Here is a 72,089-nt window from a genome sequence, read left to right as displayed (position 1 = left end):
CCCTAATTACACATCTGTCGTATCTGGAACATTCAGTCCATAAAGCTCGTTGTAAACGCCTCACCATACTGAACCCAGGGGACACGTAGAATATGCACATCTAGCCTCACAACTTCTCTGATGAAGTATTACCGACACGGTAACAAAGTCACAAACGTGAAATTGCTTACTGTCCCTTCTGCATACTGTATGTTTAATATGAGTCCAGAAAACATTATGTAGTAAATGTAAGTACACACATTAACACAAACAGATAAATGCTTACACACACACACACACACACACACACACACACAGACATGCAACTGTAGACTTTAGCTCTGTCCTGCTCCCCTAAGTCTACTCTACAGTGCTCTGTCACTACATGACGCAGACTTAGAGTTCAGTATTAAAGTATTTTGTACTTGGGCATTAATACTATTGTACCGGACAAATGTTGGTTATCATGTGTTTTCATTAGATATTAAAAGTGTTTAAATGAACGACGGGAGCCGGCTTGTGTCTCTCTCGTGATTTCATCGATTTTAACCATCAGCATGACAGAATATTTCAATGTCTTACAAATGAAGAGTCTGGCATTTCCGATTTATTTCTTGCAACAAATGAGAATCTAACTTAGATTCTGGTAGTGGTACCATATGAAAAGCCGGTTAGGAGCCGAAAGAGCTGAACGAATGGAGCCATAAGATCGGGCTTTAAAGAGCCATAATTCCCATCACTATTTTTTTCTCCAGGAAGGAAATAATGTTCAGGAAGTATTTAATCATTCCCTGATTGTTTCATCACTGTGACAAATAGAATCTAGTAATGTCAGATTCATTGTTTTCTCATGTTCATGCAAATTAGTTTCTTTCTAATTGCTATATTATAATTATTTGTACCATGACCAAATATGAAACATCTGGGAGTCTGCAAAAGACAACGTGACTGCTAGCAATTTTGTCATTTCCAACTGATTGAAATTGCAATAATGATTAGTAAAGCAAGAACATTTGCCAGTGCCTTGAGGCTAAAGGAAACAGAGTGAAACTGAGCATTGCAAAATAGCCCCATCCTTTCAAATGTAATTTTAAATTTATTGTCTACAAATAAATGAATTCTATTTCACAGCTCTAGGGCTGTGTAGAAGCAGCAACAATTCATTAAATTTATCTGTCACATACAGTGCTAATAAAAGAAAATGATTTGCACTATAATATATGCAACATATATTTTACAATTAACAGAAAATTTGAGGTAAAGATTTTACATTGTATTGTATGCAGCAGTTATTGTGCTGGTCATTACAGATGTATATTGTTGACTTTGGCCAAGAGATCTATTTAAATGACCAAGATGCATCTGGCATCAACAGGGAAATACCCTGAATAACATTGACGTCTGAAAAAACAGATACACATCAAGGTCAAGAATTGATTGTGTCTTGATTTCATACAAATACCAGATTGATTTATCTTTGCTCAGCAGACATGTCAACTTGAGCTGGAACCTGTGTGTAAGTGTGTGTGTACGCACACAGGCATTTGGGTTCCTCTGTTTATCTTCCTTTCTCCCAACTAAATCCTTTTTATAGGAGAATCCTCCCATGAGCCTCAGCAGGTTTAGCAGGTGTTAACCTCTCTCTGGGAGGATCCCTCCTGAGGCAACACACAGTCTAGCAGAGCAACCCTCCTCATTCCCAGAGCAGCTTGCAGTCTGCCAATCACGCAGGTGGAGACAATGGACAGTCAGATGAAGTAATTACTTTCTGCACCTCAGGAAAAAAAACACTTCTAGTACCGTGGTAACTCCACAAGAATTAGTTCATTAGACCACTTTTTTATGTGATTACATCCTGATTATGTTTGTTATCTCTTATGTTGAGAAGTAGAGACAGGATGCCTTAGGGTTATGGTGCATTCATGTTTTGCAATATTAGGACTTACAGTGAAGTACTGCTAAAAGATGTTATATATATCAAACCGTTTTGCTGTTAAAAACTATCATGTTGTGTGCAGATTGCACAGCCTTCCATAGCAATTGCCATTTCCTCAGTAGGTCCAGTAGGCCTCTTTGTAACTCTTGGAGGGACTCCTGGGGTCCTCTTGTTACACTATTTCAATTCAATTCAAATCAGCTTTATTGGCAATAAATGTATAACAACAGCATTGCCAAAACTACATATAAATTACATAAGAACAAATATTTTCATACGTTTCATTAAAGTTTCATTAACTACACTAGCTGTAGTTGCAAATACTAGTGATCTTGCGTTTAACTCCATGGCAAGTTTTGATACATTGGTTTGCGGTGCTGTTGGATTGTTATTCTGTAAGCCTCTTAGGATATAATATATTTACAAGGGCTGTTGTGTTATATTGCATTAAAAGCACTCCAGGTATTTTGTAAATAGGTTTTAATAGTCCAATTGATTGCCTAATTATATGACGAAATGTGACACCAAATTTGTTAATTTTTGCTACCTGCTTTTACCCAAATTGTCCCGCGTGAATGTTTAGCTATTGAAATTGTATTCTGGCCTGTGCCACTGTTTTAGCTCCATGTATCCCTGTCTGACAACTGCAGTAATGATGATTAATAATTGTAGGAGTATGTTCTTATCCCCAGCCTCTGTCTTGGGAGAGTTGGAAAGTTTGTCCTTATTCATAGAAAGTACCAGCTGCACAGATTGTAAGCCAACTCAGTGCTGCGGGAGAGAAAAGCCAAAATCTTTCCTCATAGTTTATGAGCTAATCTTGCATCATCATACAGGGAAATCTATTATCTGATATGTTCAGAAAACACACTGACCATAAACAGTGGCATGATATTTGCTTTGGGAGCTTGGGAGCACGAGATGTAGCCCCAAAGCATCCAAGTACATGTCTCATATCACTGCTGCGTTACCTACTGTAGCAAAAGCATTTAGACTAGAGCCTTCAGATATTTATAAGACCTTTTGGCTTCATGATCTTGCAGAAGAAAGACAGTCAGTGGCAGTTAATGGAATTCAAAAAGCATGATGGAGAGGGAATTATACCTATTATCTAATTCTATCTAATCTAATCATCTCCGGTTACAGAGTAGCATGTGGCTCTGTGGTTATTTTTAGCACCATTCACACATTTTTCTGCATTCAGGCATGCAGAGAGGTTTGTGGCCATTCTTCTACTCAGTTAACAATGAACCTTCAATGGCTGAAAGTGCCTATTTTTTAATTAGCAGACGTCTATCTTCAAACTTTCACTCAAACTTATCTTCAGATTAATGGATACTTAAAACATGTTTAATGGGCAATTTGTTACACAGTTTGGAATATGCAGGTCTAATTGTTGTACAAATAATGGCACAGACCTGTGAAAGTTGTTGGAAATTATTCAGTGGTTTGGTATATGCTGCCTTGTCAACTCTTGGCCTGTTTGACAACACTGCATTTTCCATGTACCATTAGTGCACTATTGGCTGTACTGCTACTATAGCAACAGGTGCCACAGTGCACTGGCTGCATCATTAGTGTAAATCCACAAGTCTAAGAAGTTGTAAATATGCCATAAACCATGAAAGTATCCAAGCAGTAAATGTCTCGTCATACATTATGACAATACAAAGTCAGTAGTTGGTATTTAAACATTAGCAATTGTTATTAGTAATATGATAATTATAATAATTTTCAGGGTCACAATAATTGCATGTTGTTAGTGCAGACTCTTAAAAGTGATTTGATAGAGCGCAGTGGTAAATCTGCATGACATCTATCCATTGAAACCATTAGAGCTACAACAGTATTCTGAAAACGTCACACAAGTCTTTCTGCCAATGACTATTTTTTTTTTTTCTTCTTCATTGTAGATTAGAATGTGATTGCCAAAAGCAAATACAGGTTAACACTCAAAATCCCAGATCACTACTGCAAAATGCGTAGTGATACAGTGGTTGCAGTTTGCACATCGGAGAGATGTACCATAAACTGTAAAATATTTAATTGCTGTTTTTGCTCCTGAAATTGCTTCATAAATTCTCTATGATAATAACCGGAGTCACTAACTTCTGATGCTCCAGTTGTCATAATGTGGCACAGCAGGGTGTGATATGCTTGAAGCAGCCCTTCATACTTGTCTTTGTGTTTTGGCCTGTACAAGTAAGTTAGATAATCAGCAAATAACAGTAGGCTACCAGCTGGAAGAAGCTGAGCTCAGCGTTATATTTCTGTATTTCTCTCTTTGCCTGGCAAGCCACAAAAGAGAGAGAAACAGAGACTTTTTTTCTTAGCTCAGCAACAAAGCCAAGGGAAGTAAGCTGATACCTGGGAGCTAACTGCACGAGTGATCAATTCATATAACAGTGATTGTGGAAGGCTCTTTGTCAAGCAACCAGCCATACAGCCATGATCTCAGAGATTATTAAATTCTCAAAACAAAATCTTGAAGCCAAATCGGACATTACATGTAACCTGCAAGATCATTAGGACACACAGTTGTTTAATTCTTACCCATTTTTCAGGTATTGTTTTTATCCTCCTCGGAGTCACAGGGGAATACAGGCTCGCCAAGTGTGTTTTATGTTGGGTCAAAAGCAATGAAACAACTTGAATTCTTGATTTGGAAATACAGCTCCTGATCAATACTGACTGTTGTTCTACATGAAAAGCAGTTTGTATCCTGTATTATATCCTAGCCTCTTTCTCACTCTAATACTTAACATTATGAATACTCTAATAAAAGGAAGAGAACTCGATGATTTCATCAGTGAAATGGATTGTTCACTAGCAGAGAAAAATGGCTTGAGGCATTTATACTGGCTCATGTCGAAGTGTGACTGAATTAATGTTTTAGCTTTTGCAGAACAACTTGTCTGAACTACATGATAAAAGCAGCAATAAATAGTGAATAACACATGACACAGACATAAGCAAAGGCAGGGTATGCAAAAAATCCCAAACCATAGGTCATACTGTGAGAGCAAGTAATGTGTTGTACAGTTCATAGTTATCACAAACCATTATTTGCTCTCACAGTATGACCAAGGTTGTTTTTTTTTGCATATGCTTCCTTTGCTGAGGTCTGTGTCATGTGTTATTATGTGTTATCTTGGTTGTACCTCACCTGCCCAATAGGTCCCTTTGGTGAGTTTCCTGCATGCCTGTGTCCCATCAACTGATTATTCCTGTGACCCACAAACTGTCTGACTGACTTGTCGTATCATCTGAGCAACCTTAGTGTTCGAGCAATTCTAATTACCCATTATATTATATTATCTGCTTATGTGACTGCATGTTGTGTACATTCTACTTTACTGCTGATTAGACTGAGCTGTGTTTGTCTGATACTGCCCATCTATCAACTAGGGGTGGGCGATATGGCAAAAATATCATATCACGATTTAATTCAGACAGGCTCACAATTCACGATCTTATCACGATTCATTTTCCTGTTGGTTTTTAAGACTATTTTGTAGGGCTGACCGCTCATAATAGTAACATTCGATGCTTCGATAAGCGGAACCTGATTCGACTGTCAATCTCACAGTCGAAGCATTGCAGCAAAACAAGGATCATGTCATTTTTGCAATATCTGAGTGCTCAACGTCTGATTTTACATAGAACTACCAGTTTTCTCCCAATAAGTTAATATACAGCCTATTACAATATACATTTCAACATTTAATACTGTAAATAAACATGTAAAACGAAAAAAAACTTTCAATAAATGTTTTTAAAGTGCGTGAATAAATCCAAAATTGTAACCCTAACCCTGGGGCGTCAGTGCACATGTGTAAGCGTAGCGTGTATGTGTGTAGTGGCAGTGGAGGAACACTTGCTGAAGAGACGGGGCCCCAGCTTCACTGGTGTTGTGCCGAGTTGTCCGCACCTCGCGGGACTTTCGGATAATTTATCAACGTTGATGAACCACACAAAGAATATTTTATCGTTTTTAAATAGCCGGCTACTTGAAATAGATCCGCGAGGAACCACGACGTGCATGCAGTTGTCGGCAGCACTGCATGCACACAAAACTCTGCATAAGCCTTTAATATAGATAGTATAGTAGTAATATAATTAATTTTGATTTAATTTTCCCATGGAAGAATGTGCTGTTTGCTTCTGTATGTTTAAATACACAAAGACAGGGAGGGACTTGTTGCAGATATTGATTGGCGTTTACAGTAGTCAATAGCGCTGAATGTGCGATACATCCCTCCACCCTGTCATGTAGACTGTACGGAGTGGTTCAGCTGTCAGTGAGTAAACACTGCGGCCAGACCGGGACCAAACACAGTCTCCGAGACTGACAGGGACAATTTTGAAGACAGGGAATACAGGACCGAGGTGGTTTTCTTGCTGGGTTTGACTCTTTGCTCCCAGGGCCTGACTCTAATAAAGGACAGCTAGCAGCACTGCTAACCAAGCTAATTAGCTACAGATATAGACAGATTCAATTAGCGGTTTAGCAAAAAGTAAATGTACAGGTAAATGTCCGCTTAACCCACCCTGGGTTGATCTAAGTATTTTTTGATATATTTACTTGTATTTTGTTGTTCGTATGCTGTTTGTATTGAATTTGGTTTTATTGAGTTTATGGTGCAAACTAGAGAGCTGCATTGGGATTGGGATCCCCCAACACAAATCGTGTGGGAGCGGGCAGTTAAAAAATATACTACGGGTCCCACACTAGTGCTGATAAAATGGAGTCACCAAACGAAATTGAAAAGAAGATTAAAAAGAACACATGCGACTGCTCACGTGAACTACTTCACAGGCCTGACTCGAACCGGCAACGTCGGGTACAGGTGGCGTACCTGATGACGAGGGAGCTAAATCCCATCGCCACTGACATCGGTCGCCAGTACATCTCCTAAGGTGTCGGAAGTGAGGTTCCCCTTCGAGGGAACTCGAACTGCGTCAGTTACGACACTATGGGAACGCCTCTAGGCGTAGCAGGTCTGAACGTGAATGACTCCAATCCTATTGGTTTGTTGCTAGAACAGTAAGGTGTGACGGAATAACCGGAGGAGTATGAAGCACACCTGTACACACTCATCATTAGCTTTTTTCTATTCAGCAGGCGCTCTGTATGTTGTTTGAAGAAAGCTCCAGTCCTACAAGCAGTGTGTCTTACCTGAAGAGTCTACCAGCATGTCCGGCAACCAGAAGTACAGAAGGTGTGTTTTTCCTTGCCCTCGGTACATCACGGATGGAGATTCTCATGAGATGTGTGTCTCATGTTTCGGGATGGAGCACGCCCGGGCAGCTCTCGAGGGGGCTGCCTACGGCCATTGCGAAGCCCTTTCCGTGCGGGTACTGAGGTCCCGCATGGCTCTCTTTTCCGAGGATGGCCGGATGTGTTCTCCCCGTGGTGTGGGCCCTGCGGCCGCTGAGGCAGCCCGGCGGCTTCACTCATGGGGTTCACAGCGTGATCTGTCGGAGGATTTCGGGACGGCTGAGGCTTTTTGCCGACCTTCATCCGCTGGCTCCGATGCTTCCTTTCCTCGTTCGGGAGCCCGTTTCTCGGCTTCTCCCGCTCGTGGTTGGGATCCGGAGACGCTGCAGCAATCCGAGTCCGAGGAGGTGGACGTGCTCAGCATAGTGGACGATGACTTCCGGGTGTCGGGGCAGTGTCATCAGGCGGCGCCCGACTATGACGAGCTGCTGGAGGTGGTGACTAGAGCCGTGGCTAAGCACAACATCAACTGGCCACAGGAGGAGCAGACACCACAGGCTAGTGGTAAGCTTGATGAAAGTTTTCTTAAGCACCACGCGCCACCTCCACGCCGGTCTCTGCCATTCTTTCCTGATTTACATGATGTACTGAGTAAATCATGGGGCAGACCCTTCTCTACACGGCTTTCCACACCCTGATCACTGAACTACAGTAATGTGATGGGGGTTAGGGACCGTGGTTATGGGAGGATGCCTCGGGTGGAGGATGCGCTTGCGAGCTATCACTCCCCTCGACTTGCGTCCTCCCTGGAGAAGCCGGCATTACCCTCGAAGCCATGTCGCACCACATCTACGCTCGTGGGGAAGGCGTACATGGCAGCGGGCCAGGCTGGTGTGAGCTTGCACACCATGGGGTGCTTCAAGCCTACCAAGCTGACCTGCTACAGGAGATGGTTCAGAGGGGGGGTCCCTCTGAGGAAGATCTGGCGGAACTTCGCAGAACCACGGACCTGTCTCTCCGGGCCACCAAAGAAACAGCCCGCTCCATTGGCCGGTCCATGTCGGTTCTGGTGGCCACAGAGCATCACCTATGGCTCAACCTCGCGGGCATATCTGAGAAGGATAAGAGCTTCCTCCTCGATGCACCGGTGAGCACAGCGGGACTCTTCGGTGATGTGGTGGACTCGGTGGTGGATCGGTTCCAGCACATTAAGACGCAGGGCGAAGCGTTCCGCCAGTACCTCCCTCACCGGTCTGGACCCAAGGCAGCTGAGGCTGCCAGGCGTAGGTCCCTTCCCTCTACGAGCTCCTACCGAGAGGAGAGGAAGCAGAGTGTAGCTTCTCAGGGTCCCCCCCGAGGAGCTGGGGCAGTGAGGCTCTCAACCTCAGCCTTCTGAGAGACACGATCTGAGGATCGTCATCCAGTCCCGACGGAGCTCAGGGAAGAGGTCCTGAAGACCGGGGTGGGGGAGTCTTTTCCCCTCACCAGTTTCAAGATGCTCACCATCCCCGCCATCGTGACGCACATCCAATCCGAGGATTGATTCGTCATGATAGATCTAAATCTCACAGGAAGTTCCTGAGGTTCGCCTTCGGGGGTGTGGCTTACCAGTATCGGGTTCTTCCATTCGGCCTGGCGCTTTCCCCTCGCACATTCACCAAGTGTATGGATGCAGCACTGGCCCCGCTGAGGCTCCAGGGCATCCGGATTTTCAACTACATCGACGACTGGCTCATCCTAGCCCAGTCTCGAGAGTTGGCGGTTCAGGGCCCAACAGAATCTATTACTTTCAGTAAAAACTTTGTAGGTATAACATCAAGTGGGCTGGGCATTTGTGATACTGTTTTTAAAAGCTCAGACAAGTCAATGGGATAAAACTGGTTAAAACTCTCTTGTTGCTGGTGAGGGACCTCTGAGTAAGAGGCCGTGGGGGTAATAGTGGCTCTGATTGACAGCACCTTATTGGTAAAATAAGACATAACAATTCACAGTCATAACAATTCACAGTCATGTAATACCATCTGGACTGCTGCACATGAGACCCCTGCAGTGGTGGCTGAGGACCAAGGGTTTTTCCCGAGGGGAAATCCTTTCCGTCTGATTTGGGTTACGCGCAAGTGTCTTCGTTCCCTATCAGTTTGGAAGGAAACTTGGTTCCTGTCCCAGGGGCCCGTGCTGGGAGGGTCTTGTCACCGGCTGGTCATTTCGACAGACGCCTCCCTCACGGGCTGGGGCGCGGTCATGGGCGGCCGCTTTGCAAGGGGATCCTGGCAGGTGCATCAGTCCGAGTGGCATATCAACTGTCTCGAGATGTTGGCGGTGTTCCAGGCTCTAAGGAGTTTCCTGCCCGATCTCCAAGGCCACCAAGTCCTGGTTCGTTCCGACAACACAGTGGTGGTGGCCTATCTGAATCACCAGGGCGGTCTGCGCTCGCGCCCTCTGTACAGACTGGCGCGTCAGATCCTCCTGTGGTCCCAGCAGAGGTTACTATCGCTCAGGGTGATGTATCTCCCGGGGACGCAGAATCAGGGAGCAGACCTGCTGTCGAGGCAGGGGCTGAGGCCCGGGGAATGGAGACTTCACCCTGAAGTGGTGGAGCTCTTGTGCAGAGAGTTCGGCCCCATAGACGTGGATCTGTTTGCGTCTCAAGAGACTACGCACTGCCTGCTATGGTTTTCTCTCGTTCCTCCAGCCCTGTTGGGTGTGGACGCCATGGTACATTCGTGGCCGAGGCTACGTCTGTACGCTTCTGCCGTTCTGGAGCGGGTCCGCCAGGACAATGTCGGCCTACTGCTCGTAGCCCCGTTCTGGCCAACCTGGGTGTGGTTCTCGGACATCATGTCGCTCCTGGACGGCCCGCCGTGGCAGGTCCCTCTGAGGAGAGACCTGCTGTCCCCAGGCGCAGGGCCGGGTTCTTCACCCTTGCCCTCATGTGACGGCGGAGGACGGGAGACTTCATCTGCTCTGCCCTGTCAGAGCACTGAGTATTTACACTCTGAGGTCCTCCCATTGGAGGAAGACTGACCAGCTGCTAGTGTGTTTTGGGTCCCCCAGGGCTGGGCTCCCTGCATCCAAACATTCTATTAGCAACTGGATTGTTCAGACTATTTCCCTGGCCTATCAGGTGTGCGGTTTGCCTTCACCTGTGGCTGTGGCTCATTCTACCAGAGGCATGGCGGCCTCTCGAGCCCTCCTTTCCGGGGCCTCTTTGCAGGATGTTTATGTAGCGGCTGGCTGGGCACAACCCTGCACACATTCATTCGGTTTTACAGTCTTGACCTTCCTTCGGCACCTGGCACTCGTGTGCTCTCCTCTTAGTCGTGCCACTTTATTGTACACAGGGGCAGGCAGGGTTTTCGGCATGGTTTAGTGGGTATCTCGTTCCCATAGTGTCATAACCGACGCAGTTCGAGTCTCGGGTTACGTATGTAACCCTGGTTCCCTGAGAAGGGGAACGAGACACTGCGTTGGCCCGCCGCACCTCTCTCCCCGCCTGAAGTGCCTGCTTCATAGTTTAAGCTAATGATGAGTGCGTACAGGTGTGCTTTATACTCCTCCGGTTATTCCGTCACACCTTACCGTTCTAGCAACAAACCAATAGGATTGGAGTGATTTCATTCACGTTCAGACCTGCTACGCCTAGAGGTGTTCCCATAGTGTTGTAACCGACGCAGTGTCTCGTTCCCCTTCTCGGGGAACCAGGGTTACATACGTAACCCGAGACGTTTACTCACTGCACAGCCTCGCTGGTTTCCGTCACATGGGCGTTTAGCATAGCCCAAACATTTGTGTCCTATTTTTTACTCCACAGTGTTTGTGGGTACGGGCGGGAGTGGATACACATGTTGCGGGAGCGGGCGGCAATGGTCACAAAATCAGCGGGAGCGGGATCAAGAAAACACTCTTGCGCAGGTCTCTAGTGCAAACATGGGCAGATCACTTCACGCAGGTAACAGTAGTGTCCACCAGTGGGCAGCGTAGTTTCTGCCACTAGGCTAAACTAACCCCTGTAAGACTGTAGATAAACCTCTTACTTACAGGTTTACGGTCTGTCGCAAATCACAAAAAATAGCAGGGCAAGCAGAGCTAGAGACATCTTGTTGAAGATTGTAACAAAGCCAGACGAAGGAAAGTGCCAGTCTTAAGTTTAACGCCCTTGGGAAGGGGAACGAGGTGTGTATAGTGTTTTTTGTGTGTGGGTCCCGCGGGAGTGAGGTTGTTCATGTTTATTGCTGAAAGTTGTTTAGCTGTGTAGTATTGACAAAGAGCCATTTAGCTTGATGTATTAACTGTGGGTTTTAAAGGTTATTGTTTATACGTGTAGTGGTATAGAGTAACTGTAGTTTAATTTGTGTAATTAATTAGGTTTATTATTATTGCATGTTTGATTTTAGCGTAAGTAATATGTGTATAAAAGTACTTATGTTTGTATATGTTGTATATCTTTATAGTTTTCACGGTGCTACGGTTTTTGGACACAGATGAAATTAAACAAATAAAGAAACCGTAAAGGCATCAGTCAAGACTCTCTGCATCTTGCTTTAATCACCGAGGGCAGTTACAGTATATGTCCATCAACAAACTCTGTAAATCACCTCGGTGCTTTATTCCATGTTGGTCTCTGTGTTCGGTCCCGTTCATGCATTGTTCACTGGGATGCTGCTGAGCGCAGTTTTGTTGACTGCTCACGTGGCTCCGATTCTATGGCGCCGCTCTCTGACATACCCTGGCCTGACAATCTCCAGTGCTTGAGTAGAAGTGTAACATTAAAACACAATACACTCCCCTGGTGATCCGAGCTTCCAGTCCAGGCTGATTCAGATGACCACTAGGCTAACTAAGCTAATTATATAACAGCAGCTATAGTTAGCTGCAGTTAGCGGTTACTTTAGCAACAAGTAACACTTTCTGTTCATCAGTAACCTCCGTAAATCCCAGAGAGTTGAGGCAGAGCAGCCGGGGGACACGGGAAACTTTAATGTTAACTTTATGATGCCCAACAGTTACAGTGTTGCTTTTGTAGACATCAGAGGACGCAGGCAGCAAGGCAGCTGACTTACGATGTTGACAGAGCAACTGTCAACTGCGTGTGTAGCCATAGAACTAAAACTGATTACAATCTCTCTGAAAAGGCTCTGGATCATAACAAGGGAGCAAGTCTGATAAGCTCATGCATACATTAGAGTGAAACACTGCATATCATGTAATGGTTTTGGTTAGATTTGTAAAATGTAAATATACCAAAAATGTGTATACGTGGTGTATCCAAATTTAACATTTTGAATTCTTAGATTTGGAGTCCTTGGAGCAGTGCTATCATTAATGGATAATAAATGTAGCCTATAGCACACAAATCCCACTCTGAGAAATATCTTTTAGCTTTATGGTGAATATGTCTCTGTGTATTGCCTGAGTATATTTTTTCCTCTTACTAGTTTTTCCTTCTTATCCCCTCCCCCCTCACACTGACACCATCCATGATTCTGTTCTTCATGTACACAGCATGAGCTTTCTCTCTCTCTCTCACACACACACACACCAACATATCTTGAATTGTCTTTGTCTTTGTGTCTTTTGTTCTTTGAGACCCGTTGCTCAAACCCTCAAGGCCTCTCTTTCAGCCATAGAGAAAAATAGAGGTAGAGAAAGAGCAATTGCGATGAGAGAGAATTCCATCCCATCCTCCTCCTCCTCTCCAAACAGCTCCTCTACAAACCACACTTTGTTTGATTCAAAGAATGCTGAGAGGCTTGGGCAGCAGATGTGAAATTCTGTGGAAAATAACTAGTAATGAATCTCACACTCATCATGTCTATGTTCTGCCCTGTCTGGGGATGATGGATCCATTTGTCAAAGCAGTGCTTCTTATTCTCCCTCTTATGTCTGCTCTTCCTCCAGAAAACAAGATCAATGCCTTGTACTATAGTTATTCAGTATTCTTCACATTTAGAAGGCGTTTGTATGCTAAAATGCATTCTATTAACACATTCTCTGATAAGAAATTACAATGGAACTAGATTTTAGGGGGGGGGGGGGGGGGGGGGGCATCATGATGATCAGGATTCACTCAGTGTAAAACACATGTTCAGGAGATCATTACCAACAAGGCACCAAAGCTCTGAAACCAATGAAGCACAAAGCCATAGTTTCATTGACATAATCTGCTCAGCACGGCAAAGCCAGGGGCAAAATCTCTCTATTTTTATGATCACAGGAAAAATTGAATAAAAGAGAGAGTATTTAATGTAAAACATTATTATTTATTATTTATTTAATTATTTAATAACCTGGAGTTTGAGGGTTCTGTGCAGTGTCTTAGCTGTTCCTAGGACTACACTCTTCTGGACAAACACTTCAGATGTTGTACCTGGAATCTGCTGGAGCCACTCTCCCAGCTTGGGGGTCATGGTCCCCTGTGCTCCGATTACTACTGGCACCACAGTTGATTTTACTCTCCACATCTTTTCTAGCCCATTTTTCAGCCCTTCGTACTTTTTGAGCTTCTCATGTTCCTCCTTCTTGGTGTTGCTCTTGCTGTTGCTGTGGATCTATCACTGCTGCCTTCTTCTGCTGTTTATATGTATATACATACATACACACATATATCTGTATATATGTGGGTAGTTTATCAGAATCTATAACATAACATAACAGAATTTATAGCATCAATTAAGTTAATTCACAAATTAAAAATGTAGGTGAAATAACAAACTGCATGTATTGTGCATCATATGTGTGAGTGTACATACTCGAGTCTTGAAACTTGACAATCCAAACACAGCCTCAAGGGTCCAAACCAATCATGGCTCAAGACAGCACAAAAACAGGCAACCACAGAAGTACTTCACTCTGCAAGAACAGCTGTCTCATTTCACTCCTGATGCTGACTGATTTCTCTTGACATACTGAAAATCAGTTTCTTATGATAAGTGATGTGGAAAGAAATACCCTGTGCAGCCTCACACACTGGTGTGCCTTAAGGTTCAGTGCTTGGACAAGGATCTCTTGTAGGGCTGACCCTGATAGTCGAAGATTCGATGCTTCGATGGGAGGAGCCTGATTCGCAGTGGCCATTTTGGCGATAAAGGCGCTCAACATCTGATTTTACATAGAACTACTGGTTTTCTCCCAATAAGTTAATATGCAGCCTATTATGATATAAATTTCAACATATAATGCTGTAAATAAAAATGTGAAAAGGAGATGTCCACACCTCGCGGGACATTCAGATGGTTGATCACCACTGATGAACCACGCAGAGAATATTATATCATTTTAAAATAGATCCGCAAGTAACTGAGATGTACACGCAGTTGTCAGCCACAAGGCATGCATGCAAAAGTCGGCACAAGACCGGTGAACTATGGAAAAGGGGTACCAATGTACCAATGGACTGGATGGATTGATTGATTAACTGATCAATCAAATTGACTGGTTGATTCAAATTAGGCATGAAGTAAACCATGTGTACCATCAGTCACTGATTTAGTGGCTGATACAGGAACATCTCGATTTTCCTTTTTCTCATCACCATCCTTATCCTTAACGCTTCCTTCTTTCTAATCATCATATGTTGTTTGGAGGAATGGTCATATATGTCGTTTAGGAATGAGGATGTGCTGACATTAGTCCATGAGCAAAACTAAATGAGTTAGAGATATACAGACAGAGAGAGTTATGATAGGAAATAAGAAGCTGTTTCCAATGAAAGAAAACACCAAGGACAAAAGAGGAAAATTATTATAAAACAAAAATGCTGAGGAGGTTGAGTAGAAACAATTCTAGAAAATTAACTTTGTTGAGGAGAGTGGCTGACATGAGAGTTGAAGAAAAGAAATCGGTGAAGAGTGCCTTCTGTCTGTTACGGTTTCCATGGACACCAAGAAAGCTGACTTACTGCTGTGTTAATGTGAATGTTTATTAGGGAAAACAAACACACACACAAACAAACACACACCAAATTACCACACATTACTGCCATTCTAACCACAATCATCTATTTGTCTCTCCAATCACAAAACTCCCACCTCCTTAACTGCACAGAACAGTTTCAGTATTTTCACATAAATTGCATGCTAACCACATTCACGTTTCTACCTGTGCTGGGATAAAGTCTTTTAGGATGCCTGCTAGGCTCTCATTATTACAAGGTGGGAAAGCACAACACACGATTTGCAAGACAGCAGACCAACAAGATAAAAGCAAACAGAGCACAGCTCATTAGAAGTTGTGTTTATCTTTGAAGGGAGATGACTGACGGGCTCTTTGTTCTTGCTGGAAAAAGCATGAAACTTTTCTACACAGCATACCCATTTATCTGTCATCCCCTCATACCTTTCCCTTAGTATCTCTTTATATGTCTTTCCCTTTTGAAATGACCAGTAAATGTGGGAGATCCTGAAGCTCTGATATATTAATAAAAATTATTTACATATTCGTTACAAACTTGCTTCTTTTGGCATTCTCCTTGACTTTTCTTTTTTCCAGTAACCTCATTAATGATTCCTGTACATCCCCATTCCTTCAAGGACCATTTTATATTATACAAGAAATGACATATAGTGTTTCTCAGTCATACAGATTAGCCTACAGAATTTGTCTTTGTATGGCGCATGTCACAAACTGCCTATAGTTTCACCTGTGGTGTGTAACAGACGCTCAGGCTATTACCTTTTCCACTCAAGTGTAATGGTATGCATCCTGAAACCACAGAGTCCATGCATTATTATTGTCAGTCACTGAAATGGAGGTGAAATTGACTGTGTGCCTTTAGACAGACTACTTACTGATCTGTAGAGTAAATGCATAACAGGAATGACAGCAACATGCACGCTTTCTCTCTCTCGCTCTCTGAAATATTGACATTGATTGTCTCATGAGAAGTATAGGCCTATATGGAGCTGCTGAATATAATTATGCCATGGACACTTCAGGGCCATTAGGAACAATAAAAAACCGATCTGGGAGATGAAAAAACTTCTTCTCTCTCTGCCTGCATGCACATTCCTAATTTCTAATTACTTCAGAATATAGCAAGACAAATCGTGGATGTCATTACAGATGGATCCATAGCGCCATCCATACCACGACGTGCAGAGCTCACTGAAAAGAAATATCTCTCTCGGGGAGTGACAGGAATTCCACTGCGTTAATTTACACTAAACGTACATATGTAACGTTACATGGGTGTCTTGTGAGTGACATCTCGGTATTGTATAAAAAAATGATTTCACAAAACGAAAAAAAAAAACCTTGTCATCTTCTGATTGGACACGTGCAGGCACGTAAAACCACACCAGGTTCGTGGTAGCGGAGAAGTAATCGTTTGCTACAGGTAGCACTGCTCTCAGATCCAGCTATTTCTCCCTACAGTACAATGCTGCTCAACTTTTCCCGAGCTTCTTACCGCTCGAAGGCGTAAAGACATTAGATAACAACAGACCGCCAGGTGCAAAGATTCACTGTAGCGGGAGTCCGGCTCTGAGGCGCGCACACATTTCAGCACCTCGGACAGCGCGCGGCGCCGCAGCGGCTATGCGTGGATTCAACCGGTGGCTTTCAACGACAGCAGCGGTGTGAGGGGACCATTTGATTGAATGTTCCATAAAAACTATTTGTGTTGCACATGTGGGAAGGGCTACTTGTTTTCTGTATCACTGGGACTGGTGTTCTATCGTTCTTTCTAAAACAGAGCGTCTCCGTCGAATCCATCGTGTAGGTAGGAGTGCCGCTGGATGTGTGCTTGACTCCAGAAGCCGTGCAGAGCAGCGTGGAATAGGTGACTGTCAGGCGGGCGGAGTGGTGGGGTGGTGGTGCCTTAGAGACCCTCCATTTATAAGGATGCTGGTGGGAAATGCCTGGAGACAAAGATGATGAGATTTGTCAAAAGGCACTTGAACTGCTGTCAGATCTTTGTTCGAAGGGGGAAGTGCAGAACGAACACTGCCTGGATTTTATCTACTATTTCCGAGACCTTGCCAGGCCACGCTATACGGATTCAGGTGAGGCATCATTTGCACGCTTGATTGGGTTAAATTGAACTGAAATGAGAAGTCAACGCATATGACTTCAGTTCATTGAACATTCTGCGCCTAAAACTCAATAGGCGGTCCAACCTCTTGATTAGAGTGCTTTCACAACCAATAGCCTTTGCTTGGAAATTCAATCTGTATCATTTCCCCTGACATTAATAAGCGAACTAATTATCCAGTTTAATTATGTAATTTTTCTTGCATCGAAAATGCACTTGCAAGAGCGACCGCCTCTTTTTCATTGAGGAGCCACATTCCAGGTCTAAAATATCCTTATTTCAAAACTACATTCACGTGATGTTGACATTCTGCAGGAATCAAAACAAATTTATTAGTCCAGTTCATTCTGTACACGTGTGCACATTTGCACAGATATAAAACTGGATGATTAGGCTATTGTCTTCCCTGGATGAGTTGCGCTGGTACCTGGGCTCGCAGTTACTATGGCGGTACACTTCCTGAATACTGGCCTACTTCTTTGAAAGTTTAGCTCAGATTTAATTCGTAGGCTTGCTCATAGCCTGTGGGCAACGTGAAACATTTAATAAGTGGACGTACTGAACTTTAGATATAACTGTATTGCACAAGAGGGCGTAGGCTATTTTTTGAAAACCAACGCCAACATTCAGTCACACTTGAAGAATTAATGTGATCATAGCATAGTCACGTTTCATCATGAGGCCAACCAGCACCTAGGCTAACCATATCATCGGAATGGCATGTGTGCATGTGTGCGAACCTGAGCTTGTATTACCCATGTTGTGGGGACATATCTGCTTACACGGACCGGCTTTCCTTTTGGGGATAAGGGTTAGGCAAATAGTGTTTATGGTTAAGGTTAGGTAAGTCTTGGGGATATGAATTTAAGTCAATGTAAGGCCCTCTGAAGTGATGACAACACTGAGTGAGTTTGTCTGTGTGTGTGTGAGTGTGTGTGCAGAAGACAGAGAAAAGGTAAGGGAGAACATGTGAAGGAGCGAGAGAGCACAGTAACTGCAATCCTCCACATACCTACTCCATTTATTCTGCTCCTATTAGTTTGTATAATTATTTATCATTTTTCACCACATGAAAGCCCTTTGTGAATTCCCACTCTGGTCCTCTTGCTGCCCCTCTCCATTTCCTCCAACCTTTTCCTCTTTATTTCCTCTATTCCCTAATCTCTCAGCTCACTCCTCTCTCTTATTCATCATATAGACGATCATGTCTTTTCCATTGCACTGACAGTTTGAAAAGTAGTATTGCTATAGTAGGTAGTGCAGTGGAGTTAGCAGAGTGGCTTGCCAATATGATTTAATGTCATTTCCCGCTGGCATGTGTCACAGAGCATGATGGCAGCACCCATTATAGAAGGACATAGGAAGTACACACAATATCAAAGGTGCAACACCGTTTGACCCAGAGTTTCTTCACACAGCCAACATGGGAGTCTTTCCCATCCATTCAATATGATGTGAACACTACATTAGTCCAGCACATAACCACCATAAAAAACACAACTTGTCGTGTTTACACAAGATTTAATGTTTTAATCAATGAGCTTTAAAGGTGTTGGTAGTCCAATTTTGTTACCTTTTAACAGAGCCAAGCTAGCTGTGTCCCCCTGTTTCCAGCCTTTTCGACTAAGCTAAGCTAACTGGCTGCTGGCTGTATCTTTCATATTTACCATAAAGACACAATGGTAATATTTATCATTTCATCTAACACTTTGCATGTGGCAAGATAGTAAATAAGTGTATTTTCCAAAGGTTAAACATAAGCACTGCTGTTTTTTAATAGTTTTCATCTAATTTGTTAGACATGTACTATCAGGCCAATGCAACTAGCATCCTGTGAGGACAGAACCAGCAGGGTCATTAGGACAACCAATCAGAACCACTCACATGTGTAATATACCATGTTGTGTTAATATTAATGATACTACAAGGAGGAAATTAAGCTATTTTAAATAACTGTATAACTGCCGTTTTTACTCACAGAGAGGCATGATAAAGGCGAACAACAACATCGCAAGGAGGTAGAAGTTCCAGATATTGCTTTTTCAGCACTTGCTTTCCTCCTACACTATTGCACCTTTGAAGGTCTTGTGCACTAAAATTGGTCCACCCTCTCTGCCATGATGCAGGCTCTAAATTCTTCAAGATGTCTATAGATTATTCTGTGACAGGCAGCACTCAGGCAGCCTGCCAAGCTGACTGTGGGCTCAGTGTCCTCAGATAGCAAGTCCCTCAATTTCTCCACATTTTTTTCCCAAATCACACATTTTCTGGTATTCACAGAATCTCAGAGCATGAGAAAGGACAGTTTGTCTGAGTTCCTGTGCAAGGTCTTATTACAGTGCCCCCCCCCCCCCCCCCCCCCCCCCCACACACACACACACAGACAGACACCCACACAGTCCTGTATTAGGCAGTGCCATGAGATTTGCAGGATAGACAATCTTTAAATGTGGTATGACATATTATCTCATTTACTTGTAACTTATATGCATGTTAATGGCCTAAACTAATGAACACACAACATTTTACAGCATTCCTTAGTACATGTTTTCATTGTGTTTTGTGTATTGGCTTTGCATCCGCTGCATAGCAGAGATGATTCAAGATTAGTCCTGGTTGTATAAGATGTTCTGTGATTTTAGTTACTCTTCTAAAAGCATGTTTGTTTTTCATCTAATTGTCTGTGATGAAGCATCATCAAAGACTCAAAACAGAATATACCACTAAAATTGCATCCAGTAAATGCTGCATGTGTAAATACTAAACTGCATAATAAAAAAAATCTAGTTCTTTTTATTAGACATTTAGTGGCATATCTTGAAACAAACATGACAGTATTAAATGTGATGAGTCTAGAAAATTGTTAACCTGTAACTAATTCATCATGCCTCCGTGATGGCACACAATAATGTTAATATTATCTTCATATTAAAAAACTATACTGACATCAGCTGTAACACAGGAGGAGATTAGTGCGCAGTTTTAAATTCTAAATAGAAGTTTTGCTGGGTACTGCCAAGTAAAAATCATACATTTGGTTTTACTGTGCAACAGTGAGGTTAGCTTTTTATTTTTATTCATTTTATTTGCTTTTTATTGTGCCAGTAATAATTACAGTCCAAATGCCAAATAATGGTCACTGCTACCTGTCAATGCAGGTACATGGCAGGCTTTTCAGCTCATACAAGAACTACATTATTATTATTATTATTATTATCTTTGTACATTCTCTATTCTGGTAATTATGGGGGTAACATTTACTTTAGATGCTCATTATGTTTATTATGATGATCTTTCTTTAAACCCTACCAGCATGCACTTTTAAATTCTTTTGGTTAATAAAGTGACACATCGTGCTGAACAATGTGAGGGTAGATACTCAGGAAAAGCAATGATTAGTGTCTCTAAACTGAAAAGGGATAATTTTACTCATTACTAGTAATTACACTGATTATACACAAATCACTTTTCTTTTGGAAATCCCAACAAATTTTCATTAACACTGTGCACACATGTATATACCTAAAATCCCTTTGGTTTGGTTACTGCAGGCAACAGCATGTTGCACAGTCAGCACATAAACTGGGCATTAGTCTGTATCACTGCCCTCACAAAGAAGGCGGCTTAGACAATAATAGACGTGGTTAGGATGATACAGCAGACTGGTGCTATTAAAACACACTATGCAGGAGCCTGGACTTTTCAAAAACAGATTTACCTCAAAGATTGAAGATATTTTAATACATTCAAATCAAAGTGAAAATTACAGCAGCTTTACAGTACAATTTAAGTAAATTTTTAACATTAGACACAGACTTGTAAGCAGAGACTTGCAGTGCACAAAAAAGTTTCTCAAAATAAATAGAATCAATAATTAATATCTACCATAATAAAAGAGCAGTAGATGAATGATGCATAAACCATCACTGGACGGGTTTTTCTACAATTTAAAAATAAGCTATACCTCCACCTACAATGTCCTCACAGCTTGAAACAATCTTCTCCCACAGCTCCACATGAATATTAACATTATAGTAAAACAATGTTGAGTTATCTAAAATAGGCTAATTTACCCACCCATCATACATTTTGATTTGTTGGCATCATTTAGCTAACAAATTTAAATTGAAAAAAAATTTGTACTATGTACTGAAAGGTCAAAAAAGTCATTACAGAATATTTAACGACTACAAGTAACACTACTACTGCTACTCAACAGTGATGTATTACTTTGCAATGTCCACCCCTAACATTGGTCATAAATGATTTTGTGAACAGCTGCGGAAATATTGGCATTGACTATTAATTTTAAAATTAACAAAACTGAATTACATAGCTCAGACAAAGCTAATATGATGCTTTAGCAGTCTAAGTTCAAATCAGTTGACCACTGTTCAGTCTTTTTTAGAGTGTGTTAGTATCCCTCTGCTACAGCTCCGCAAGGAAACACTTTCAAGGGAAGCATGAGATAATTTTGTAAAGGGCCATAACTTTGGAAGATACTCATTTAATTAGTCTGACTCAGACTGTTGAAGCCTCGTGTTAAAAATGCATGTTTGGATGGTAGATTCCCACATTTTCTACCGTTCTAAAGCAGGAGGGATCACATCACAGCCAATTCAGAGAGAAGGAATGATTACAGTTGTCTGTCAATGGACATGTGTGTATTGTGTTAAAGTAGACTTCAATAAAATCTGGACATATCCATTAAGACAAGCAGAGGGCAAAACTTGGTGAGAAACAATTAAAAAGGACACTTAATGACATGTCAAACGCGGAAATTGCAGTGCATGGCAATAAATGTACCCTTTGCTCTTCATAGCCAAAAGGACTAGGCTGACAAGGTTCAGAACACTATTCATAATGCTAGTTATTATTTTACCACACTATCATTATCTGCTAATAGCAAAAATGTTTTTTATATTTTCCCCTCCGGTGGATGTATGTGAAAGGTACTGCTTAAGATTAAGATGCAGTGCACACCATATCGTTCATATGCAGACTTTGTTAGAGACCAGCTCTGCTGTCATCTTGTTATTGAGTGATTATAGTAATCATCACTTCATCTTTTTTTCCCCTTGCTTCTTAAAAACTCAAGCATGCATAGGAGCACAAAGCGTGAGACAGCACAGCGTATATAATGTTTATGCCTTTGATAATTACGCACAGTGGGATAGTCTTAAAACAGGATAACGAACATAAAACGTTGACTAAAACAAACATTTAACAATATCTTAATAATTATTTCAAAGCCAAACACATTGCAAATGATTTGCATATTATTTTGTAGCACCAAGGCTGGCGATTCACATCATTAATCCTGTTCTGAGTCTATTTTTTTGTTTTGCTGTGCGCCACTGATACCAGATTAGTGTGCATACAGCAGGCTCATATGAATAAATAACAGTGAATCATGGTCTGACACTGACACAGAAAGAAAAGCTTTTGATTTACTTACTAGTATGTTTAATATATTGTATCTTATGTAAAATGGCCAGGTGCACCTTAACCCTTGTGTTTTGTTTTCCTAACCACTAACAAAATATACCTAACATTGTTTTATCTTTCATACTTCATGACTTTAACTACTCATGAACATGATTTTAAACTAATAACGTATTTCTGTTTGTCTGCTACAGAAAATCCAGAAAAGGCATTACTTCTGTTTAGGGTCTCAGACAAATTAAACGTACAGTGTATAATTCATGTAGTTTGAGGATGTCTTGAAGTAGCGTGGTATCATGGGGGCTGATGTCTTGTTGAACAACCACCATTGCCGATGAAAATCTATCTGATGTAACTCAGTCAGAAATCATGTTCACAGACCAGGTAATGTATTCAAGTTTTATTCACATTACGTTTAGTCATGCTCGCCGACTTCCTCCCTCACTCGCTGATCCTGTGTTAAAGTTATAGCAACTAGAGGGGGTAAAGGGGATACGACGCCATTAACAGGCAACCACTGTTACCTTGAATAAAATTACTGATTTCTATGGGCTTGAACATTCTTGGAAAGTACACAACTCCACTAAATATATAACATAGGTCTAGTCGAAATTTTAATGCGAGCATAAATAAAATAGAGTTTCATATGTTCCCCTTTGAGGGAAGTCGAACTGCGTCGGTGACGACACTATGGGAACGCCTCTGGGCGTGGCAGGGCCGAATTATGAATGAAACTACTCCAATCCTATTGGTGTTGCTAGAACGGTAGCGTGTGACGGCGTAACCGGAGGCGTATATAAGCACGCCGGCACACAGGACACATTAGCTTCTTTCTATTCAGCAGGCATTCTGAGTATGTTTGGAAGCTCCACTATCGAGAAAGTTGTTGTCTTACCTGGAAGTCCTGACGAAGCAGTAGAGACCATGTCTGGTAATCAGTTCCGACAATGTGTTTTTCCATGCCCACGCAACATCGTGGCTAGGAAGACTCATGAGATGTGTGTTTCCTGTCTGGGGATGTCGTACGCCCAGGCAGCTCTCGAGGGGGCTGCATGCGGCCATGGCGAGGCCCGGTCCCTGAGGGTGCTGAGGTCTCGTGCGGCTCTCTTTTCGGAAGACGGTCAGATTCAGGTGAGGCATCATTTGCACGCTTGATTGCGTTAAATTGAACTGAAATGAGAAGTCAACGCATATGACTTCATTCATTGAACATTCTGCGCCTAAAACTCAATAGGCGGTCCAACCTCTTGATTAGAGTGCTTTCACAACCAATAGCCTTTGCTTGGAAATTCAATCTGCACCATTTCCCCTGACATTAATAAGCGAACTAATTATCCAGTTTAATTATGTAATTTTTCTTGCATCGAAAATGCACTTGCACGGCGACAGCCTCTTTTTCATTGAGGAACCACATTCCAGGTCTAAAATATCCTTATTTCAAAACTATATTCAAGTGATGTTGACATTCTGCAGGAATCAAAACAAATTTATTAGTCCAGTTCATTGGTCACGGTCATGGGCGTGATATCTCCGAGGGCGTTGGGACGGCTGACGCCTTTTTCCGGTCCTCATCTGCTGACTCCGCCTCCTCTCTTCCCCGTTCGGGAGCCCGTTTCTCGGCTTCTCCTGCCCGAGGTATGAGTCTGGAGAGGCTCGCACAGTCTGATTCTGAGGAGCTAGACGTGCTTAGCATCATGGAGGATGACTTCCGGGAGCCGGGCCGACATCATCAGTCCACGGCCAGCTATGAGAGGTGGGGCAGGAGCCGCGGGCCGGCAGCAACCTCAATGAGCTTTTCTGCAGCCCAAGCGCCACCCCCGCGTCGATCCTTGCCATTCTTTCCTGATTTACACAATGAGTTGTGTAAATCATGGAACAAAAAAAATAAAAAATAAAATAAAATAAATGCTGCTCTGCACGACTTACTGCGTCCCCTCTACTGGACTACAGCAGCGTGACAGAAACTAAGCAGCATGGCTTTGGAACGATGCCTCGGTGGAGGAAGCGCTCGCGAGCTATCTTTCTCCCACCCTCGCTTCATTCCTTCAGACGCCGGCGCTCCCCATCAAGCCGTGTCGGACGACATCCGCTTGGTGGACGGCCACTTTGCGAGAGGCTCGTGGCAGGAGCATCATTTCTCCTGGTACATAAATTGCCTGGAAATGTTGGCGGTATTCAGAGCTCTGGGGAGTTTGGTGGGGGTCTGCGCTCGTGCCCGTTATGCAAACTGGCCTCAGTGGTTCTCGAAGCGCTGGCTGAGGCCCCCTTCAAACCCCTGGAGTCGGCTGAGGCCAAGCACCTGACCCTTAAGATGTCCTTTCTCCTCGCTATCACCTCTCTGAGGAGGGTGGGGGATCTCCAGGCACTTTCGGTTTCTCCCCGATGCCTGGAGTTTGCCCCGGGGAGTGTCAGGGCCACCTCATGTGACGGCAGAGGATGGGAGACTTAATCTGCTCTGCCCTGTCAGAGCGCTGAGTATTTACACTCTGAGGTCTTCCCGGATCAGTTGCTGGTGTGTTTCTGGTCCCCCAAGGCTGGGCTCCCCGCTTCCAAACACACGATCAGCAACTGGATCGTTCAGACTATTTCCCTGGCCTATCAGGTGCGCGGTTTGCCTTCACTTATGGCCGTAAGGTCGCACTCTACTCGAGGCATGGCGGCTTCTAGGGCCTTCCGTCGCTCCAGGAATTGTGTGACGTGGCTGGCTGGGCCACTCCTCACACTTTCATCTGGTTTTACATTGTGGACCTTCCTTCTGCACCCGGCACCCGTGCGCTCTCCTCCTAGTCGTGCCGTCAGGTTCTACACGCTGGGGGCAGACGGGGTTTCGGCGCGGCCTAGGTGGGTATCTCGTTCCCATAGTGTCGTCACCGACGCAGTTCGAGTTCCCTCAAAGGGGAACGTCTCAGGTTACGTATGTAACCCTTGTTCCCCGAGAAGGGGAACGAGACACTGGGTTGGTCCGCCACACCTCACCCCGCCTGGAGTGCCTTGCTTCATAGAAAAGGTCTAATGTGTCCTGTGTGCCGGCGTGCTTATATACGCCTCTGGTTACGCCGTCACACGCTACCGTTCTAGCAACACCAATAGGATTGGAGTAGTTTCATTCATAATTCAGCCCTGCCACGCCCAGAGGCGTTCCCATAGTGTCGTCACCGACGCAGTGTCTCGTTCCCCTTCACCATCATCAAATGTGTAAATCCCAGTTTGTGGCAAAGGCAAGGGTTATCGCTTCAGTACTTTCCTATATAATGGATTTTAATAAAGTCAGAAGAAAAGACAAAAAGATTTAAGTAAAAATAATTTTTTTTTAACAAAACACAAATGTTAATAATTAGGTACTCCCTCTATGTGCCATGATGATCTAAATTCCTCTGACTAGTAAAATTTCATGTTATTTATCCATAGTGCCATAGATTGTACCCCAGCACTGTTGTGTTGCAGTGGTTTCTATGATTTATCTTTCAAAGAAGAGTTATTTTGGGGAAAGTCATCCACCATGAAAACAGAAATGATTGAGCATGCCCTTGATGACTGTGTTGGTTGTCACCTCACCACCCTTTCCATGGTAACTCGCACACCCTGTGCTGGTATAAACAAATGTACTGCCGGAATATTCAGTGTCATGTTTTGATACTCTTACTTGACAGACTAAAGCCTGGTGTGATACTCATGTAAAACTTTTATACTCCCACAACCACTGCTTCTGCTCTTGCCCACAAGTACACTAACATCAATACATGTTGTGCATAGGGGTGTGATGAGACACTTAGCTCACGAGATGAGACACACTATTGGGTTCACGAGAACGAGACAAGATGATACTTTAATGCAATTTTGTTAGAAATCTTCAATGCTGGATTATATGAAAATATTGAGCATTAAACACTTAATTTCCTGCATTCTTGTGATTTCTTCTGCCTTTCCTGCATCATTTTATGGTGAAAATGTTTTTATTTATATAAAGGGAAGCACAAAATTCAGGTGGTAGGTGACAATTAAAAAGATAAAAATATAATGGAATATAACACAGTAAGGCGCTCAGGGATACTGTATTGATGATACACATATGTTTCTCCTGTAGACGTCATATTTAATGAGAATTCATTATTTTCACTGTGTGAGAAAATCATGGAGAAAATTCATGTGTATTGTGACAGCGTGTGAATAGTGTCAATTGCATGAGTCTTGCAAGACAGATTTTACCCTGATGAGAAATTTCTTCATGTTTTAATCTCGTGGCACCCCTGTGCATGATAATTACCATAGCATTTTTGCTGGAACATGTCTGGTTAAACTACTACAACAGAAGACTTGGTGGGTCTGGTTGGGTTTCATAAGGTGACTAAACAACAACAACTAAACTGTTATCTTTACAGACATCTTCAATTTGCTGTTCTGTGCTTTGTATAACAACTACTTTAGCAGAAGAGAGTGCAAGTCTGTAGCACTAAAATCAACTCTTACAAGCTTGGAAAGTTGGCAGACGAGATTTTTCCTGTGTTTGACACAGTCTTAAACTCTCTTCTAAGGGAATTTTGTCTGTTTTGTGTCAACTGTGTGTTAATGGCTACCTATCCTTTTCTTTCTACTTGTCAAATAAATTAAGGTGGTTTCTACCTGCCAGAGTTGATGCTGACAAGCTGGCCATTTTCCCCTCAGTGCTCATTTATTTTCACAATTATACACAGTTGTAACTACAGTTTACTTTAAGTTTAAAGTAAGTTAAGTTTGCTTTAAATCCCCCTTTTCCAAAACTGTTGTAAACATTTTAAATTGTTGTGAATAAAACAGCTCAACCCTTTGACAGAATTGCAGTATTTCAATGAGAATTTATGAACAGGCATTTGCTTCTGCTTTTGTTTCAACACACCATTCCTCCTCTGTTATCAGCAAAGGACTGAAAATTACAACATGGGCCACACTCCACTTGGGGGGCAGGCATGAGGCTCCAAAGGATAATTAAATAATTGTAGTAAATACAAATTAATCTTGTCGTGAAGAAAATAAGGGGAGAGAAGTCCCCATAGGACGTTATCGCCACTGTCATAATGAGTTTTTTTGTTAGGTAGTGCAATGAAGCATAATTTGAAGACATTCTTATAACGTGTGTAGCATGTCTAAACTATGTATGAATTTTAATAAATTTATGAGAATTAATACCCAATTATGAATTTTAATATTCAGAAAATATTTAAAAGTCTCCAGACCTCTAGGTAACTTTTAATAACTATACAATTATTCACCAGTGATCAGTTAGTTAATAATCGCTCAATTATCTTAAATCAATCAGTCAGTCTCATATCTAAAGGGTAAATTCTCTTGGCAGGGACTTAGAAGTAGGCAAGACACACAATTCCTTGGTTACAGTGAATTTATTAACTAACTAAGGTGATATAAAAAGGTGGTTAAATACATCAGAGGAATAAACAATGGCTAAACAATGAGAATGGTGGTTCGATTGTGGGAAGCATTTGACTCATACGGCAGAGGAAAACTAATGAAAGTAAGCTATGAGTTTAGGAGTTAAAAAGACAATATTAACACTATGGGACATCCCTGACCACAGAATGCTTTGTTTGGTCTTACTGCTTGTCGGCGGGCTGCTTTGGCCTGTTGCACGGGTCCCATGCTAGCTGCCCGATCCTGGCTTTTTGCTAGGGGATTCTCCTAGGTTCTCCGTGTCTGACTGAAGAAAAACCTCAAGGGTTGGCCGTCCGCCATCTGGCAATTCGGCTGTTTTCAGGTGTCCTTTGTTGCCGCTGGCGAGGCCACGTAGCTGGGTCTGACCTCGGTGAAGTTGGCTCGACGAAAAAGCTTAGAAGGGAACTTGGTCGTTCCTGAATTAGACCAGTGTAACTTAACGGACTGATAACTTTTAACAAAACAAAAGAAAGAAAATAAAACAAGTAAAGTTGCTGGAACTGAGGGAAACTGAAGTCGTGGCACTTTGCGTGTGTAGCTTCATGCGAAACAAAGACTTTGTTGCGCTGGTTGAATTCTTAAGGCGTTGCCGGGGGCGGCGTTGCTGGGGGCGGCATTTCCGACGATGGTATGTAATACTTATTTCGTCCACTTGGGGGAGCTGAGGTTACATGAGGAAAGCTTAGATTAATCCAAAAACAATCTTCTCAGGAGCTGGAAAATTTAGTTATTTGGCCTTAAATTCAAGCTGGCAACTAATAGCATATAGTATGACATTTATCATCATTTCTAAAGGAATTGTGTGAGAAAGTATTGTGAACAAGCATTGGTTACACATAAAATGAAGGAGTGTCTTTAATCTTGCTGAAAATGAAAACACTGCAAAAGTAACTTATTTAGATTCTTTTCAGCAATAATATCAACAACAGATAGGAACAACATGGTACATAACTACTCAAATAGAGGCAAACACCACTACTAATTTAGCAAGGATTATTGTTTGAAGAGAAGAGTTTATAAAGAAACATTGTTTTAGCTCAAGAAGGCAGGGGTTGTGTCTCCTTTTCACATATCCTGGCTTGTCACGTTTACACATCAAACTTTGTTTGCAAAAGGGAGTTCAGGTCTGTGTCTCTGGTGTCCTGGAGTTCCTCAGCTAGGCGTGAACAAGAGTATCTCTTTGATGAGGTAATGAAACACAGAGCAAGGTCAGTTGCCACGGTTACATGTGTGGGGTTGTTCACTACATGTGACACCACAGGTGAATGAAAAACCAGCATAACATAGCACATACATATGAGTTAATGTAATTACACTATGATGAAACATTTTTAAAGGGTTTTCACATTACTTACTGTATAAAAGTTGCTAACGATGGTGATGGCTTTGCAACAAGGCAGAAAGCAAACTCAATTCATTGTCAGTTATTGATTCCTGTCTCACCTTCTCAGATATATCGGTGAGTCTGTTGTCACTGGTAGTGACTGCCTGTGGCTTGGCATTGTTTGGGGTCTCCCTATTTGTCTCCTGGAAGCTCTGCTGGATACCATGGAGAGAGCGTGGTCTCTCCCCCACCACGAAGGAGGCCCATGGACACCTCAACCCCACCATGAGCCTTCTGCCCTCACAGCTTGCACCCAGGCAGCCTCTTTACACAGCCGTGGACCCCCCCACCCACAACCGCCGTGAGTCATCACAGTGCTCCATCGCCAGAGAGCCCACTCCGATGGCATCTGTGGTATCCGTGGAGGCTCCAGTGACTCCCGTATCACCACCACCTGTGGTCTTGGCCACACCAGAGGCAGCTATGAAGATCAGTCACACATCTCCAGACATCCCACTGGACGCCCAGAGTAAAAGCCGGGAAAATGGTGTTCACACTAACCCTCGTATGCACAGACAGACCACTGAACCCCCACCCTCTGGTCACTCAATGTCTGAAATTGGGTCAGTATAAGATGTTTTTTGATTTCTTTGTCTTTGCCAGAACTGTTAGAGGTTTCCTTTAGAAACCTATAACACATTCATCCAACACTTAACATTCATTGATGTTTAAAGCTGTCAGTGCTCTTCTGTATGGCTCTCAACACAGTTACAATGTTAGTTAGTGAGACGATTCTTCAAAACCTCATTCAATGCCAAGGCTTTTCAAATAGTTGTTTCCACAAGATATCTGCATGGCAACTGTGGTATGTTTAAGGTTATGGGAAAATTGTGATTAAAGCAATAAATTATGGCGAAAGTATGGTTAAGGTTAGGCAACTAACGCTTGGTTTAGGTCAATAAAATAATCAAATGTCAACTACTCCTCTGTGATTGGATGTGATTCTGGTCTGCTGCATAAGAGCAGGACAAACTATACACCAATTCACCATCTAAACTCCAAATACCTACCTACTTTATGACTGGCCACATATAGGGCACTTTTCTGAGTCAACCTGTTGAACCTGTTGCTGATGTTGTATGATGATGTTTGTTGTTGATTTCCTCTGCCCACAGACAAGGGTCCATTCGCAGACATATGAACCTGTCTAACCCAGACTTCAACGTGGCCCAGTTCCAAAGGCAGGACTCCCTCACTGGAATGGGGCTGGGCCTTGGTCGCCTCAAACCTGAACTCTACAAACAGCGCTCACTTGAGGGAGATGAAGGCAGTCGCCGAGGAGGGGGCTGTGGGCGCCTCCACTTTATCCTCAGATTTGACTGTGACCTGGAACAGTTAATAGTAAAGATCCACAAAGCAGAAGACCTCCCAGCCAAGGACTTTTCTGGTACCTCTGACCCTTATGTTAAGATCTACCTTCTCCCTGATCGTATGACCAAGCACCAGACCAAGGTGCACCGCAAGACGCTGAACCCTGTGTTTGATGAGGTCTTCCTGTTTCCTGTGGCCTACTCTGAGCTTCCCACGCGTAAGCTGCACTTCAGTGTATATGACTTCGACCGATTTTCACGCCATGACATCATTGGCCAAGTGGTTGTGGACAACTTCCTGGATCTGGCAGATTTCCCCAGGGAGACAAAACTCTGCCGGGAGATCCAGTACGTCTCCTCGGTGAGTCAGCACTTAAGTTCAAAATGATGTCATGTTCACTTAGATAGGCCGTGCTATATTTAACTTTGAATTAATACAACAAAAGGTGTTGTACAGAGTTTGACAGATTTGCTGCAACGTTATAGAGAGCTACATATTTGGTCCACATTTGAGTCCTTCACTTCAGCACAGTCTGTCTCTCAATGACACTATGAAGTGTAAAGTAAATTCTTTGTCTCACCTGTACTGACATATAATAACTTTTATACACTTGATATATTGCCTTTTGATTCTTTGTAGAGCAATTTGTAACATTTGTTTAAATGTACTCTACAGCTAAGAGACATTGGGAAGGAGCTATAATTTAAAAAATACATGGCAGATTTAACCAAAGTCCTTCCTTTTGTACCAAACATTGTTACTGTGCACATTACAGCCAGTTGATACAGATGAAGGACAGAGAGACATTTAGGAAATGTACACAGTTACTTCATCTAGCATTACTTATTTAAATACAGTGCACTTTACTGGGACCTACCATTTTTTCAACATATGTAAATCATATCCAGTGCAAAACTGACTAAGGTCAACAGGACTTAAAGCCTCTTGCCATGTTACCTTATTGACTGGGTGTGTGTGTGTGTGTGTTTGTGTATGTGTGCTCTTGTACATCTCACTTACTTTGTGAGGACCTATTTGACTTTGGGAATGAGGACCACACATTCATGGGTAATTTATTTATGGGTATATGCTTCCAGCAATTGCTTCATTGACAGGCATCTCAGTGTGTGATCTTATCCAGCTGTGATGTGCAATTGATCCCATCCGTTACGGCATCCGTGGCATTAATAAGACTCCTTGCTATAGATTGCTGCAGACAATTCATTTCATAAAAGTCAAGCAAGATTAATGAGGCACCACTGTTTAAAGAGAAACTATGTTTTGTTTTTTTACAACATGGGCAAAATTTTTACAGCTTCAACCTGTAGTTACATCTGTTATGATAATATTTGTATTAGATCTTGGTTAGAACATGGCAACAAAGCTAAAAGTAGTTCCAGCAGGGCACAAACACAGTCAGTCTGTAAACTGTAATGGATGTATACAATCGACAGTTTGAATTATCATTCCCCTTTGTTTTCTCTTTTAACTAAATTTGACTAACATCCAGGGTTTGTTTACAACCTGTCTAACTGCTGGGGTTTGCTGCCCTGTTGGAAATATCAGCAATGTCTCTTGAGTACAATGTTATCATAACTGATAATTTATATATCGAGCCCCGACAATAAAACCCAAGCTGTCATATGCTATAGTTTGTTTCTTTAAAACGAAATTTTGACTATTGCTGAACTGTAATCGCAACCTTCTGGCTAAATTTAGCAAAACAAATCAGTTGTACAGTATATAAAGCAGCACAGGATGATATTACCGAGTATCTGTGTGTCTGTCTCTTGTGCATCTAATAAGCAAAGCATCCTCTACCTGTGTTGGTTTTGAGGCCTGTCTCCTGCAGCTATGTTCCTCACCGCACATACAAATGACTGGTGTGCACTGCAGCCATTTAAGTTTAACAAGCTTTATCCCTTAGCCTGTAACCTTGTTTGCCTTACTGATCCACCTATCAATCCGGGCTAAATAAATAAAGCCACCATAGTAATGTGATAGTGTGTAGTTTAGCTGGGAAAAGAAACCTGTTGAAACCTTAAAACTTGTTAAAATGTTTTTTCTGCTTTGAGAGAGAGAAGAGAAAGCTGCATCATTGATTTTTCACATTCATTTCCAGTCATGCTTTCATTGAGGATAACTGCGCCATTGTGTATCATTTCTGTGTATGAATATTATTATACCAGCCAGATGGTAGTCTTGCTTTTAGTTTCATCTAAAAGGCATCTGTTGAACATGTTTTAATTTGTGTAACAGCCATAATATATAATCATCTAGAACCGCCTATCTGAGCACGTCTTGCATGTCTTGTTCCCATTTATTCCCCAAAAGAGCAGAATATTAATATTAATATTTATGTACTATAAAACATCAGCCTCAATCAGAATGTGAATGTGGTGCTCAGTCACATTCAGATTATACTGAAAACTGTATATTTTTGTACATATATATTCTGTGGAGTTGAGTTGTGCACTACTTGACCATTTGTGATTAAAGTCAAAGTCAGTTTTATTGTCAATTATTCTACATGTACCAGACATACAGAGGAATCGACAGGATGTTTCTCATTATCCCATGGTGAAAGTAATAAAATGCACAAACAACAAAAAATATACTCTATGTAAACACAAACTACCAAGAAGAAAAACTTCCTGTATGAAAGTGCAAGTTTTTTCACGTTTTTCAAAACTGGAGTTTGAGTTTCTTAGTTTCTAAATCACTGTTACGTATAGTAAAACTTGATTACCTCTAACAAACCTCGGAACAATCTAAAATCCAATTAAGCACTCAAAATCTGAAGGGTTGTGGAAATAACTAGCCCAAGGAAATTCTGTTTTAATTCTGCCACATTTGGTTCTGTCAGGTTGCTGTCTCTTGCAGGGCTGCAAAATACTAGCATGCCTTTTTCAGCAATGAGCCTGCAGCAAATAATGTGGAAACTGCACTGTCACAGGTCAGTTTAAATGGTGAGGTAGCAAACCTAGTGTATTCCATTACTGATGAAATGTATCGTGCCACAGACGAGAAGGAAAGCAATACAGTTTATGAATTTTGCGCCTTGAACTTTAGTTAATTATTTTCATAATCATACAGATGTACTGTTTCTGGTGTGGTTTCTCTGGTTGAAAAAGTAAGCAGGGAGAAAGGTTACAGTAGTGAATGAGTGACTCTTCTGGTATAAAGACCGCATCGGCTGAAATAATGCCAATTTAGTCATGGTCATTTCTACACAATGATTAACATGTTGTATAATGTTTATTGTACTGTAAGGCTGAAATGCAGTTTTTTCCTTATTTCTGTCTTTTCTTTTGTATGTATGTTACTTCAGTGTTAAGCTTAAATTCGTGGCATGGTGGGTGTCTACTAATTGCAGCAAATATCAGCTTACCATCCAAAGGTTTAATGTTTAAGTCTCACATACGGTGTGCTGAAGACCATTAACAGCTTCCTACTCATAGTCTCTAAAAATACTGGTGGCCAGAATCTTTCTGCCTCTCTGTCTGTCTGAATCTCTCTCGCTCTCTATCACACACACACACCACACACACCCACACACACACACACACACACACACACACACACACACACACACACACACACACACACACACACACACACACACACACACACACACACACACACACACACACACACACATTGTATCCTACTGCTTCACCCAGCTGCTATATTTGCACAACCTATCAGTGCTGAAAGCAAAGGAAGATTGCATGGATCCCTCTAACAAACTCTGCTTGTCACCACTGATTGCAGTGAAATGTACATGTAGATGCTTGGCCCGTCACATAGTACAAGCCATATTTATAGCCATCATAACCCCACTTGGCATCCACAAAGTCAGCAGCTGTGTCCCAATTTCATGATACAAATTCTAACTGGGTTTTGAGTATGTAGTGACAAAAATAAGCAGCAGTATATAAATAGTAGATATTAATATGTATAAGTATATTCACTTGAATTTTGAGTGTGGTGTTGATGGACACTATGGCCTCAGTGCACATAGAAAATGAAAGAGATACTCACAACCAGGAAATTAGGAATTAGGTGCAACTTTTCTAGCTGATTAATGTTTATTGACACTCTAAAGGAGGAGCCAGGATGGTGGGTGACAAGCTGCTTGCAGAGGAAGCAGCAAGGGCAGGCAGGCTGTAGCAGCTTAAATAAGGCGCTTTGAATGGAAAATACCAATGAATGCTAAGAGAGGGATCAGCTGAGCTGTCAGCTGATGTGGCTGGCTTTAAAATGGCTGCTATCAGCTGATGTGCTGGGATTGTGAGCTGAGCTTGCCTGCCTGAACTAACACTACGCTTGATTTGCTCATGACAAAATATCACATTTGTAGGATAAAGTTTATCAGTTTCTTGTAAACTAAGTGCACAAACAGTGAACTAGGCATACTGCATAGAATTAGTATTTAGTATGTAATGGGGGCATCAGCAACTTGAGGAGGATGACAAGTTTGGTGTGTTCCCTCTGTGCTTGTAGTTCTAGGGTCACAATGTGTAACCATTCTGTTTCTCACAGACCTAAGCCTCTAAGGAGCCCTATACGTTCACAGGGGTGACTCACATCAACTTGACAGATTAATAGAACCATGAATTCAGTGACTCCTTGGTTGGACAGGTACAGAGCCAAGCTCCAATGCAAGCTATCTGACCTCTCATTAAGCAAAATCAAGCAACAACACTCCTCCCACATAAGAAGACTGATGCCCGCACTCTTTTATGCTCATGTCTGACTGCAAGTACATCACGATCCTACACTGTGTGTGGGGAATGGTCGGACATGCACAAATTGGCTGAGCAAGTACATACATATTTCAGTGTGTTTCTTTGCAGGAGTGGCCACACCGATAGAGTTTGCTAGAGGGCAAAGCCTGTATGAAACAGATAACAGGGATGTGCACTGCCATTTGCTCTTATCTTTAAAGCATATGCCTATATCTTTGCTAAACAATTAATACAACCAGTAAGACAAAAACACTGTCTAATGCTGTCATAAGCGTCAAGAAAGTTTTGCAGACGTTGACCTAAAATACGCCTGATTAGAAATGAGTAGTCATGACAACGAGAAAATTACATGAAGATATTTGTTCTGTCAGTGTGTCCGATAGAAAGTAGAGGGTAATATTGGTATTGACAAAAGTATTGATATTTTTGTTATTTTATTTTTGTATGTTTTTGTTAGATCTTCTTTTTTTGTGGGGGAGTGTTGACACATCTGACCGTTATTATTGATTGTTAACCCATGTTGGAATAGAATGTTATGTGACAGGTGGTGATGGCGACCAGAGATTCACAGTATCTGGAGTACTGCATTCTTCCACTGTTCGGCTCTTTTCAGTTTTGCACTCAGCTCATGTGCACCCACACATACAGAACACACAGACTCTTACACTTGCACAAATGCTTGTTCTCAGACATTTGCACACAGGCCCCACACATATATTCTCATAAACAAGCCAATCATCTTTGTACATCAGTAGAGCCCATTTGTCATAATCACTATACAGATTCCATCCATCCATCCATCGTCAACCGCTTATCCTGCGTACAGGGTCGCGGGGGGCTGGAGCCAATCCTAGCTGGCATCGGGCGAAAGGCCGGGTACACCCTGGACAGGTCGCCAGTCCATCGCAGGGCCATCACTATACAGATTAATTTACTTAACTGATAGGAATGATAAGATTATTATTTAGTCGTGATTTCTAGTGGGATTGACCATATGGTTTGTGTCCTTGCCAGATTTGGCTTGTTTAGCTCTGCAATAGAAACAGATTGATGAAGAGTGTGTGCTTTTGGCAATGGCAATACAAACAAAAGCTATATAATGTGTTACCATTAAATGTGGCAAATTTTTGGCTTCTGTTATTGTATTTATGATTTTGATTGATGGTTTTGGCTTTTAATGTGCGAGGACACAAATTCTGTATGCGCAAATTGTAAAATTTGGGATGTAACTTGATTAACAGTTACTTGCAGTGTGACATTTGGCCTGCAGACATTAAATACCATTTGTTGCCTAAGAGGGATTCTGGAGCACATTAAATAAAGCACTAATCTCTCTCTTCCCACCTGTATCTCGACTACGTACAAAGACCATGAACTATGAAGCATGCAAAACCCACAGGATCCTTGTGGGATGTGGAATGCATTTTTGTGGAGGGGTTGTCAGCCAATCCATCATGCAAATTAAAATGCCTTATACCACAGCCTTGTTGAATACTTGATCCTGATTGTAACAAAAGACCCACGTCAAGATACAAAGCGATTTAGGTCTCGGGGGAGAACTCCTTTTCTTTCTTTCGCTCCCTCTCTACCTCGCTTTCTCTTTCTCACACTCATACTCAGATGCCACCCACAAAAATACACAGATAAAAACAAGTGCCACATCACAGAAGAGGACATTCATGCTTAGCAACTCCTCACATGAATGCCCAGTGTAGTCGCCTTTTCTCTCCCAGTCCTATGCCACTGACACTGACAAATGGTAGAAAAGACTTATTGCCTTTATAGAAAGAAAGACAAAAGTGTGTGTGTGAGAGAGAAAGAGAGAGAAGGACACTGAATATAATCCTTCTTTATCCAGACCTATTATCATAATGAAATTACAATTGAACTTCTTCAGACTCTATGTAATGCATATTATTGCGCTATGTCTCACATTATGCAAAGAGTATTATTTGCTCTTTTTTCAAACATATATTCATGTTTTAAAACTAATTAAACCCCTACTTAGATAAGGCTCCAAATATAAGTACACAAATTTTCAGAAAAGCTTTTTTCACATTTGTATTTTGCATGACGAAGCGTATACGTGTGTGAGACACTTTCTTAAGACTTGCTAAAAAAAATGAAAATATGTCATTGAGCTCTCCTCCTGGCAGATAGAAGTGTGTGTTACAAAAGCACTTGATATGATCCAAAGGGGACTATTTTTCAAAGCTAAAAGCTTGCTTGAAATTACCTATAAAAACATTCCTGTTTGTTCCTTGTAGTTCAGTTCACTATGAGGCTCACTTCAACCTTCCTTAATCTCCTGATAAATTTGAGAAATTAGATGCCATTATCTCATTATCTCAATCACAGTTATGGGAGCAGCTCTATGAAATCAATGTGATACCACTGATTCTTAGTTCTCAGGTTTTATGTGCACACACTGATTAAACTCACTGAGCTTCCCTTCACAAATGATTTTAATGCAGGTTAATAGCAGATGACACCTGATTCATATAACAAACACAGTCTTCCCGTCATACTGTACCAAAAGATGAGCAAGAAATTCTGCTGTAGGAGTTACTGTCTTCACCAGACATGTCTGTGTGCTTTCCTGGTTCTCACTTCTTTAGTGGAGTTATTTTAAGAGCAAGTGATAAGTGAGCTTCTGCCTATCTGCAGCTGAACAGAAGTCTCCATGTCGGGTGAAATGTGGGAGGCTTTTTTTAGAACAATGCGACAGAAGAAGAGTATTCCTTAAGAGAAATGTTTCAACTCTGTAACCAAATGTCAGATCGACATGCCATTATTCTTCACCTTCGGCTGGTGTACAGTAATGAAAAGCAGCATTACTAGAAAATAATGTCATTATTATTAAAATGCCTATTTAAAAATGACTGTGAAGTTGCTTTTATGAGTATAAAAGCAATAGATACCTAAAGCTACAGTAGAGTTAATGTGTTTTGTGTTGTCTTTCAGGATAATGTGGACCTCGGGGATCTGATGTTTTCGCTCTGTTACTTGCCTACTGCAGGCAGATTGACCATTACCATGATAAAGGCCCGCAATCTTAAGGCCATGGATATCACCGGTGCATCTGGTAATTAAAAACTGATGCTGTCTACAACAGGTATCCTGAATGAAAATGTATGTAATCCCATTCCGGTTCTCTCACTTTCATAGATCCATATGTGAAGGTTTCACTAATGTGTGAAGGCCGCAGACTGAAGAAGAGGAAGACATCAACAAAGAGGAACACTTTGAATCCAGTCTATAATGAGGCCATTGTCTTTGATGTCCCTCCGGAAAATATAGAGCAGATCAGCCTTTTGATTGCAGTGATGGACTATGACCGGTTAGGAGCTTTTACAAAGCTTTTTATAAGTCATCCAGTATTTTGCACCTATTTTGCATGAGTCATGTTTAATTTGCACTTGCTGCAGGACAAAACGGATTAAATCTAATATAAAAATATACACACTGTAATGATTTTGTAAAATCTGATCTTTGTTCATGTCACATATATAATACAACCATTTCAGTTTGTTATTTCTTTTCACACTCAAGATGTAATGCATTATTATTTATGGAATGCAGGGTGGGTCGTGATCACACTACTTATCTCTCTCCCTCCTGCATGTACAGTGTAGGCCACAATGAGGTCATTGGAGTGTGTCGAGTTGGCAACGATGCAGACAGCCTCGGTCGAGACCACTGGAGTGAAATGCTCACGTATCCCCGAAAACCTGTCGCCCACTGGCATCCTCTCGTTGAGGTGAGGTGACTTCACTCTGACATGTGTTTTCATGCAGGCACGAGGACTGACCAGATTTGGAATATGACCACATTTTTGTTCTTGCTACACATGATTTGCTACTAACGCCGTCAAAACTGTTATGTAGCTCCTACACATGCAGGTTTTGTTCCTCAGGCGGGAATATGCTGTTATCAACCAAATATTAGAGCAAAGTAGAACTAACAATGAATGAACGAAAAGAAATGTGCTGGATGGTTCAATGAATGTGAAATTTAAATGTTTATGTTAATATTGTTTTAGCTTTTGGGGGATAATTACTGAATTAAAGTGCAAGCAAAATGTAGATTTCCAGGAAAGAATATTAGATACGCTGTATTTAGCTCTGTTGTGAAATTAAGTAATTGAAGCAGTAAGAGTAAGAAGATTCAGTAGAAAACCTGAAAACTGAATATATACAATATATAATAACATGGTGCCAATATTAAAGGAGAAAGAAGATTACTTAAGGCAAATAATTGGATTACCAATGTTTATGAACAACAAGCTATTGTAAAAAAACTATTAGCAATGCAAAAAATTTATAGCAAAAGATTATCACTGTTTTGCCAACGCTAGAGAGGACTGCAGGATGAAAAAAGTGTATATGAATATGTGACTAAGCTTATCACTGGCACAGTGGGCTTATTAGTATTCACTGATACAGTAGCGTGTTGTTACAATGAGACTGAAAAGGTTTTTGGTCAGCTGTAAGGGGAATATGGCTGTAAACTACTGAACATGGAAGCAAAAACTAAAACAAAGAACATCTCCCTTTTGATAGTATCAAGTAGCCCACAAACATTATATATCTAATATTATAATCTTCATTGAACAGAAAGTGGTTCCCTCCAAACAGTCCACAGAGGATGATGCTGTTTTTCTGTCTGGATCTGATGGCGGACACATAACTTTCTCTCGGACAGATCACAGCTTCTTCCAAAGTTACCATGGCAATGCGCAGTAATTAGTGTAAAATGTTTTTAAGCACACAGTTATCTCAGTAGTAGTCTAGTCTGACAGGTCCCTAGTCTGACAGGTCCCTATACAAAACAGACCCCCTGTCTTTGACACTGTGCCAGTTCACTCAGTCTCAGTCTTTATCTTCTTTCTTTTTTGAGATAGTGCAGTGGGAAACAAGCGAGGGAGGCAAAGTAGACAAAGCTCTGATACATGTGGTACATGTATGGTACCTCTCAGCTCTCTGTGGGCAGTTCATGTTTTTAACATGTGGTAAATAAAATCAATACAATTACCCAAATATCTACCCTTGGGAAAAAGTTTACTGGGAGTTGCAGCAGAGTGGATGAGACAGAGACCTAAGAGAGACAGAGAGAGATATAGAACCGATATTCTGACAGAAGAGAACAGGAAGTCATGCTGACCTGTGCACTCAGCCTGGAAAAATGGGTTTATTGTGTGTATTTGTGTGCACATTAAGTGTCTGTGCCTGGGAAATACAAAGAGACAGTGAAAGTCAGAGAAAACTGGAAATTGAGCTTGTTATGTTTCTTCCAGGGCCATTAGAGTATGTAGTAATTTGAAATCTTCATTGGAGCCCCAAGAAGCAACATTATTTACTTCTTCCCTGTTCATTTCAGTCAAAGTTATTCTGTCTTCAAAAGCCCTTCACCACTACCAAACTGCAATTACTGTAGTCCTACTGTGCTGATATTTTTTAAAACACAGGTCTATTTACATGTTTGTTTGCCAAGTAAGCCACTTTGTCTGTGGAAGCTTTTATCTTTTTGCTTGCAGTTGGCAAAAAAACAGTCACAGTCTATTCCAATAGAATTGAGTGAACACATAAATAAACTGACCTCACAAAAATCCAGATTCAAATGGGAGACATTGACTGTTTGTTTTATTGCCCGATTCACAACTCTGTAGGTGGTTAGTACATTTATTTGGAGATTCCAAGATGAAAAACTGGGATTTAGAAAATGTTGGCTCTGGTTTTATTTGATATGGCTGTACATCTGTTTATATTGTGTGAGAGAAGACTTTCTTGCACATGCATTGCACAGTTGTCACATTGTCTCTGCTTGACTCTCCTTTGCAGTACCAGGGGACCACAGGTAGTAGCCAGGGAGGATCCTGTAATTCTCTGAAGACTCCTCCTTCTCCGTAGCCTTGAGCACCAATTCACAAAAGAGCACCAATCAACCTGACGCCTTGGCTGTACCTTTGGACAGTAGTGCTGCTGAATGCTGAATACACATGGTCCTAAAAGAAGAATGCAGACATGGATCAGCTACTATGGAAAAGAGAGACACAAACTGTCTTGAGCTCTGCTCAGTCAGATCAGTTGCATGTTGAATGACCACAAAGATGGATGTTTTCTTTTCTATAATGTTCCATAAGAAAAACAACAGGCATATGCAGACATTTTAAGTCTGTAATAATCCTGGGTTTATACAGTAGTTACTGTTTTTTTTACATAGTCGTGTTCCTTGTTTTAATGAGGTGAGTCTGTATTTGCATAATATATTTACAGCCAGTTGAACTGCCATACTGTTTTTTAATTTGGTGGTGAATTGGTGCATGAGGTCATGGTTTGGTGGGATATCTTCTCCTCGTTTGTTTGTTTCTGTTTCTATTTTTGGGAATACAATGTGTTGTTCTGTCAGTTGATGTGCAGTGACGGTTAATTTCTAGACAAAATATCTGTAAGTAAAATATGTTAAATGTTATCAATAAATATTATTCCATAAACAGGACAACATTGTTCATCTTTGCCAGTTAATTTGTGTGCATTCCAATGTAATTATGCGATTAATTCTTCATTACTTTTTGGTAGTTTATTTGTTTGTTTGTTGCACTTCATTTTAGGAAATATAAGAAAAAACACAGTCTGACATTTCTGGTTCTACACGGTGGACAACTAGAAAATCTGTCAAATAATAAAATACGAAAATTTAAATCTAAATTATATTTTGAGAAAGCTGTATAATTTATTTTGTAGCATGTATTTTCTATTACTATTTAAGCTTAGTGTATTTGAAGTACAATCCCCAGAAAGGCAGCCAAGTGGATTTCTGAAACAGGCAAGAAAGGCTGCTTGTGTAAGCAGATTATGAATGCCTGTAGGCACAGCTCTCAAATGAAACTTTGCCAATTTAGCAGCTACTCTAAAGCAGTTTAAGAAAAAAAGACTACATCATCACAGCACACATTTGCAATGGCTCCCCTTGCAGTGAGAAATCAATTTAATTTTAGACTATATACTGGATTGGAAGCATTCACATTGTTCATAAATTGGCAAGTTGTTGGTGTACAGTAAACTGCAGGATTCAAAATAACCTTTCAGACACTGTTGGATGAGTTTGGCGTGTGCTATGACTCTGTAAGGCAAGTAAACAGGAAGTGATTGTAAGGCTGATTATCCTTTTCTTGCATCCAGGAGGTTTGTCTGAAAAATAGTAGCCTACGCCAGTAACTTAATTATCCATGCCACCCCCACGCCCTTTTTACTCCAATAAAGAGTTCCCCTCATACTCCTTTCTCGTTTTATTAGCCTTTGAACGAGCACTTCTCTCTACTGGGCCTAAAATGATGTTACGTTTAGACTTCTGCATTTCTATTTGAATTGTGTGTTGGAGAGAGGCCAGTTCTGGCAATGAGTTAAAGTTACAATAAAATTTTGTAACTGCAATAAAATGTCTTTCATTTCCTATTAAATGGACAGATTATATGCTTCAGGCTACATACAGTATTCTGCTTGCTGCTTTAATTGAGAATTCAAAACTGCAGTAAGCACAATCCTCAGAGCAATTGTATTTTCAAACCCTCCAGAAGGAAGAGACCTTAAAATACTGAAAGCCATTTTCCATTTACATTGCCCTTTCATCAAAATATTACAGCCATGTAATCAAATGTATTCTTTGCTTTCATAATGTGGTAGACAATTTGGTGTAATGTGTCAAATGTAGGTTAAAGCAATTCTTGCCAGTATCGGTGTTATTACTAAGTTGTTATTGCATTTGTATTGCTACATTAACAGAAAAGTACAGCTTGCAGAACAGTATTTATAATATTTTAGTATTTATGAAGTGTAAGGAGCCAAAACAAGTAAATGCACACAAAGACAATTTTGTTAAAAAGAGACTGCTCTGCCTTTAAAAGTTAAAAGCAGATAAAAAATGATTTTTATATATTCAAAACCAAGAAAATATATACTATAGTTTGACATTTATAGACATATATCCCATATCAATGAACAAGAGGACCAGAAGGAACAATGTCTGTCTTGCTTTCTATTAACTTAGGAAAATTCTTTGACAACCAAGACTTAATATCAAATAATATGTATTCTTGGCAGGATAAAAAGAGCTAATGCTAATAAACAGCTGAATCTGATAATGTAATTATACTTTATTAAATTAATGTGCTAGCCATTTTAATCTACTGTGACTATGCATGAACAGAAGTACGGTACCATATTGTGTATCATGTACATCATAAAAGTAAGTAGCCTAAGAACCAGACGAATCTGCCAAGCTCACGTTTCATTTGCTGTTTCATTGTCTGGCCCACTTCGCATTCAGACATATTTCCACCTGTCCTGGATTTGGGCAGACCAGTCAATTCCATTTAACATGGGGTGAGTTTGATACGATGCCTGATAGAGGAGCATCACCAGCCCAGATATAAAAAGTCACATGTTTCGCTGCTCTGATTGGTTTTAGGTCTATCCAGTTTTGTCCAAAGGCATTTTGATCTGCGCGCATTGAAATCGAAAATGAGCCTCTTCTCTTCTGTCACTCTCACATATATGTTATCTCACAGAGGTTTCCATGAAAGCTCTATGGATGGTTTGATGTGGTGGGGCCTGTGTCCTAAGAATGTGTCAAGACTCTCCCATAGTGCCTTCATGCCATCTAGCCTTTAGCTGCTGCCTTCTGGTTAATAACCATGACCTTGTCCACTTACTCATCGAAAAGACAGAAAAAAAGAGGGTGGGTGTGGGTTTCATTGCAGAGACAGAGGTGTGTGGGTTGCTTGTTAAGGTCTTGTTAGTGGGCACTGTGTATGATACATTTCTGGTAGGCTGTACAACTGTGACCTATGGAGGACTGATCCTGACAAAATCAGAAATAAATAAATAAATGCTCAATAAAAGGTGAATAAGTAAAGAAGCTAATTAAAATACATATATACATTTATGTCTCCTTGTATAATTTAATTACTGCCTACATTTATTTATTTACTTTAATTTTTTGTGCATTTAATCGGATGCTTATTTATTTACTGAGCATTTATTTATTTCTGTATTTATTTCTGAATTTGTCGGGATCAGTCCTCTATAGTGATCCAGCCAGGTGGATGGCACCAAGAAACAAAAGTGGTCTTTTCACAAATCATCTTAGTTGGTGATATAATTATCTGTCTGATATTTACTCTACATAGGCAAAGATTATGACATTTCAGAAGTTACTGCGGCTTCTTATGTGAAACAGCTATTAGCAATTGTCTATTTTAAATCTGATTTGTGTGGTTGTTGTGGTGGACGCCACTCTAGTTTTTTTTTATTTTTAAACTCTAGTTCTATGAAGACATATAAGAGGGGTTAACTTTCCAGTTGATCCAGAATGCTGCGGCACGTGTACTGGCAAGAACTAGAGAAAGAGATCACATTTCTCCCATATTAGCTTCTCTGCACTGGCTTCCTGTTAAAATCCTTCTTCTCACCTACAAAGCCCTTAATCGTCCGGCAGTATCTTATCTTAAAGAGCTCATAGTACCTTATTTTTTTACTAGCACAATGCACTCCAAAAATGCAGGGTTACTTTTGGTTTCTAGAGACTAGAGAGTAGAACAAGAGCCAGAGCCTTCAGCTATCAAGCTCCTCTCCGGTGGAATCAGGTCCCAGTTCAGGTTCAGGAGGCAGACACACTTAAGAGTAGGCTTAAGACTTTCCTATTTGATTTGATAAAGCGTATAGCTGCTCAGGTGAGCCCTGAACCACCACTTAGTAACGCTGCTATAGGCCTAGATTGACGGTGGACTTCCAATGATGCACTGACCTCCTCGCTCCTCCTCTTTCTCTCCATCTGTATGCGTTCTACTCCCATACTAACTTGACATCTTCCCCATCTATGTGGAACTTGCATTGCCGGTAAAGAGATGTTTTCCTTGCCAATGTTGCCAAGTGCTTGCTCGTGGTGGGAAATGTTGGGAATCTGTAAATAACATTACAAAGAGAACGAGCTAGACCTGCTCTATAAGAAATGTGCAATGAAATAACTTCTGTTATAAATTGGTGCTATATCCAGGTATATACACGCGTCTACACCAGCAGCGCATGCAGACGAAGCGACCAGTAGCTCCCTTAATTTTTGCTATATTTTTGCTTTTAATCTGTTTTTTTCTCTCCTTTTTTACGGAAACTCGTCTAATTATGACCACCTACCTACCTACCTACCTACCTACCTACCTATATTAAAACATTTTTATTGAATTGAATTAACTGACCTAGCCACAAGTATGTAATCAGCAAATTAGGATGAATGCCACTCCTCATCCACTAAATCTGGAGACACTAGTGGACTGGAAGAAAGGAAGGGGCAGAACACAGGCATACTGGTGATCCATCCATCCATCAGCTATATCCTTATATCCTCACCCACGCTTATCCTTTAGAGGGTCGCAGTGGAGTGAGAGACAGGGTACATCCTGAACAGGTCGCCTGTCAATCACAGGGCTGACATAAAGAGCTCATATTAACACCTTAAGGCAGTTTAGAGTGGCCAGTTAACCTAACCTGAATGTCCTTGGATTAATGGAAACTGGAGCTTCCAGAGAAACCCCATCCAGGTACAGGGAGAGCATGTAAACTAAAAACTTAAAAGCCCCAGGTGACCGGCAGGTTCAAACCCAGAACCTTTTTGCTGTGAGGCAACAGCAAGGCACTGCCACGCGTTTTCATATTTGCGATTCAGCAGTCAACCACTCTCTTGAACACTCATCATTACCAATGCAGTTGATGCCAGTTTTAAAACTACAAAATGTGGTCTGGTGATGTACCAGAGTAAGTCTTGGCAAGGTGTAGTGACCTCCTGCAGTCTTGACAACACTGTTAGGTTGCCAGATAACCAGTTTAGAAGAAGTAGCCAGGCGCATAACCCACGTAAAACCGTAATGTGTCTTTTTATACCTCATTTGTTGTACGGAACAAACTGTTGTTACCTTTAGATATGGCTAGGCTAGCTGCTCCCCTCTGTTTTCAGTCTTTCAGTGTGATAAGCTAAGTTAACTGGTGCTGGCTGTAGCTTCCTATTTACTGTACAGACTTGACAGAGAGATCCACCATCTCATCTAACTCTCTGCAAGACAACAAATAAGCGTATTTCCCAAAATTATGAAGGTTAGATGCCTGTAAATGTAACTATTCTTAAAAATATATCTTTTGGGGCATTTTAAGCCTGTATTATAGACAGCAGAGATGACAGGGAATGAGGGAGAGGGACATAACAAAGTCCAGACTCAAACTGGAGACATTGCAGTTCATGTACCACTAAGCTACAGGGGTGCACCTCTAAATTGAACTATTGACGGTCACAGAGGATATTACCATAGTCATATTACACTCCTCTCTGATGATTCAGTGTTAGCCGTTTTAAGGTGAGAGATTTTGATCAGGGATTTATGGTGAATGAGTGCATGTGATTAGGTTTTCTTTCTTTTAAATCCTACTGAGACCTTTCTGCAATATGGCTGATCGAAAAATAAAAAGTGAAACAGGCAGAGACAAATAGGATGGCAGCTGTGTGACATGGGAGCGGCGATTATTTACAAGATGAGCATTGTATGGAGAGATAACATGATCTGAACCTGTTGGCAAGGAAACAAAGTAGGATAGGACATTAATATCTCTATGACTGATTTCAAAGAATCAATTTTACTTGATCTCCATATGGGATATGGCTACAACGATAAATATGATTATGATCTGCTGAGACATGGGAAACAAATTCATCTCTCCTCAGTGGAACAAGACAAGCACTCTTGGCTCTCCTGAGCCAAATAAAGATTTATTTATTTTCTATTTATTTTCTTAAAAAATAAGAGTAGAAAAAATTTGCAAATTGACAACAATTAAAGAACCTCCATCAGCAGATCAATTATGTAACTGATACATGGGCACTATTAATCGCAGACAGCTGTTTCTTTCCTTATATAATTAGATGCATTTCAACTGGTATCAAACTTTTTAAGGGCATTGAGATGTGTACATGCATTTTAATCTAGAACAGCATCTACAAGAATAATATATAATCAATAATAAGTACATCAATGTAAAACATTTCCTCATCTACATTAGGAGACGTAATCAATATATTTTGTTCAGGGTCTAGGTCCAGGACCCAGAGCATACTAGCTAGCAGACTACTACTGCTGCAGATGTCCCTATCTGGTAGTCAGTCTTAATCCTTTTTACCCTCACTTGTAACTAAGACCCTAAAATTCCAAAATCTCCCATTGAAGCAGATTTTCCACCCTCAACTGAATTTAGAAATCTACCTTCATTTAGCCGAGAACAACAGAGACTTTGTGGTGCAGATTCCTATCCAAGCTATGTCACACTACTCTGCAAGCTGCTCCAGGGCAAAAGATTCTAGTCTTATGGCATACAACATGAATATTTCTGAGCTGCAACTGCCCTGTGTCTGTAATAATTCGGCTATTGTAGAGATTGGACTCACACTATTATCTGAAACTGCTTTTGTTAATCCTGTGTATTGCAGATTGCAACTAGAGGGGTAACACATGATTAGAACAGTCTTATGAAGAAAAACAAAGACTACATAATTTAATTGCTTTCCTGATTAAAGTATGAATTCCAAGAGGAAAGCTAATGTTTCAACTATCAACCTTTTTCAAAACCTGTGAAATAGATGGAGCAAGTATTTTGCACATACATAAGAAATCAAAATGAGATTGGGAGAGCAAAGGTTCATGGTCAACTTTCTTCAATTATGTGATTAACCATTAACTACAAATCTGTAATAGAGGCCAAAGTATATCGCAATTTGGGCTGCATGCTTGTGTGGCCACTTCAGCTTGCTCTTTTTCATTTTGATGAGGTGTTGAGTGTTTTGTTATCCACACTTAGAGTTTAGCATTTCCGTGATGTGTTGTGGTATGCTGGTCTAATTATGCTGGTGTCTAATTACACTATACACTATATTTAAATTGGCTGATTTATTATACATAAACAGTAGCGACACTTTACGTCCATATCTTATATAATATATTATTTCCTTATGCAGCTGGCTTCAGACTTAAAAGTAGTCTAAATTACCTAAAAATGTGTAAATGACAGCTTCTCTTGGGTGTAAAAGTTATAAAGTAGATGGGTTATTGTCTCCATATGTGTGGAGACAATAACCAATATACCAATATACCAATATATATATTGTTATGACCTGGCTCAAAAGGCCACAACAAAAGGGAGACACAAAATGGTAAACGGTTAACATATGTTTATTTAACGAAAATAAGCCAAATCAATAGTTATTTCAAATTAACATAATTAATGTATGAGGTATGTAGTCTGTGGTTTCAGTAGTGTCTGTGCAGGATGATGGTTGCATGGGTGTATGTATGAAGGTGTTGTAGCATGCAAACAAGACAAATACCACAACGCAACAGTCCAACCAAAGAAAACCAAACTAAGTGGAAAACCAGGGAGCCGGCCGCAGGGAGGTCTGATCTGGTCTTGACAGCAGCCCCTTTTGCCGAATGAGAAAACAATCCCAAATACTCTACAGGGCAATTAGCCCAGGTGCCCAGAGCCACTGCAATCAGCCCCTCCTCCAAGAGAGAGAGAGAGAGACAGGCCACACTCGTGACCCCACAGGGCGTCACATATATATACATATATTTCCTTCTAAAGTGCCATTTCACAATAGAAGGAAATTTCATTGTAGCACCATATCGAACAATATATGGTACTATATAGGATTGCTAAATCTGTGTAGTGTCCGGTTTGCTTTCCATGTACATGTGGTCTATAAGCCATTTGTGGTTGACTGTTCCTGAACTAATACTAAGGATCGCAGGCTCAATTCACTTCTATTCAAATGTGAAATCCTCATCTGAAATGCCATACTGGTTGTGACACACTCAATTCATGCTAGATTAGCAATGCACCAATCAATCGGACACTGTCCGGAATCAGCTGGTTTTCAGCTTGATCAGCCATGACCGTCAGTCTCACAAATCCGATTCTGTGCTGGTCAAATTTACAAACATGCTGTGGAGCACGATGGTACACGGTATGCACACAGTAGCACAGTAACTGGCGATAGTCACAGTTACACAGACACGCTAAAACATGTTGTCAGCATGGAAGTTGTTCAGAGTAAAGAAGACACAAAGCCCACATTTTCATTATTTATGGTATTTGCAATACCTGTAAGGCCACAATAATCTATGTTTCCCACACATAGACTTTACTTGGGCAGACCGCCCAGGTATATTAACAGCCACTAAATTATATTTGGACTAGTCATCAAAAACAAGTCTCCTCCAGACGTTGTTCACCTTCTTTTGTGAAAACGGATTTGCGGGTATCTCTGTGTTGTCATCTATAGTGGCTCATGCCATCACTATCTTGGCAGTGCCTCACTCCGAGGCGGGACGGGTCAAGTGTGTGTGTGTGTGTGTATACTGTAGCAGATCTAGGCTACGTAAAATTTTAATACAGTTATGAAAATTAATATTTCCAGGAATATTAATTTATGCCTCGAAATTAGGAGCACCACCTAAAGATTTGCTTGTCCGCCCAAGGCTTTAGGTCCTTGAGTACAACCTGAAAATTACACGAATTTCTGGTAATTCATTAGTTGTTACTGGTTCAGTTATTCTGAAATCGTAAACTCTAGTCAATCAGTCAATCTCGAATCTTAGGATGAGTTCTATGTATAGGGACTCTAGATTCTTAATAACACACACACAACATTGTGCTCAAGGTGAATATTAACTAACAAAAGAGAGTACAATAGTGGGTAAATGTGGTAATATTACAGGGACAACAGTCAATATGACAACCAGGAGGTAATGAACAGGGTAGCCTATGTAAAGCTCGATTGAATTTCAGTTTGTATTGTAGAGGGAGCGAATTCTATGAGTATGAGGGAAGGAATGACGAAATTATGTTGCAGATTTAGTTTGACTAATCTAGGAGTTTATTAACTGTAGATGGAGCCCCTAGAGAACACCAACGAGTCACAGAGTGTGGTTTGTTTTGCCCTACCATTGCCGCTTGCAGCAACGGGCCGTCAGCCAAGGCTTTTACTCTGATCTCAGTTCGTTTGGTGTCGCTATAGCGGAGCAGACTCAGGGTTCTGTCATCAGAGCCGTGGTTTCATTCATTCAAGGCCATAAATGGAGGCTTCTGAGTTTCTGGTCCAAAGTTGCTCAAAACGATCGGATGAGGTTGCAACAACAAAATCAAATAAACTCACACATTCGCCGTAGGTTCGCAAGGCCTCTGGAATATAGACTATTTAATGTTGCTGAGATTAAACAAGTCTGGGGAAAGTTTCACCCAGGCAGCTCCAAACAAAAATCAAAAATCAAATCTCCTGCTAAGAAAATTGGGATTCAGGGTCGTAGCTTTCTCAGCTCGTCTGAAGGAAATTTAAGTAAGAAAAGGAAAAAAGATCGGAATTTCAAAAGTAAAGGAAGTTAAGAGAGCGTATACGTTTAGTTTCAAGAGAGTTTTTTTTTTTTTAGAAGAAGCAGACAGAGAAGAGAAAGACAAAAGACAGCAAGGCCTTTTATTTGACTTCATTAGGTAGGGGTGACGTCAATTTGGGAGGGGGTCTCGAGGGAAGTCCCTCAAAGGTGTTAACTTTTTGGGATAAAGAAATATACGTTGCGCGTATTTCCCTTTAATCTCTCTCTCCACAATATCGACATTTGGAAAAATATTAAGTTCTAAACATTCGGATAAAGACAATTAAAACAAGGCTAAACACTATGGAAAAAGATTATAATGGTTATATAAAACGTAACAACGCTTAATTACATGTCCTCAGTATACTTGCTGGTTACTGGTTTTAACTCAAGAGACAATTTAGATGTAAGCGTGGCTGCAAAATTTCGTTTATGCAATTACATGGTGATAGGTAGGCCTACTTAGCGATCATTGTCAGTGTAAGCCGAGTTTTAAACACTTGCGTGTTGTACTTTTCTTGTCCCCTTGGTGGCGCTCGGGTCACACAAGAGTAGACATTCCACTTTACCTGAGAGGCTGGTGATACACACAGGCGTATCCATGGATATTTTAGTAGGAAATTGTATATGAAACATTTAACTAAAGCATTAGTTAATGCTGAACAGACTGATTACTAGGGAGTAACAGGGATGAATTAAGACAAAACAGAAAGAGGTTAGGGAACTTCTTCAAGATTACTTTCTTATGGGTCTGCTAGTTTTCAAACATCACTAAAAGGATAACAACAGGGTCATTACTTACTAAACTCAGAGGCAAACACCGCTGCTCACTTAGCAAGGTTATTATTTAAACAGAACAAACACAGTTATAATGGAACCTTGCTTGGTTCGAGAAACAGGGGTTGTTATGGTCTCTTTTCTTTGCATTCCTGGCTTATCGCATCGGCTATCAGAGAATGAAATGGTGGTTTATGGCTCAGCCGTTCTGTGGAGAGAAAAGAGTCAGATTGAGGCCGGAGGTGACCTGCGGGAGGGAGAAAGGGGTCATATAGCCCCTTTTCCTGTCCTGTGGACTGTCTTTAGTGACACCTTTACAATTAGGAAGGTTCACTAAGGCTCTTTGAATACACAATCCTTAAGCGATGCATTGTCTGATTGAGTCTCTTTCGGTCCTTACCAAACACCAGGCGATGTCTCTGGTTTTTACATGTGAAAAGGTCAACTCTCAGGGAGGAAAACTTCCCTCCCTCTTTTGACACCATCTGACCTTCTTTGAGGTGCGTCTGGTTGAGTTCACAACAATACAGTAGGAGCACAGGTAGAATAGCCAGTGCTTGTGATGGTGCTAATGAGGATCATAATAAAAATGGTTGTGAATGCTGTCAATTATAGTTCTTAGAAAGAAAGAAAATCTGAATCAGCCAAAATCGGAATCGGCAGGTCAGGCTTTCAAAAAAGATTATTGCAATCAGTGCATTTCTATCCTTTATTATTAGGAAACCATAGGAAGGTACAATATACCAAACCAAAAAAAAGGGTCATAAATTATTGGATCCACTTAATTTAAACATAAACTTGACAGTGGGGACGAGATTATGCACCATCTGTCAGAACAGATTATTATCAGAAGATTAGGGAAAAGGCAAGCGCACGCTTTGAAAATTATTTTATTAATTTCTCTCTTTGTATGGTCTACTATAAACCATTGAACAGTCTCATTGAATGATAGGAGATTATTTAATTACTTATAGGGACTATTATGGGTGTTTCTATATGTTTTGTTTGTATGTGTGCATGTAATGTTAAGACTATATACAGTGGACAGAACCTTGCATTAAATATTTTTCTGTACCCAGGTCATCAATATGTGGAACTACAATTAGAAAAGCATCACTGTTTTATCAGATTTTCTGACCCTAATTCTTTTACTTGGAGAGACATCAAAGAGAACAGAAAGGGGAGATTGGGGAGATTGGGGAGACTGAGGGATGATGTCTTGATCTCATCCTCAGGAGGAGCAATCTTTTCTATTTTCTAGTGTCTTACAGGGATGTTGGTTTTGTGTGAGTGTGATGGATACATACAAGCTACTTTTGTAACCTCTCATACTGTGCATTTCCCCTCACCCATGGCGCAATAATTGCCCCCCATCAGGGCAGGGTCTGCTCAAAGCAATTCTTAAACTGGCCATGGCTTGGTATCTTCAAGACGATTGATTCTCCACTCTGGGGAAACTACATTAGCCTGAACATGCTGGTGTATCAAGCCCACAATTCACAATACATATTACTGTAATTTTCAGTTATTACACCTAGCTTATAAATGGGTAAATAATTAGAATTTCTCATCATCTTGTTTTGAATGACACTTTATTCCATAAATCACTGTGACACATCATGTGGAAATTCAGACATAGAGCCTGAAATCGAGTCACAGTTTGGTTGAGAACTGCAAAATTCAGATATCCAATATTGGTCGCTTTTCCAAAAACTGGAATAAATACACCTGACCACAATGCCCCAGGTAGCTATGTCTCTCACTGTCTCTCTTTCTGGCATTCATTGGCACACAGTAGCACACAAATGCAGTTTTTCTGCTTCATTGGCATGACATAAATATATTGAGCCAAAGCACATAGAAGGACTAACTGACAAAGGAAAGCTCATTTTTATCAACAATAAAAGTTACTTGTATAAAATTCTTTATATTAGAAACTGTGGCAATTACATGCTTTATATTACATATCTTTATACCTTATGCACATACTGTAGGGATAGCTAAAGACATACAATATCTTAACATGTTGTCCAATATTCTTGTGAAAACCCCAGTGCACTCAAATCCAGGAAGAAGGGAAAACCTTGAAGGGGGTTTATTTGAACCTAGATTACAACATCACAGCAGGTGACTCTTATCCAAGGTTAACATTACCAACTAGATGTTCTATTCTTACTTACTACATGAAACTACTATAACTACACATTTCCACGATATTGCCTGTCGTAAATAACAAAATTACCTGTATTGTAGCACTTAAAAACATAACAAATATAAACTACATATACATATAATACACTATTCAAATACATAATAACTTAAACAATATTACATATATAACATGTGATAACAACATAACCAGTTTGCTTAAGTGGCAAACTGACAATTTTCACTTATTTTGTCTTGTGTTATAGCAGGATTAGACGTACTTCAAAACTCGTCAAGTGATACTTTTATCAATAGAAAATAAAGCGTTTCACTATTTGGCAAGGTCATGAAGCTTTTTTAAAACTTCAAAATGATTTATTTTTAAGTCTTTGTGCTTAGAACAGGTTTATGAGGAATATCTGCCTCATAATGCCAATGGCAGGATTTCAAATAATGACCTATATTTAAATTTTTTTCTCTCTCTCTTTATTGCTGTCCTCTCTCTGGATTTGAATGGTGGTACTTGCATTGGACCAAGGGATTGACCGGGGTTTGTTCAGCTTTACAAACCTTAAGGCAGGACTCTGAGCACCTAGCATCTAACCCCCATATGTGCTCTGGGAATTCAAGGACTAAGTAACGCAGCAGTGTGAATAACAAAACAACAGTCTACTGTACTAAATGTACTTTCACATGGTGCTAAGTCAGAACATGGCTGGACGGACAAATATTTTAGGTGGGGAGATGAATAGATAATAACATCTATACAACAAATGCTAAACACTCATGTGATGTTTGAAAAATATACCACACTATATTGTTAACAGCAAGCACTCCTTATTTAAACATGTACATTCTCAAGAAAAACCTGACATTCAGATACAATTTGTACTTATTATTCTGAGAAAGGAGAAAATGAACAGCAGTTGTAAGTTTGCTATAGCAGTTGCAACTCATTTTTGTTGAAATGTGTGCCTAATAGCACTAACAGATGTCAAACTATCTAACATTTAGATATATGCTAGAAACCTACAGTACACTTCTCAAACCACATTTTCCATATAGATTTAGTCCATATATTTTTAAGCGTTCAGTATAGGTACGTTTTATTTTTAGAAGTAAGCTTACTGTATGACAGAGATGTATGTATAAGGATATGTTTTTCTTGACTATTGATGCACTCTGTTGGTCATACCGTATATTACATGGCACAGTTTGAGCTAAAACAAGTTAAGGTAATTGATAGAAGGTAATCAAGGTGCTTAACAATCAGTCAAGTAAGTTACTCAGACTAAGAAACTACAGTAGATCAGGTATAATCTTACTTGTAGTTGTGCAGTTACCCCCCAAAAGACAATGGATGTAAAATGCTAAGTAATAACTGATTGATCCAAGTTTTAAAATAAATAAAATAACACAAACAAATAAATAAGCTGTATCTCTTCCATTGTGATTGATGTTGACTTTGACCATATACACTAATTTTTATTTATTTCATTTTACGTTTTCCTGCTTCCGTTTCATTTTTTAGGGTTTCACAGTAAAATATATAGAAAAAACATAACGCATTAGTACTTAGCTTACCCAGCTTAGCAGCAATGCCATTTGAACCAATATGGACAAGTGCTAACTGAAATGCAAATGAACTTATCTTATCCTTATATCATTATCCTTGTCCTGCTGATGCTGTTTTGTTACAACACAACAGCAATAAAACATGGTACTATACTGAAAGTCACTACAGTGACTGCTGTGTGTTGGATTGTATTTATGTTTTGCAAGTCCAAAGACTGACTTTAATATCAAATGATCAAATAAACAAATTAAATATTACCAACCTCCAAGCTCATTTGGGTGCGACTGCTCAGTCCGCTGCTGCTGCGTTGCTTTTTATTACAAGTGTGTTCTCTGTCATCATCGTCAATGAAAATCTGGTTACTGTGGTCCAATGTGCTGATGTGACCTCTGTGGCTCCACCAAAACCATTGGTTTTGAGATAAATATATTATTATCGTCGTTTCTTCCACTTTGTTTTTTGCAACTAACTGGTCAAAATTCATTCACAAATGTAGTTGGTGTGGAATGAAATTATATACAAACAAACAATGAAAAGTTAACAAAACAAAGAAACAAACTATTCTAAATATGAGCTTTGGCCTCATGTGGATAACAGCGCTGACAATGGGTATGGTTCAGGCCGCAAAATGAGAGGAGAGTTTAAACCCAAAAGCCACATTCAGGAGGTTTGTTACTTGGAAGTCACACAGATGTCAGAGCAGCTGTTGTAGCTTTGCTGTACAAGAATCTAAGTGCGACAAGGAAGGGGAGTAGTCTTCAAAACTCCGTCTTTCTGTTGAAGATCTCGCACTCTTTCTCATTCCACCAGCTAACACTGAATCTTCTTCATACCAGTGAATGAGGATCTTCTAGTCCTGCTTTATAAGACAGTTTGTTGCCATGGCATCAAATGCCAGCCACATGTTGGAGGCTGCCTTGGAGCAAATGGATGACATTATTGCTGGTAAGAGTTTCTGTTTTCATTATCAATAGACTGCCCAGTTTGTAATTGCAGGCCTCCATAAAACCGGCTCAACCCACATGATTTTCACATACATACTGTATATATAGTGCACAGAAAAAAATATTCTAAGGCTTTTTAAATGGTGATGGATAAGAACAAGAGCTAGAAAAGAACAGAGTTAGTAAATCATTTGTTGGGGATAAGAGATTATTTTGTTTTAGTTGTTTGACTGAAATAGATCTAAGCAGGTTTATGATTTAATTAGTACCTTTAAGGTTCCTGTAATCTCTCTTATTCTCCTTCACTCAATCAGGCACTCACTCAGTTATACGCTTTTGTACTTTTAGTGCTTCTTCTTGACCTTATATCTCTCGCAGAGCACTAATTGCATAAGCTCTAAGTAACTCTCCAATGCCTTCTGCATTTTCTAGCAGGGCTGATAGATTTTAGTCAGTGCTATTTGTCACAACCTCAGCAGTCTGTTAAAGACAACGTTCTATTAATAGAGGTGACATTCTAACCATAAGCACACCGTAACGACAAACTATACCACAGATAGCAACTAATCTAAATAAACTAACTACTCACACACTGTCATTGAAAATCCACATAACTTGCATTACAAAATTGTGAATGTGTCCACATTGTGTCCTGACTACATTAATGTACCTTTGATTCAATTTCAAATGGCATATACAGGATGAAGAGTACTTTCTGTAACTTAGACATGATGATTACAGTAACCTAAGTTGAACCTCTAATTTGTGGATTTCAGAGCCCACGTTGTACAGTTCACAGCCATTTGATGCTATTTAAATCCAGTAAGCCACATTGGAGCACAATAGTGCCCTCAAGAGGTAATTTCAGGAACTATTCTTATTGCACAGCCTGCCAGTCAACTAAATCAGTTGTATGCTCTGTGCTGATGCCAAGCAAACTGGGATGCTGGAGTAATCGCATTACTTTTCTGTTGATTGTCCTGTCGTTCTTTCCTCTAGGCAAAATGGGTGAAGGGCTGTTCAGAGCTCTTGTGCAGTTAGGTGGCCAGGACTGCCAGTCCTCAGAGTGTGCTTCACAGTTGACCCTTCTCCCACATGTGGACCCTGCCCTCAAGGCTCTTCAGCTGACTGAGGGCCTCAGGGTGGTGCTGGAGGGCCAGGGGGGTGAGGAAGAGCAGGACTCGCTCAGGAAACAAGTCTCCACTGATACAGCACGTGTTATACTAAAATGGCTGGAGAGAGATGAGGTGAGTAGCCCAATATCAATATCAATATCAATATTAATATTAATTTTATTTATATAGCACACTTAAAACAACATAAGCAATAAAACATTATAATATAAAGTATACGATATATAGTGATATTAAAATTGCCAGGAATAATAACAGACTTAGAAAAGAGATGTGTTTTTAACAGTGATTTAAAACGTTCGAGAGTTGGGGCGGTTCTGATATGGACTGGCAGGTTGTTCCACAGGTTAGGGGCAGCTACACTAAACGCTCGATTGCCTCTGGTTTTAAGTCTGCTTCTGGGTACATCCAGGAGGAGGGGATTGGTGGACCTCAGCACTCTAGCTGCAGTATGAACGAGAAGAAGCTCCGTTAAGTACAATGGAGGCAATCCATTAAAGCATTTAAAAGTTAAAAGTAAGATTTTAAAATCAATCCTGTAATGAACAGGAGGCCAGTGGAAGGAGCGCAACACGGGTGTGATGTGGTCCGTCTTCTTCTTTCCTGTCAGGCGGTGGGCAGCAGCATTTTGGACTAACTGCAGGCGCTGAATAGATGACTTGTCCACATATAAGGAGTTGCAATAGTCAAGGTGGGAAGTTATAAAGGCATTAATCACCCTCCAAATCTTTAAGAGGGAGATAGGCCTTTACCTTGGCTATAGTTCTCAACTGGAAAAAGCAGGCTATAACAGTGGCGGATATCTGTTTATCAAATTTAAATGCAATATATCCAATATAACACCAAGACTGTTTGAGCCCACCGTGTCACATTCACATCTGAAGACCCTCGACACTCAGACAGGGATGGATGACACACCATAACAGCATTATATAACACCCGGGTTGCAAATCCAAAACCAAATTGAAATATCCAATATATGAGAAAGGGTTTTGTTGGAGAACTATGCTAAGGCACACTACCATCTACTACATTCTACTACAATAGAGTCCATGTGTTCTTGAACGTGGTCATCAACATCTGGAGGGCTTTTTCCTGTCTGCTAAGAGGTAGTGAGCTGGAAACTGGATCTATTGCAAACTGCACTGGTAATGAGATCCAGAGCTCCTGTTTAAAGCACAAGCAGTTGCATACCCTTTTCACTGTCTCATCTCCCTTATTATTTTCATTCTTATACTTCTGCATTCTGATGCCATTCTTATCTCTCTTCATTCTTATACCTCTGCATTACTCCTGTCCTCCCTTTTCTCTCTACTTAAATTTGTTATTGTCAACTCTACACTCACGTTCCCTGGCATTGAGTCCCCCCTGCCTCCTCCTCCCCTTCCGCGTCGTCTTTACTGACTTCTTGCTCTGCACCACATCTGACAAGCATGTGCTGCAGAAGGTTTCCTCTCCCCTGTGCCCCTTTAGGAAGCCCCGCAAAAGTAATTCGACCGAAAGGTACTTCAGACAGAGTGAGAGAACGGGCTAGAGACAGACAGAGAGAGGTACAGGAGAAAGAAAGGGAGGACAGATGAACATGAGAGATCATGAGGTGCCGCAGAAATGCAGATCTGTGGAGAACACTGAGGCATTTTGAGAGTGCTTGAGAGAAAAAACAGGAGGGAGAAACATGTTTGGAAGGGGTAGAAAAAAGTGAAGAGAAGAAAGAAAGGGAGTACAGCCAACTGGCATTATTCAGCCCAGCTCTAAAAGTCTCAGGCTGCCCAGACTTCAAACCACACGGACCAAGGTTCTCTCTGCTTTCTCTTCAACTGCACTATGTAGGGTCTGTAAAAAGAGGAGAGTTGGGTTCAGGAAGATCGAGAGTGCAGCACCGATAGGAGCCGTTGTTTTGTCTTGCTGTGAATTATGGTATCCATTCGTCCTCCTTGATGCTTAACAGCTCTGGCTTTATTTTGTTAGTATCTAAAATTAAGAGCCAGACCTACAGTACAATGGGCCTGCAGAATGGAGTATGACATTGACTTCAGCAAACATTTTGCCTGGCTTAGGAAGGTAAGACATCCCCCACTTGCACATCTGCTCTTCATACTTTCATACTGCACCAAAATTGCACAAAGGATCTTGGTTGTTTATTTAGCTCTTGCAGTGTTGTTGCTTTTACAACATAATTATGGTTACCATGGTTGCTAATTTGGGAGGAAGACATGTTTTGTTGGTGAGTTGAAGAGGTGTGCAGCAGAATATGCAACACATGCAATCTGCTATACAAGCTCCTTGTGGACTGGAAAGGTTAATGTAATAATAAGAGCAACTAACTTTTAAGCATTACCGATATAAGCTATTATTTGATTACAGAAATGCAGCACGACTTGGTTTAGTGTAGATGTTAAGAATTCAGGTTCTATCATAGTCTTAAAGACAGCATTTCCCAGTTTGACTGAAAAAAATAACCTTGCAGATGTAACTCCAAACTACTGAAGATGTTTTTATTAAAGCCGAAATACCTTTTTTTTTTTTTACATAATTGCTAAAACATGTTTAAATGGATCTCCACTGAGGTGACACGTGGGTGAATTTATAAATGCACGACAGGTCTGCCAAATGGGTCATAGGGTTAAAGTGCTTGAAGTAAAAGATAAATGGATATGCGTGCCAGCTGAGATCATTTCCTGCCATTTGAACCTATAGGGAGTCTTTGGACAGCACATACCATTTTGCTACCATTAAGAAAGCATTAGTCTTCACTGCCTCCATTATGTTAAAATTCTTACTGAATGTTAAATCCATGGAGGAAGTCTTTGCATGCATATACTTGTCAGTCATTATTATGTACAATTTTGAACATCGAGGACATGCTAATTTTTTTTTTTTTTTTTATAAACCTGTCCTGCCCTGCAGCCGGGTATAGAGAATGACGAGCTGGATACCATATTGTGCCAGACAGATTTTACTTTAACAAGAGAGTATTAATATACTCCTTTGTCTGTTTTATTATTTATTTAATTATGTATTGATTTGTCACCGGGCCGGACAGGGGGGCAGACATGGCGATGGGGGGGCACAAACAGATAGCACAGAGAAAGGACAAGACCTGTAAGAGAAGGGGGATGGAAGGTGTGGACAACAGGGAATAGCAGAGGGAAACACCAATTGCAGAAAGCAACGAAACCTGCAATAGAACAGAGAGGGGGACTTGGGGAGGAGAAAAACAACAACAAACAAACAAACAATAAAAATAATAATAGTAAAAGACAACCAGCTGAACAGCAGCAATAAACAGCTAAGATAACTAAGAGAAAAATGAAAACAAGAAACAGTCATGCACACTAAATAAGCAACACAGCACAGCCACGAGAGCTGGAATAATAACAATTAATTTAAATAAGTAACTGAAAGAAAAGCATCAGGTATAATTCTACCAGGCACAACTTAAATTTGTTTGTGTCTATGTGTGAGACTGTATGTGTCTGTGTGCGTGTGCGTGTGCGTGTGGGTGAATGTGTGTGAGTACGTGTGTGCGCATAAGCCTGTTAAAGAATGTATTTGTTAGTGAGAGTGGGATGCCACGACTGTGCCACACCTACCCCAGCTACAGGCAGGCAAGAACCCCAGTAGCCAGTAGGGTTGGGAGAAGAAAAAAAAAACAAAACAAACAAACAAACCAAAAAAAAAACGACCATCCAAATGCCAGTTGACAACGCAATGCCGACGGAACGCAAGAAGCGTAACCCGCAGAAGAGCAGCGCCCGGACATCCCCCATGCACAGCACGCCCCCAGGCCACCGTGCAACACCAGCCAAAATCAACCAGCTCAGCTGCATGCCACCACAAACCCACCCACGCGTCCTCACTGGGACCAGATTCCTGACTGGCCCCATCATTCAGTCCCGTCCCCCACCCCCCTAAGCAGGAGGACGCCAGGTCCCTCCAGCCCAGGGCTTATAGCAAGAGCCCCTCTAGCACCGGCAGCACCCCAGAGTCAGCAACAACCAGGGGGGCCCAGCCCCCCCAGTGCGCAGACCAGCCCCAAACCCAGAGGCTCCAAAACCCAGACCCCCACACACCCCCGAGGCAGGTCAGCGCAGCCCCAACCCAAAGTCCAACAATCCCCTGCCCTCGCCGGGGCCCCTCCGGCAGCCCCACTGCCACCCTCCCACCACACCGTTCCCACACAATCAGGAGCACTCCGAGCACCACCAGGTTATCGGAGCTGGCACATTGCATTGCACTACAATAGCCCTGCAATTTCCTCTTCTTCACCTCAGTTCAACCAGATTTAAACCTTGCAAGAGATTGTTCACATTATTGTGAAGTATTTGTTAGGGGGAGGAGCTGGATCTATTTTTTTTAGGTTTTAAAATTGAGTGAAAAAATGTTTGTAAATAATTAAGCACACAGTAAGAACTAAAGGAGCTATTGTAAAAGCCAGGTGTCTATTATTGCCAAATAGTGAACTAAGAAAAATATCAAAGGCACGAGAGGAGGAACTGTGCGAGAAACAAATATTATTAATCACAAAACGTAAATAGAATATATGCAATAACACTTAAAGTATGCATACTGTACATTCAAATATGTTACTGACACACACACACACACAATAATTTATTAAAGGCTTAATATTATTGCAAACCACTTGAGCTGGCTGGCTCAGGATGATGGACACTGGACTACATAATGTTTCCATGACTGTGGTTGAAAGCCTGGAATTCTGAGAAATTTGAACTCATTTGGTCGTACTTTACTTCCCTTGCAAACTGATGGCTCTGAAATATCCCTGACTACAGAGGCAGCCCTGCGCTCAGCCTTCACCCAAATATTTTTCTCACTAATTAGCCGGTATAAAATTTTGTACACAACTTTTAATGCTGGATTAGGACTTGTAAACCTCTTACAGACTTCTCGACAAACGTCCCACTGACACAACAGGAAGTTTGAAACTGAGTTGTGCGTGTACGTGCATCTGTGTGTATGTATCTGTATGTATGTAGCTGCAACCTCACTGAAGAAAACCAAATGTGACCCACTGGGCAACTGTTCTGTTTTAACAGCGCCCTCACTAAACTTAATAGCTGACCTTTATTCTGAAGGTAAAGCTCCATTCATCCGGCAACAGTGAGTCCTACCTGGAGCGGTTATCACGTCTGGAGGGAGACAAAGAGTCACTAATTCTGCAGGTGAGATTAGTCACTGCTAATATACAAAACACAAAACAATTATTATTAATTATCTCTGTCTCTTTTTGCACAAGATGTATGTGAGCTATAAAAAGGTTGTTCCAGTTGCAACACATTTAACTTAAGCATGACTGGACATCCATTCATAAAGGTTTAATCAATTCCATTGGATATGAGCCTGCTCAAATAAAAGAGGACATATGACACCACACACTATTAGTGGGAACTGATTCTAAACAGTGCCCATATCAAATCACAGTGTAAGAGGAGATAGATGAGGAAAGGAACGAGAAAGGGGCAAAGGTAGATCAGAGCATTGTGTTGTAAATGTTTGCGTAACTGTTATATTTCTGTTCCACTGCACGGATGAAGCAACAGTTATAAAGCTGGGTTTGGTTACAACACTAGAATGTCTTGTTTTGTGTGACATGTTTGTCTATGTGTGTAGGTGTGGGTAGTTATCAGGACTGCTGAACAAGTGTTGGTCTCAGACAGGTTGAGGCTAGCACAACAATATGCTGTAACACGTAGGTGTGTGTGTAACAGCAGGTGTCCTGTTTATTTCTTCAGACCTCACATAAAACAGGAAAAACTGCTCCAGTTGGCTGCTCGGACCAGCCTTTTAGCATGTGATTAGCTATTATGTGGCCTTAATAGTTTTTCTCTGCAGATTTACATTTAACCTGCTTTCTGCTGACATTGCTGGAGTCACTCAAGTGTTGCAAGCACCTACAGAGGCTGAAAGGATCATTAATTTCTTCTCAAAGGAAACATTTGCACTGTTTGATCTGGCACAGACATAGACATTTCTGAAACTCTGTAGTAATTTTGGCTGGGCTGCAATTATGTGATAAAATGTGAAACTAAATGATAGTGAAAACAGTTTTATTGGCAAGTTTTGGTGAAGAAATAAGATTCTTATCTGTACCAACTTTCTGTCCACATACAAAAAACACAGGTCAGTGTGCTGACAGACCAGGTGGAGGCTCAGGGGGCCAAGATCAACGATCTAGAGAGTTCTCTGGTTGAGCATCAGCACAAACTCGACTCCACGGAGGAGATGCTACAGCAGGTACACAGCTTTACAGACCTCAAATCGACAGCTTACATTGGACTTCCTCAATACCAAATGCTTAATGTATTACTGGACCAAAATCAGGAAACTCTGACTGTCCATCTACCTTTTAAATATGACTCTTCTGCAGATCCAATCTTTTCTCATAAGCTGCAGAATTTAAACCAGGATGAGTTCTGCTTCTTGGGAAGAAATTCCTTGCTTAGATTTCAGTGTATCTGTCTGCAGATTACCTTCATAAGCAAAATATTTAGGACACTCCTTAAGCATATTTCTGGTTTATGCAAGGGCAGATTGGTCTGTCTGGGCAGGTGATTACACCACCATAAGCCATGGACTGAGTCCCTGCATGCTCACACACACATAAACGGAGAGAGGACAACAGAGGAAAGGAGAGAGGGACAAATGACTAAGGGAGAAACAGCTAAAATAGGTGGAGAGATGGGAGGGAGAAAGAATAGGGGTGGTGCTCTACTAAGGGTTAGTAGCGCATGTCTCCAACTTTTTTTGCTTTTGACTTCAAATCTACAACAGAGATTCTGCTCAACACTACAAAAGACACTCAATGGAATGGATGTATGAAACTTTAATCTACAGAAACTACAAGACACTTGAAACCATTGCATTCATGAGGGAAATACTCTTACTCCTGCTTTACTGCAGGCAGACGTTGGAGTAAGTTGAACCAGGTATTGCACAGAATAAATGTATCTCATTCTTATAATGCTGCTCAAGTGCACTGTTTCAACCTTTGCTGTCTAATTTCATAAGTGCCAGGAATGTGTCTTACTGCTATCTGATGAGTTGTGAACTTAATGCTCAGTGTCTACCTCTATGTGCAGTACTGTATGTGTGCAGTGTATCAAAGGGCAGCCAGGGCTGGTTTCTTGGAGACATGGTCATTATGAGGCTTTGGACCTGAGCCGTAAATCTCTTCCTGGTGACAAAGCTCTAATATTTTCCATGCGCACTCTACAAGAAGCCCAGATATTTTCCGAAGCCAGAGTTTTAAATGGATGCATCCATATGTACTGTTTGCCTGCCTTGGACGCTCATTTCTGGATTTTAAGTGATTTAGCACCTGCTTGACATCAACCAAATTAGTAATACATCTGCCTGCATAGCCTGGCTTAACTCCCAAGGCTGACAGCCATTCAGGACAGATCCTCACAGAGGTGTATAGCAGACCCATAGTCTCCCTTAGCACCAGGTTTGATTGGCTACATTTCACAATGACAGGAAAATGCACCTGTCAAAGTTATTTTAATGTTCTTTCTATGAATGTTTTGCATGCTTTTGGTACCTCTCTCTCTCTCTCACTCCCCCCCGTCTGCTGTGCACTTTGAGTGAGCTGTGAAATAGGCATTATAAATAGTGGTCATGGGTTGTGTATATTTAGCCGCTCAAACTGCGTCTGAAACCAAGGGTTTGTCTGAGGGGACTGTCATTACAGAACTGGAAGCTTGCTGTGCCTCGTACTTAATGTTGCCTTTGTTCAGTAAGTATTGAGTGTTGTGTGTCATTGAAGGGATAATGGATTTATGTATGTTTATATTTTCCTGCACGCCTATTTGTGTTGCTTCAAGCTCTTGCTGTATGTTGTTGATGACAGGAGCTCCTGCATAGGACGTCACTGGAGAGCCAGAAGCTGAGTCTTATGGGGGAGGTGTCCTACCTGAAATTAAAGCTCACAGACATGGAGGGAAAACACAGCCATGGGGCTGAAAGGCAGCACAAAGCAGAGGTAGGGCTTCTCAAGTAGTTAAATATGCCTACTCCTTGTGGTCAGAAGTACAGTATGTAGGTATGGTTATGTTGTTTGTCAGAACTTATTTCTAGCTATCAAAACAAGGTTGCTTTGTTGAGTAGAACGAGTTGGACTTGATTTACTTGCTTTTATTTAATAAGCAGCACAATTTCCTAAGTTTGACCTTAAAGGTTTGTTTGACTGAGGACTGTTAGCAAGGAGGAATTAGTTTAGCTAAAATCCTCAGGAACTTCTGTTTTACTTCAACGCTTGGAAATACTCTGCCAGGAATGACGAGGGTACACACAAAAATCTGCCTTGTGTTCTGATGGATCTAACCTTGAAGTCAGCTGCTGATTTTATGGAAGACCATAAACACTTTCTGGAAGGATGGAGGGGAACATTCACCCAAACCCTGGCTCTGTTGTTCCTGGGCAAAGTCTACAGGAAAAAAAGTCTCCAAGGTTTTTTTTTTGTCAGTTAGAACTGAATCATGTATTTGCTTAAGACCAATGTGTTAGATTACCAGCAGACATCCTGGGCATTTAGTGACCATATGAATTGGAGAAAGGGAAAGCAGCACTTCTACCAGACAGGATACTGTAATGTATGTAGTTACTGTCAAAACACTGCTGGTCAAAGAGCCTTTATGTCCTCAGGTTAAAAGAGTTCAGGCATAGCAGAGCTGGCATGATGGATGGCGGGCCAAATATGAGTGTGTGTAGGCTTCAGCCCAGAGAATTTTGTTCTCGGTGGTGGGTAAAGATTGACTGGGCCATTCTGAAAAAAGGAACCTCGTCCTAAATGGAGGCATGATCCCAAAAACATTTGACACTGATAAAGTAAATGAAAATATATACATAAAAAATATATATAAAAATATAATTATATTTAAATATGTTTATAGGGATTTAATTTGTATGTCTAAGCAGAAATAAATAGCATACTTTAGATGTGTATTAGTAGACAGGAGTGTTTCAGCACTTCTTAATCCTGCTTTCATGCACAAACAAAGTCTCCCTACAACAGCTGTTTGGACTTAAGGAGAATAGGGGGAAAAAATCAGCTTTGAACACTTTAATGGCCTCCTGCGTGCTGCCTCTACTACACAAACATGTCCACACACACAACATGTGAAAGCCTTCTTGCTGCGGAGCCAGTAAACTCATAGTTAAATTTAGCCATGGAGGCACTCAATATCATCTGTCATATCCGCTGTACCGGACCCCAAGTGAGACTTCCTCTGTCCACAGTCCGAGCATAACTCGGCTGCTATTTACACTCTTTCTGAAGGAACATGGGCACGGATCACCTCATGAAGATGGCAAACCCACTCACCCCTCTTGTAATTTATCAGTGCAAACTACCCATTTGATAAACTGGATAAGCATGAATTCAGGAATGTGGCATGGCATAATGTTAATACAGTTATAGTTAAAGCAAGCAGGAAGTTCAGGTTCACGAACAAATACAAAACAATGTGTGTTCACACAGACCTGATGTGGCTAACTGGCCCAGTGTGTCTGAGTATGGGGACCAGCCAAAGATTTGTGTTTCTAATACAGACTCACTATTATCTTCATGTATTCAAGCGCAAGACCAACTCTACATTTTCTTAGGATTTATAATGTGAGATTATGTACACATGAGGTAGAGGAAAAAACTGATTTGAACGGTCACTTTTATAACAGTGCTTTCACACACAAACACAGAGATATACTGTACATCTACTGGACAGAATTTCCTCGTCTCTTTCTAAACATTTCTCACTTCTTTCTCTCCCACTGCGTCTGTCAGACTGTAGTGAACTTCATTAGTGAGCTGCAGGAGCAGATGTGTAGGTTTCAGAAGGAAATCAATAGCAAGATCCAGGAGAAAAAAGCCTTGGAGATCCCGGCTGACGGCAGCTCTCCAGTGGCGTGTCTCTCTGAGTCCACTGAGGGCCAGGGCTCAGACCTTGGGCCGTCCTGTGACAGAACCTCAGGGGTGATGCACAAACTAGAAGAGGCTACACATGGGCCTGATGGGAACACACACAGCCTGGAAGAGGGTAGCTCAGATGCAGAGCAGCAGTACCACTGTGGAGGAGAACGTGTAGGCACAGCTTGCCTGCATGAATTCTAATGTTGTGTACAGCATGGGCTGTCTCACTTAGTGTGTGTGATCCTTAGGTTCAGATGCAAAAGAAACTCACCAAAATATTCCCAGCAGTGCTTGATGTCACTGTGAAACTTGCTAAAGCTAAATGTATTTACCTGTTATGCATCAGTATGTGACACGACTAATAGCTTCATTTCATGTCATTTAATATTGTGTGCTATGAAAGAGCAATGTGCAGATTTACTAACATCACCTAAATATTTAAACTAGCTAAATGTTCTCATGTGTTCTGTTTTAGGGCTTACTTAAGGAGCTCAGGATCCTCAAGGACAAAGTGGAGCACCTGGAGGATCAGAAGCTACAGTATGAGAAGAAACTCAAAGCAACAAAGGTAAAAGAAAGTTCTGAATTTCATGCTGTCTAGACTTTGATATACACCATTGGTGCCCAAATTCCACTGCTAACTGTCTACTCAACTTTCCTAAATGCTGTCCAATCCGAGGTTCCAGCCAGTTAAGTGAGTCATCCTCTTTTACTCACACACCTATGTTTTCTTAAGAAGTCTGAGAACTATTTTACCTTCTATTTTAAAGCAGTGTAGAAATAGATGGTGGCTTAGTCCTTTTTAAATGTCCTACTTGTATACTTTGGCATGATCCCATGGCATTAACTTCTTAGGGAGTAGATTATCTCTCACATTATTTCATTATTATTTCTCTGTCTTTCTAGCTGTCTTTCCCACTTGGTACAATGGCTGTCTGTATCTGTGCAGAAGACATATTTCATAGTGCTGTTTTTCTTCCACTTGCCCTCTCCAACAGTAGTTTCATTGTAAATAACACATCTGCTACTTCACTTTTGATTCCATGTGCTTACAACACAACACACTTACTCCTAAGTAAGTGTTGCATGGTCAATCTACAGTCACAACAAGATTGGCATTAGGGTCACATAGGAGGAAGTGTAAAATGATGCAATTATCCACATACCTCAATCACTTGAATAGTTCTTAAAGGATTGCATAATAGGCCTGTATAATTCAAAGTCATATTACCATCCGCGGATCTTTATTTTTACTTTTTAGAAGTTCATCAAACATTGTATTGGCATTTCTCCATTAACTAGATGTTTACCCAGAATTGCAAAATGAACAAATAGTATATTTCACAGAAATATCTTCCCTGTTATGGAGCTTTGGTTACTGGTAGCAGATTGCTATATAAATATTGTTTTAATCAATCTAGGAAAATCTTAATGCACACTAGAATAATTGGTAACATATGTTCATAAGGCAGATACAAACCGGTGGGGAATAATGTTTGGATAAAGTAAAACAGGGATGTGATGTGGTATAAGAGGCAAAAAGTGTATTTTCCACATGGGGGGGGGGGTATCTGCCTGAACTTAACTTTACTGCCATCTGTTTTTTCCTTATACTCTGCAACTTACTTCAAAACAAACTATAAACTCTGTTTCTCTAAAATTCAGGAAAAACATTTCTGCGCTTTGTTGTGGGTTTTATATATAGGTAATCGTGGGGGGAAAATCAATATCTTATAAAACATGGGTTTCAAGTGAGGATGTGTGCAGGCACTTTGAATTAAGATGCATGTACATGTCTTGTTTTGAGCTTTTAGCAGTGCGTGTTTAAACAGACGCGTTGGCACATACAGGTTATTTTTGCTAAGATTACTCTCTGTGTGGCACCCACAGGCAGAGATCAGCAGCCTTCAGCAGCTTCTGCTCAGTAAGAACGCTGAGATCGAGAGCTTGCACACTCAGCTGCTGGCCAGACCTTCTCTATCCCCCGAGAGCTCAGAGAGAGGTAAGCAAAGCACCTAGCTTCAAGCCCTCGACAAATCTGCCAGCAACAGTCTTTCACTCTGACAAAGTTACCCAGCCTGATAGTAGACACAGTTAATGACTCCTTTTTGCATTCATTAACTTGCAGTAACAGCTGTGGGAAAAGCCTGTATTGGCCCTTTATAAACTGTCTCATCATGGGTCTCTGTCTCTCTCTCTCAGAGATGTACAGGAAGAGGCTAAACACCAAATGTAAGCTTGAACAATACTTAATGAAAATAACTTTAAACCCATGGGCCATGTCTGCTTTTGATCTTTCATTTATTTCCTTTCTCCAGACATGTCTCTTTATTTTATTATCTTTTGTTTCCTTCTACTCTGAGGGGCAGCTCTGACAATCACCAACTGGTTTCCAAAATTACTTGATGCATTATCTCTCTTCCCTTCGGCTTCTCCGTCGTATTTATGGATCCCTGAAAGCATAATGTCTTGTTTGTTCTTAATTTTGTCTGTCATAGATAAACACTTCTCTGGGGTACTTGCTTAGTACTCACTGTCACTGAGCAGCAATTCTGCCTGTATGCCCACAGTTGTTACAAAGCAAGTGTCTATGAACTGTGGGCCCAAATACGTAATAGCTGACATGGCTAAAGCTATGATTGGTGGATTTAAAAAAGGGTTGGATGAAACTAAAAATACATGATTTATATGGCACTCTCGTGAGGGATATATTAAACTATCATGTATCTTTGCCTTTCCTTTCCTTCTAAATAACCAAATGCCGCTACATGTCTATACAGAATGCTAATTTATATGACATGAACAGCTGCCCATACATATTAATAATCAGTGTGGGGTTTCTCTTCATAGATCAGGAACTGCAGAAGCTTAGGAGTGGAATGAAATCACTGGTAGCTGCCAATGATGAAAAGGTAAGTTGCCAGTGATCTGGAACCCTATGCTTTCCCTTTCTGGTCAACACAGCTGTATGTGATTATGCAGTACATAGCAGCATGTGTGTTGTCATCAGTTTACCACAATGTAAAGTGTCCTATTGGCCTGTATATAGTGCTATCATCGCTGCTGTTTAAAAGGTTAGAAGGTAACTGTTTTTAGATGTTATAATTTCTCAGAGGCGCCGCCCTCTAACCATTAATAGTACAGAGGGGCTTTTGTACTCTCCATCCCAAAGAATCGTTGACTTTAAAGACTTTCAGACGCAGGCCTACATGTCGCACACTACTGAAGACACACACGTACACACACCCCAAGGCGAGCCATTTCAGGCAAAGCCACACTTAAGTAGGCCTCGACCTGCCAAGCCTAATTTTGGAGTGAGCTGCATTAAGAGCACCATGGCAAAACCAGGCATGGGCACCACTTCAAAAAACACATACTCCACACAGCTGGTTACCACAACTAAGATTTCCAGCCAGGCCTGTGTCAATCCCCTCCCTATCCCCTACTTTGATGTAAAGGCCATATGGTGAAAAAGAGACGTTTGAGTGGCATATCGGTCAATGACAGAGTGAAGCACAGTCCATATGTGTGTTTCCTAACCTTAGATAAACATCTTAATTGAGTTATGTTAGCCTTGAACCCCCTTCTCTGTTTTCCTCAGGACCGACGTATTGAAGAGCTCACTCTACTCCTGAATCAGTGCAGGCAATTCAGAGAAGTCACTCACACCACAAGGCAAGGTAATCAGCTTATTTACTCCTTTATACTTTCCTTGTGGCATTTGTAATTATGTTAGCAGCAGCATTTGAGCATAAGGAACGCCAACACACTTCCTGCCTTAAAAATAATGCATGCCACTGATTAAGCTGAGAGAAAATAATTCTCCTCTTTGTTACTGTAGCTCCACCTGCTGTTCGCTCGCTGTCAAATGGCAGGACTCCGTCAAGCAGCAGTGAGGAAGAAGAGCATGGACTGATTAAGAGCACTGACTCTGCCAGTGCAAAATCTGAGGACGTCAAGTCTGAAGTGGGTAAAAAAGATTTCAGCTGGTCTCATAACTAGCTAAAGTTTTTTCTCTAAATATATATTCTTACCTACCACAGGTATCACAGGTTTCCACAAACAGCTCTTCCTCCCAACAAACATCCATTTCATCAGTCCAGAAGGACAGTGATTCCAGGTAGTGAAGAAGCTTTTCAGTGGAGGACGCCAATATTTCCTAGTTGGATTTTACTGAGATGATTGTGCTTTTATGTTCTCAGAACAGAACAGCAGGTGTTATCAAGTAGCATGAATGACCTAACAAATGGACCTTTACAAAAGGTATTTTTAAATATACACATCTAATATGCTAACAATTCAAGTCATTTATCTTTCTATACATATATACAATAAACATTTTCTTCAGTACAAGCTAATGTACTGTTTCTTACATGATTGATGCAGAAGAGAACTCAATTTTCTCATTTGTATGAACATTACAGTGTTTTTTACATGTATAACAGTAGAGTATATATTTACAGTTGTTTGAATTTTTTAGCTGATTTGAGCACGTTTTTGCTGTCTTTTCTATTTGTACCTGCGTGTGGTTTATCTAGAGTGGTCCGGGTGACAGAAGTCAGACGCTGCCTGTGAATTCCTCTCTGTCAGAGCAGAATGGGATCGGAGACAGTGGTAGTGAAATCCAGAGTAAAAG

General features: G+C 41.0%; 2 protein-coding genes across 10 annotated transcripts in view; both read left to right on the top strand.

Annotated features, from left to right (window-relative positions):
* The first annotated feature begins 16,448 nt into the window (after nucleotides 1–16,448).
* Nucleotides 16,449–42,116, top strand: syt9a (synaptotagmin IXa). Of its 2 annotated transcripts, XM_038700522.1 has the most exons (7): nucleotides 16,449–17,137; nucleotides 29,487–29,982; nucleotides 30,535–31,090; nucleotides 38,446–38,566; nucleotides 38,650–38,821; nucleotides 39,112–39,241; nucleotides 41,322–42,116. In XM_038700522.1, exons 1-7 carry the CDS (start codon nucleotides 16,990–16,992, stop codon nucleotides 41,388–41,390), a joined length of 1,692 nt encoding a protein of 563 aa, XP_038556450.1. In that variant the 5' UTR covers nucleotides 16,449–16,989; the 3' UTR covers nucleotides 41,391–42,116. The 2 variants fall into 2 exon arrangements, with proteins under 2 accessions (XP_038556450.1, XP_038556451.1); XM_038700523.1 differs by lacking the exon at nucleotides 41,322–42,116 and having other exon boundaries at nucleotides 39,112–39,250.
* A 16,867-nt stretch (nucleotides 42,117–58,983) lies between these two features.
* Nucleotides 58,984–72,089, top strand: part of ppfibp2a (PPFIA binding protein 2a) — an 18,853-nt gene continuing 5,747 nt past the window's right edge. Inside the window, exons 1-14 of one of the 8 annotated variants that reach the window (XM_038701993.1) lie at nucleotides 58,985–59,583; nucleotides 62,622–62,708; nucleotides 63,667–63,780; nucleotides 65,396–65,527; nucleotides 67,328–67,624; nucleotides 67,929–68,021; nucleotides 69,344–69,455; nucleotides 69,656–69,685; nucleotides 70,304–70,365; nucleotides 71,055–71,133; nucleotides 71,295–71,419; nucleotides 71,497–71,573; nucleotides 71,656–71,716; nucleotides 71,992–72,089. The exon at nucleotides 71,992–72,089 is cut by the window's right edge and continues 38 nt beyond it. In XM_038701993.1, coding sequence (XP_038557921.1) covers nucleotides 59,536–59,583; nucleotides 62,622–62,708; nucleotides 63,667–63,780; nucleotides 65,396–65,527; nucleotides 67,328–67,624; nucleotides 67,929–68,021; nucleotides 69,344–69,455; nucleotides 69,656–69,685; nucleotides 70,304–70,365; nucleotides 71,055–71,133; nucleotides 71,295–71,419; nucleotides 71,497–71,573; nucleotides 71,656–71,716; nucleotides 71,992–72,089 — 1,415 coding nt within the window. In that variant the 5' untranslated portion in view covers nucleotides 58,985–59,535. Of the gene's footprint in view, nucleotides 59,584–62,621; nucleotides 62,709–63,666; nucleotides 63,781–64,235; nucleotides 64,473–64,501; nucleotides 65,282–65,395; nucleotides 65,528–67,327; nucleotides 67,625–67,928; nucleotides 68,022–69,343; nucleotides 69,456–69,655; nucleotides 69,686–70,303; nucleotides 70,366–71,054; nucleotides 71,134–71,294; nucleotides 71,420–71,496; nucleotides 71,574–71,655; nucleotides 71,717–71,991 lie in introns of those variants that run through there. The other 7 variants (XM_038701994.1, XM_038701999.1, XM_038702001.1 and 4 more) reach the window with 7 other exon arrangements.

This window comes from Micropterus salmoides, unplaced genomic scaffold, assembly GCF_014851395.1.
Source record: "Micropterus salmoides isolate LMB-PRFRI ecotype aquatic unplaced genomic scaffold, ASM1485139v1 Ms_hic_scaffold_6, whole genome shotgun sequence".
Taxonomy (NCBI): Eukaryota; Metazoa; Chordata; class Actinopteri; order Centrarchiformes; family Centrarchidae; genus Micropterus; species Micropterus salmoides.
Note: the sequence above shows the minus strand (reverse complement) of the source record. Positions and strands in the feature narration are given on the sequence as shown.

Excerpts from the sequence above, each read along its gene's own strand:
- syt9a (XM_038700522.1), top strand. The coding sequence starts at position 16,990 with ATGCCTGGAGACAAAGATGATGAGATTTGTCAAAAGGCACTTGAACTG. Across the intron at positions 31,091-38,445 it reads AGATCCAGTACGTCTCCTCG|GATAATGTGGACCTCGGGGA; the intron begins GTGAGTCAGCAC and ends GTTGTCTTTCAG. Across the intron at positions 38,567-38,649 it reads GGATATCACCGGTGCATCTG|ATCCATATGTGAAGGTTTCA; the intron begins GTAATTAAAAAC and ends TCACTTTCATAG.